Source organism: Cavia porcellus, unplaced genomic scaffold, assembly GCF_034190915.1.
Source record: "Cavia porcellus strain 051 isolate PalLab524CR breed Dunkin Hartley unplaced genomic scaffold, mCavPor4.1 scaffold_6, whole genome shotgun sequence".
NCBI lineage: Eukaryota > Metazoa > Chordata > Mammalia > Rodentia > Caviidae > Cavia > Cavia porcellus.
In genome coordinates, this window is record NW_026947489.1 from 68,581,343 (window position 1) to 68,651,577 (window position 70,235).

Sequence of the window (70,235 nt, forward strand, 5' to 3'; positions counted from 1 at the left end):
TGCTGTTGCACATTGGGTGATGATACAACCCCAAATCTTGGTATTGTATTATCTGCAGTTCCTGCCAAAGCCAGCTCATTCATTGAACTTAATGAGAAAATCCTTGGAAGTTTGCAAAAATTTCCAGGTTCTTTCTTGCTCCTGAGTCTTTCCTGGGGTCTAGGTTGCCTCCTCTTGCCAACATGAGTTCTCTGTATGTTGTTGTCCCCCATTTACACCATTTCAGGGGGTTATGGACTCTCTGAAGTCCTACAAACTGAAGCTGGGATGCTGGGCAGGTGGTAGTGTGGGCCTCAGGAGTTTGCCACATTGGGCTCTTTTTCCATTTGACGAGGGAGATGTTCCTTGGTGGTGCACATCAGCCTAGAACAGCACTTCCTGACCACCCCCTGGCTGTGTGTGATGGAGAAAAGGGAAAACTCTGCCTTGCAACTCCCACCTCAGCCAACTCAGTGTGGTTTTCATTAGTTACATTAGCAGAAGTCCCTGTGTACCAGCTCTTGAGCCAGTACGGAGACCCAGAAGTGAAAAACACAAGGTTCCTGTCCTCTCTGGGCTTTCATCTTAGTGAAAAGACAGAATGCTGGCTACGTAAAAGGTCAGGAGCTGGCAGGAGCCCTGCAGGACAAAGAGGCCAGCTGGAGGTTTTGCAGAAGGTCCCAGGGCAGCTACTTGGAGTAGGAGGGCCAGGAGAGATTTCCAAAGAGGGGAAGCTGGGCAGAGGTCCCATCCTGGCTTTCGCCACCAGCTCTCAGGTCCTGGGGCAACTCTTTAGAAACAGGATTTTCACAAAACTGACTTTATTGGCCAATGGACATATCTGGGTCTGGGAGGAAAAAAAAAATACAGCTTTCTAGATTGGTCTTACAGACCTGGAGCTCTGGAACAAAATCTGTGCATCTTTATGGATACTGCACCGCCAGGGGCCACTATCCACAAGGAGACTCAATCCTCATGGATAAAACCTATCCCCCTTCCCTGCCACATCCTGCCTTGGAAACTGTAGCTCTGCTATCAGAAGCCAAGTGGCTACTGAAGGTTCTCAGGTCCTTATCCAAGTCCCCTGACTGCAGAGATCCCTTCATCTAGAAGGGATCAGGCTGTTGTATCTGGAGGCCCTGTTCCAGCATACAACCCCATCGGGGGACTGTAATACAGGCCTTAGAAGAGGAATGAAGTGGAAGGATGGAGTGGGGAGAGGTGGCAGTGGACCAGCTGGCTGTGTGCTCACCAGTCTATGAACACGGCCCAGAGAGAGGCCAGTGTGAGATAATCTGCCTACTGCAGGCTGGGCCTTATCTGCACCTTGCAGATACACATCTTTGCCTGACTGGACATGGGATGGTCTTTGGGGTGCTCTGTGCCAGGCTGAGGAGCAGGAGGGGCCGCCAGAGACCTGGTCTGGTAAACAGCTTCCTGGCCTTAGCTGAGGGTCTAGGGACTTGCCTTCTATAAGCATTACTGACCCCTGTGATGACACCTGGATGCAGAAGATCAATTGACTGCCCCCAAAGCACAAGTGTGAGAGATTCAGTTAAGGCCACTCATTTTGCAGTAATTCCGGGGAATAGAGGCCATCAGGAAAGAGCAGGTCTTGAAGAATGCTTTCAAAATAGCTCTCCTGACAGCAGCTCACTGTCAGACCCCCGCTCAGTTGACACACTAGGTGTTCCAACTCCTTCTGTTCCAACTTAGAAAATCATCAGTATCTTTCTTTTGGGGATTTCCAATGTCTCCTTGAAATTGTTGAAGTCTCCCCTGAGAAATGACTCAGTCCCAGAGGAAAAGTTGTATCTAAACACCTAAGCCCAAACAAACCAATAAGAAAACTGAATACCAGAGTGAAGACTGGATCAGATCTCCACACATCACTTTAGAAAATTTATCTTTCATTTGAAAAACGACAAAACAATACCTCGCCTTTGCTGAGGCGAGCCGTGGGTTAGACATTTCTTGTTATTCATGTGCAGTAACTCACTTAATCCTCACAAGAACCCAGGAGCTAAGTGATGCTTTATCCATATTTTGTAGACAGGGAACCAAAGCTCAGAGGAATCAATTCTGCTCCTTGCATAGCCTGGGCTAGAGTCCCGGGGTGCCCCTTCCTTCCAGCCAGCCTGAGCAGGACTCCCTCCATGCACAGAATTTCTGCCCCTTCCCTTTGGAAGTCTTCTTGTCTGCTGTGCACAGATTACCCACCCAGGGGCCCAGGGTCACCCCTGCCGCTCCCCCTCATCAGGCACAGACCCCAAAAATCATTTTCTGGTCTCTTTTGCTGCAAAGTATTTCCAAAGAGAGGGCCCTCTAGCTTGTTTTTAATGAACAGATATGAATCTCTGCAACTGGCACAGCGATGGCTTGCATGTAAATGGCATTCTTCTGCAGGCTGTGAGAGGATTGTTTTAGGCATGGAATAGCTGTGCTCCTGGCCACACTCTTCTCTGATAAGCTCCTGTGTGCACAAGGACCCCTGGAAGTTGTTTATGCAGATGGGGAGCAGCCCCCTTTTGCAGAGACTCCATGGATATGTGAGAGCTTAAGGTTCTGTCTGGCCTTTCTTAGACTCTCTCCATGGGACCCATTCCTCCTTCACTCAGTATTGCAAAGGTCAAGCTGCTGCCCTGTGACCTTGCCTTCTCATCAGCTCTGCCCTGGTAATGTGATTAAGCACTAGCTGTTTGGATTGTTAAGAAACTGGAGCTGGAGTTCCTGTGAAGGGCTGAATTCCTAGAATAACTTTCCCTCCCTTTTCCTCTCCTACCAACCCAGGGGATGCTCTCTGACCACAGTCTATCCTGCTCCCTTGACATCGAGCCCCTGATAGGGCCTCTGAGGGCACCCACAATCCTCCTCAGGCCTCCTCCACATTTGCTTTTCCTTTACTCTGTGGTCTCACAGATCACTGGGCACCTGCATGGGTTCTTCATTGAATGTATGATGTCATTTCTCCTGGTCAGTTTCCCCTCTCAGCCTGAGTATCACAGACAGTTTCTTATTTCCCCTGAAGAATGGCAGACTCTAGGGGCAGGGCCCATTCCTCTTCCATCCGAGAGCCCAAACTCCCAAGCTCGGTGTCAGCCTGACGCACCTGCCTGTCTGACATGTACAGAGGGACAATTCCCATTCCCAGCCACCTTTGCTCCTTGGCAGTATCCATTTTGGCACAGTGACCCCAAACCCAAGGCAGCATTGAACAGAGACTGGAACAGCTGGTGGATCCCAGGGACAGAAGTGGGCCACTGAAGCCTGTTTCCTGGCCTATGTCCTCCTCACAGCAGCTGCCCCTCCAGGTGGGCAGCAACAGGATGGACAGGATGAGAGCTTTACAAGTGAGGCTGGAAGCCTGTCAAGCTAGAGGACCCTAGAAAGACTATCAGGCCCGGCTATTAGTGGACGGTCATATCTTGTTGCACACATGGGCTTATAGCCACACAACCATCAAGTCCCCAGGGCCCAGATTGGTGCTTCTGCCACTATTAGAGTGAGTTTCTGAGCTTCTGGTCATCCTGAGGAGGGCAGTGGGAAGATACGGAACTTGGAGCCCACGTGCTTTGGCTTTGAATTCTGATTCTGCTATGAAACATGATGTGAATTAGACAACTCTCCTGAAACTTGCTTTTGCCATCTGTAAAACAGGTACAACAGCAGTACTTACTTTACTTGGTTGTTGTGATTGTCAATGAAATGTTGTCCATAAAGTGCTTAGCAGTTAGTGAGCACTCACTTAATCAATCTGAATGATCATCAAATGCTAGCGGCTCTGAGCTTAGCATTCTGCTGGATCTGTGCCACGGTGTAAAAGGTGCTCATGGAGACATTGCAGCAAGGGAAGGGATTTTCCCTGTTTCCCAGTTTCCCTGGCTTAACCCAAAGGGCTGAGGCACAGCCAGAGTTTAGGACAGGGGCAGCCTCACTCCTAGCTCCCTGCACCAGGCATCCCTACTTGTGCCACCAGCTCCCAGACAGGGCCAGCTCTGCACCTGGTTAGGAAAGCCTGCTGCTTCTCTGCTCTGGCCAGGGCATGGCCGATCTGCTGTGGCAGTTGGCTGGGGATGAAGAGCGCTGCGGACAGGGTGGTCTCCCAGCCATGTGGTTCCTCAGTCATGATAGTGAGCCCATGTGCCTATGGTGACAGTGCACCCACCATCTGCCCACACAGCATCCATGACTGGTGCCTTCAGTGAGGACTGCAGCCCGGCCCCACCATGTCTACCTTGTGAGACTCTTCCCTAGCCCCTGCCAGCCTTGTACATCACTCCAGCCTTGTCTCCCTTGCCAGTGTCATCAGCTGGTTTGGGACACAGCAAAGAGTGGGCGGGTCTGGAGCTGGCTTCAGTTCATTTCTCAACTTGAGAACAGAGGCAAGTTCCCGCCCTTCTCTTGGGTCTGTATCTCCATGTACAGCACAGGAGCAGGAGTTCTGCCTCCAAAGCTGTTGGTAGAAATGCAAGTGGTGAATCAGAGGCCTCTTCAGGAGGCCAGCAGACATTGCCTAGAAGTGGCAATTTCCATATTTTTTTTTTTTTTTTACCAATGGGGTACGGACAGCTCAGAGCTGATGACGTATGGATTGGCTGGAGGTCACATAACAAATACACTGTCAGGCCCTAAGAGTCCCTGTCAAGTTGTAGGATGTTTGCTCCCTTCAAGTAGGTTTCCTGCTCCACCCTATTGATTGTATTTGTAATTTTCTAAGTCTGTCTCCAAGCTCTGTATCCCTGCCATAGGAGCTTTCTCTTTTAGGGTGCGTGGTGGCTGGCACATCAGTATCCATTGAAGACCAGCATAGTGAAACACCCATGCCTGGTGTGGAGAGGGACATCGGGGTGTGGTGCTGGCCCAGGTGGGAACATGCTGCAGCGGGCTCTCCATGGCGCCCCACTTTTGTGCCTTGCCTTCCTTCTGTGGCTATCTGAGAATCTCCTTTTGCTCATGGGCTGATTCATGGGCCCAGTTCCCTGGGGCTCCCTGAGCAGCTATTTGTCAATAACTATGCTTTACAAGGTCCTGGGATTCATTTTTCAAGGTGGAAGACAAAATTTGCAAGAGGAGTTCAGTGCCAGGGCCATGCCAGAAGGGCTGTCAACTTACTGTCCCGCCTCACTCCTGCAAAGGCTACCCCTGCTCACTTGGACTCTGGGAGGCTCGGGCACTGCTGCTTCTGGGTTCTTGTGCGTAGCGAGAGCAAGGAGAAAGGGGCACAGCCCAGGGCAGCTCATGTGGCTGTGGTTTTGTTCTGAGGTCTGATGAAGGCCAACAGCACCTCTTCACTGGGTCCTCACCTCCAGGTTGGTGAAAGTTGACAGGGCAAATGCCCTTCCCATGGTGTCTGCTTTCCTCTGCGCAGGGAAGGTCCCTGGAAATTACTAGGAAAGGAAGTCTCAGCAGTGAGGCAGCACTCGTGTCCCCTCTGTTGCCTCCACAGGGAAGGAAGCAGCTGGTAAATCTGGTACCGAGTCACTGTGCATGCTAGCGCTGTTCTTACCATTCCGCTGGGGGCCTGAGCCTCTCTGTTGCAGCCTCCTCCCAGCCCTTCTCCTGGTCCCTGCCCTCCTTCTGTCTTCTGACTGGGGATAGGCAAACAGTTGGACCTCAGTATGAACCTTGAACCCACCGCATTCTCACTGTCCTCCACCTTTGCGTGTTTGCATTTCTCCATTGCCAAGGACTCACTCTGTACCTTCCCTGACTATGCTTGGCTATGTTCGCAACAAACATAGCCCAAGTGTATCTTCCTATCCTCTGTGCCCCAGGAAGCCAGGACAAAGCTGCATGGCCATCCAAGATGGTAAGAAACTGGCCTTTCTGGTCTTTCCCAGGGGACTGGAGGTTTCTAAAGGACAGGCCTATAATTTTGGTTGGGAAGCTGCCAATTCCAGGCTCCATGTGGGGCACAGCGGGATATGAAGTTATTGAGACCTCTGTGTCCCTCTGCGGTCCTCTAGGAGCTCACCATCAGAGCAGACTCACAGAGCACATATCTGCTGCACTAGGAGCCTGAGGGTGGGCGTGGTACACAGCTTTCAACAGCTGCATCCTTTCAGCTGAGCTAACACAGGATAGGAGAGACAGCCAGCCTCTGGTTTCTTTTTCAGATCTGCATCTTACTTGCAAACTAAACCATGACGGGTCAAAGTCTATTTGCTGAGACCTCTCTGGGTCATTGTCTGTGCCAGGTTCCCTGTCTGGTACTGGCTACTGCACATTTCACATATGTGATCTCATTTAATTCTCATGATAACCAAAGAGCTGATGGGTGGAACCGAGGGTCCTGGAAGTCAAACTTCTTTCAGGTCAGGCAGTGGCATATTCTACTGCCACAACGGCCCCTATCTGCTGTAAGTCCTTCCTCAGAGCTGGGCTGTAATTCCTCTTCTCCAAGATGGTTGCTGTCCAGAACCTGAAGGCTGACTAGCCACCCTGGTGGCTCCTGCCTGCACTGGCCTGGAGCTCTTGAGCACACAACTTTCCCTGTGCTGCTGCCTGTTCTAGGGCCATGGAGGTCATGGAGGCCCAGTGTACGCTTTTGCACAGCCTCTGCTAGTCGTGGTGGGGCACCACACCTGACTTCTCTGCTGTGGAACCCCAGAGTTTCCCTTCAGGCCTACTGGAAGAGAAGGAGGCTTCCTTCAGAGTGTGGTAGGAAGAGGCCTCAGCCAAGAGGCTTGTTTAAAGTGCAGGAAATGAACAGGCTCAGGCAGACACACTAAGCCTCTTCCCCATTCTGGTGCCCCCCACCCTGAGACGTTTCTCTATAGGTCTTAAGGTTTGCTCTTCTCTCCTCTGAGCCAGGCACACCAGACTCCCAGAGGAGCCACATCTTCTCAAGGGCATGTTTCCATGAAGAATGCCCACATTCTTCATCCCTGGATGTGGGAACCCCGATGGCACCAGAGACTCTCACTGGGCCCACCTGTAGGGGAAGGAGTGCAGGACCAGTCTGAGTGTGTGTGTGTGTGTGTGCATGCGTGTGTGCATGTGTCCGTGCTCATGCACACAAGGAAGAGACAGAGCCAGTCTCGCGTACTGTCTGTTTGCTGGGAGCTGCTTCCCCCACCCCCAGTCTGATGGCCTCCCTTTATTTATGAAAAATCCAACACAGTGGTGGGTAGAACCCAGAGAAAGTGGCCATGGGATGGGGAAGGGGAGGTGCCAGCTCCCTCTGGCCTTAGCACTCCCCAGGTCCCTCACACCCTCCCAGGTGCCCTCTCCTCCCAGCCAAGGACTCTGCCCCTGGGGAGATGGTGGCAGCCCACCCTGTGGCACAGAGGGAAGCAGTGTGAGCACAGCAGTTAAGGCGTGCTAGTGTCAACCTTGCTGTGGAGGAGGGGCACCCAGTCTCATTGGGCCCTGAGGACCATGATGTGGGGGTGGGGTGTGGCTAGAGACAGATGAGGACTCCTCCTGCGCGGTGGGGGGGGGGCTGCCACAGTCCTGAAGGACCCAGGAAAGTGCCTGCTTGGCCCCAGACCCCTCTGTAGAGTCGGCCCCAGACCCCTCTGTGAAGTCAGCCCCAGGACCTGGAAGGCACCCGGATGCCTGCAGTTGCCACAACTGTCCCCAAACTCCCAAATGTTTAGTCCGAAGCAAGATCCTTGGCAAGGCGGGCAGCTGCCTCCTCCCCACCCTGCAGGATGGAAATCCCTGAATATTGGTTTGAGAAAAGTCTTTGTGCAGCCTGTGACACAATGCCCCCCAGGTCACCCCACACAGAGGGGAAAGATAGGGTGCCTGGGAGGAAGGGCTGGGCACAGTGTGGCCCCGCCTCTCCCAGGAGCCGGCAGCCTTCCAGCCTCACTCTTGGGGCTGGCTATGCTGGCAGAGGTTTGGAGAGGGCAGAGCTAGGCCGGGGTCACTTTCCTCCTGCAAGCCTGGGAGGAAGGAGACCTCCACCTGCAGGGGGTGTGAGAGGGCAAAGGTGAGGGAGTGGCAGGGCCACACAGGGGAGGCAGCTGCTGGCTCAGAGCAAAGCTAGGAGGGCAAGGGATAGAAAATCAATGGGCTGGCCCTGCGTCACTGTTAGCTGGGGGTCCTGGCTGAGTCCCACCCGGAGCAGACGGCATGGAGGACGTCCCAGCTTCCCCCGGATGGTGCTTTCTATGCAATCTCTTTGATTCTGCGCATGTAATTGTGCAGGTCTGGAGGTGGAGTAGGCCTTGTGGTGCCTGCCACATCCGGGCAGCTCCAACCCAGTTCCTCTTCCTCCTCCTCCTCCTCCTCACCAGCGGGCACTGAGTCATATGCCAGCTCCTCTGAGGGCAGCGTGGTGAAGGTGGTAAACTTCACCCTCTTGCGCTTGGAGGTGGGTGAGCTGGCAGGGTCCTCGGACTGGTCCCGGGCTGACCCACCAGAGGAGCCATCGCCCCGGCCATGCACCTGGCTCTGGACACTGGTCTGTGAGCTGCCGCTGCTGTGGTGGTCACCGTGGCAGCAGGCAGGCACGGTCTCCAGTGTGCTGCCGGCTGGAGGTGAGAGCTCGCCCTGTACCCTCAGTGGCTGCCCATTGCCTAGGAACACCCAGTGGTGGGAGTGGTCCATGCTGGTCTGGCCCTCAGGCGGGATGCGCTTGTGCCGGTATCGCAGCACAAATACAATGCAGTTGATGAGGAAGACGAGGATGGCAAGGCAGAAGACACCCAGCAGTGCGTACATGCCAATCTCCAGGTCGGTCAGCCCCCGGGGCATCTGCAGGAAGCCAGTGGGCAGCGGCAGGAAGTCCTCTGTGGGTGGTACAGCTGCGTTGGATGTGCCTTGGCCGGGGCCCTCCAGGGCAGGTACTGCCGTGCCTGGGGGACCAGCTCCCCGAGCTTCCTCCTCACTCCCGCCAGGCCCTGGCTGGCTGGGGCCTGGGTAGTCATAAGTGGGATCTTCCTCGTCCCGCCCAAAGTGTACCCGCAGGCCCACAGGGGTCGTGGCCAGCACACTCTTGCGCTTGGTTTTCTGGCAGCTCTCAGCAATGGTGAGTTCAGCCCGGAGCAGCTCCCCTGACCCCTCGGCCTCAGCCACCACCAGTGGGAAGGCCCGGTCCTGGGTTACTGTGGCCACCCGCTCGTCCAGGCTGCTCACCAGCAGCCCATAGTCCCGAGGGCTGTAGAGGGAGAGTGGGGCAGTGGTGCCATCGCTGTAGGAAAGCCAGAGGCTCAGGAGGGCTTCCTGGAGGAGGAGGAGGAAGAGGAGACAGGAGTCAGAGCCCATTCTGGGGCTTTCTGGCTAAATTCCATCCTGAGTTTGTGAGGCCAAGGACCTAGGGCTTTTGGGCCCTGCTGTGTCCCCAGTGATGACACAGACCAGGCATGCTGTGGGCACTCAGGAACCCTCCGTGGATGGGGTGCTCCCTTTGCACGGGGATGGAGAGGGTGAACAGCAGGTTCTAGGTGGCATCTAGACCTGATACAAGCCCAGGATTGCTCCTTTCTTGATAAACCAAAGGCAAATTCTGCAGTAGGAGCCCTGTATGTTCATGCTTGGCCCTGGGGATTCCATAGCCAACCCCAAGCTAATGAGAGCCACCTTCCCCCAGCCTCCGCCTCCATCAGTCAAGACCATCTGAGCATCGTCCTTCCTGCAGATTCGGAGGCCAAGCCTACATGGCCTGGGCACACACTGTCAGGGCAAAGGATTCTGTGTCCTGGCTCCTGGCCCTTTGCTGATAGCCACTTCCTCACTCTTCTGTCCTCTCACCTGTCACCTCCCCATCTTGATCTTGTACCCAGTGCCCATGGTGTATGGCTGGGGCTCCAGGGGTGTGTTTGGGTACTTCTTGGGGGCTGAGGCAGAGATGGCTGCTCTCTGGGAATCCAGGAGACCCTCTATAAAAATGTCTCAGGGTGGCAAATGTGGTGCAAGTGAGACCATGCCCAGACTCTGTGCAAGGTGCAGTGGGCGACACGGGTGAGTATGGATCTGAGGTCACCCATTACCTGCAGTCCTAGGGCAGTGACTCATGGCACAAGTATACATCCCCAGATTACTTGGATGGTTACTCGGAAACCAGTTACCTGCTTGAGGAAGCTGAGGGTCTGTTGTGCAGCTGTGGTGGCCAGGATGGTATGGCTGCTCCCGGGACTGGGCCGCAGGGAGAGGGCCAGGCTGGCCACCACCTGGGCCTGCAGCTGTGTGATGCTGACCTTCTCCTCTGTCACTGTCAGCAGTGTCTCCCCCAGCACAGCCTCTGTCAGCGGGGACACCACCTGAGCAGAGAGGTGGAGGTGAGAGGGCGCCGTGGGTCGGAGGACAGCAGCACCCCACCCCCAGGGTCCCTGCCTAGGGTCTCCAGCACTTCTGGAAGACAGCCACATACGATGGGGCTGCAGGCAGGCAGGACTCCAAGTCCTGCAAGTGGCAACCAGGGTCCAGGGGTCACAGGAGAGTCAGAGGCTCAGGTGGGAACACAGGTTAGACAGGTGGGCTGATTTGAAGGAAAGAAGCCACCCCCCAGGGATACACGACCACTGATGTTCAACTTCAGTGTTAGGGAGACAAAATGGAGTGGTGGGGACTGTGGCCAGTGGGAGAATCCACTTTAAAGGTGACACTCAGGATGGCACCAGTTGATTGTCACTGGCTGAGTCTGCAGGTCTGGTGTTGCCAGATTCAATTCTTGGTAAACCCAAAAATCCAGATCATCTTTTACAAGGAGAAATCCCTCAGTTTTGAAATGTTGGGGGATTGTTTTATAAGCCAAATATATCTGCAGGCAGATTCGGCCTTGTGGGTGACTCTTTATAATCTCTTAGTTAGATGGCTTTTACCCAGACACCCAATTGTGAGGAAGGAAAGTTAAAGTTAAGTTCCTAGGTTCCTCAGCTTGCTTCCCGCCGTTTCCTCTCCTCCCCATATCTGTTCTGGGGGCAAGGTGGGTGGAGCGTGTGAGCGAGGCAAGGTTGATATAAGCTGTTAAAGCTTAGCCTGAGAACCTGACCAAGAGAAAGCTGAAAATGTTTGATCTCGGTTTCTGAAACGTTAGGTAGAAGACCGGTGAGAAAGAAGTGACCCTGGGACTGACTGGGGTTGGTTCCAGGGCTGAGGCCCCTGACAGTGTCCCTTTGTGTTCCGATGCACCCAAGCCTACCTTAAAAGGGGTCGTGCCTGGCTCCAGGCCGGCCAGTGTGCTACTGTCCACCATGTGTGCCACACGGGGGTCGCCCACTCGCATGAAGTCACTGACCAGGTCTGTGACCTCCACCAGCCAGTCTGGGCCCAGCATGGTGACCACCTGGTCGGTGCCCTCAGATGATGTCGTGTGGAACTGGGTGAAGACCTGCAGGGTGGAGTGCTGGTACTGCAGGGTGCAGCCCCTGCTGGCACTCTGTCGCCGCTCCTCCTCCTCTTCATCCTCGTCTTCACTCTCCCGGGCTGCCCTGGGTGGGAGTGTGCCAAGGCGGGTGAGGCAAAGGGCCCCCAGCTGGCTCTGATCCCCACCCTGCCAGCTCCTCTCTAGCCCTCTGTGGGTTGGAGAAGATTTGCAAAGAGCAAGCTACTTCCTCACTCATGCCCTCCTTCTCTGTGCTACAGGGGTCCCAGCTCTCTCCTTCTGGAAAGGTGGCTTCTCTGAACTTATTTTCAGTGCTGGGGGTGAAATCCAGTCTTGCTGCCCCATCGGCAGCTCCTTCTCTGACCCCCATTATCCATGTCTGGGAGCAGCTGCTGTGTAATCCCAGCAGTATCCTCTTCTCTTCTGTGTGCCTGGCACTGTGTGAACTCTAACCTGTGTGGGCAGGGCCTCCTGGTCATAGAGTGCCACAGACTTAGCCTAACTGTGTCCTAAAGTTGTGTGGAAAATATAAGTGAAAGAAGGATTTGTAAACTCAGATGTTTAACGGAGATTTCCAAGCCCAGTGTGGAAGGTTCCACCTGGCTCGCTCTTCTTGCTTTCTGGTAAAATGTGAGGGGAGAGAGAAAAACTGATAAACTGTTATGCACAAGGGAACCTGGGCTTGAGTGGGGAAATCCTTAGTCTGCAAAAACTGGATAAGGTGCTAACATCAGGAGACTTGGGGCCAGGAAGGCACGCTCTGGAGAAAAGCTTGTGGGTGTTTGGTTAGTATCAGCCAAGCAGAGTGCTCATCCACATGGAGGAAGGGCTCTTTTCCCTGTATTAACTAATTCAATCCTCACAGCAATGCCAGGAGGTATTATCTTACCCGTTTTACAGATAAGAAAATAAAGGACACAGAAGTTTTCTAAGTATTGCTAAGATCACACAACTGGTAAATAATAGGACATCTGGCTTCAGAGCCCTTACATCCTTAATACTTAGAGCAGCGTCCCCATCATTGCAGGGGTCAGCAATGAAGAATCACAGGCTTCACCTCAGACCAGCTGAATCTGAAGCTGCCTTCTAACTAATGCCCAGATGGCCGTGTGCACACTTGAACTAGAGCAGCTCTGGCTGGCACTGACTGGCTCTTGCAAGTCTCTGTGGAAATGAACGGAGCCCTGCTCCTCTATGGCTGCCTGTTTCTCTCTGCCCAGTCTCCCACTGCCCGACTCTTCCCCTTTCTTCCGTCTCCTGCTGGCTTTCTCTCTGCGGCACACAGGAGCATGTTCCGGGCCAGGCCCCAGGGTGGGAACTGTACTCCAGCCGGCAGTGGGGTGCACCATGCTGTGCCATCGTTTATAGACTTAGGAGCAGCCTGGGGTGCAGGTGGGCAGGGGTCCATGCCCCTCCTGTGACTGCTCTATTTTGTCAGCCTAACTGGTTTCTTTCTGTCTCCCTGGTCCACTCCTTCCACTTGTCCATTAAGACGTAGCTCAAGAGTAAACCTTCTAAGATGCCTTTCTTCATTTCTCTTTGAGAGAGTAGGGGTCTTCTCCTTGGGGCCACTTGACTTGGCACACAGGGCATCCTACTCACCAGTGTTCTCTGTGGCACGTGTGCATGACTGGATTTCCCACTGGAGAAAGTTTGGATGGGTCAGGCACTGGCCACTGTCTCCCTATGTCTCAAATACCTGTCCGTGCCCAGCACATAGTAGCTGTTCAATCAAAGTTTGTTGAGTGCACAACTGACTCATAGACTGTGTTTCTAGGGCCTTACACACACACACACACACACACACACACACACACACACACACACAAATCAGATTATGCTGAGGCTATGTCTACCCAAGGGTGTCCCAAGAGTGCACTGTACCTCCTGTCAGGGAGGATGGGTACCCTCCAGCCCTTCACTTGGCTGAGGCGAGCATCTGAGAGCTCAATGTGCAGAGGCAGCTTTGGGACCCAGACTGTCATTTCCAAGGGGGCACTGAGGACGTCGTAGCGGAAGGTGACCCTGGCATTCATGGACCCTCGAGACTCCTTTCCACTCACAAATACATAGTCGCAGCTGCTGGACACCTGGGGAGAGGGAGGAGCAAGGAGAACATCTTATCCTGCAGGTCTTCCAAGCTGGGGCAGGAATCTGTGAGAGGAATGGAGAGGGCATGAGAGCCAGATAGGAAGAGGAGGAAGGGAGGGAGAGAAGAGGAGCACAGGGATCCAGATAGAGACAGAGACAGACAGATGAGACTGCAGGGGAGAGGGCAGGTGGAGAAGGTGCTGACTCCTCTGGGAGGTGCCCACCTCTGTCTCCACCTCTCCCTGCTCTCCTGAGGTCATTCCTCTGGGCCCATGGTGGGAGATGTTTTGCCCCTGCTAAGGGGCCAATGGGCAAACGTGTTTCCTAGGGGCTGTTACTGACCTGCTGGAACCACATGTGGTGAATGGGGGAAGGGGTCTCCCATGCTTAGCCTTTGCCTGGCATGGCTGGGCTCCTGAGTCCAGAGGGCAGGAAGGGGACCAGGATAAGGGCAGGTCCACACCTCCTCTGCGGTCTTGGTAGCAGGCAGGGAGGGTGCTTAGCCAGGGGTAGAGCTGAAGAACAGGGGTGGAAAACTGTGATCCAAGAGCCTGGGCCTGGCCAGGTGGAGGGCCGCCAGCATGTGCCCACCTGGGTAATAACCTGCATTCCTTGAGGTTCTCTGCCTTGAACCACATTCAACTGGACACATCTTGGTAGAGACCAGTGCCCACTCACAGAGGGGCACTGCCAGAACTCCAGGGCAAATACAGATGGCTGTGTGTGTAAGCGTGCCCATGCACACACCTGGCACCACGGAGCAGATCTTGCATGCACATGTGTCTTGGATATTTTCTTATAAATGCTCACAGGCTGGGGCCTTGAGAATGCAGAAAGATCTTTCAAGCAGCCAATGGGGCTGGTGGCACCTAGAAGGCTCTGCAGGGCTGGGACAGGGTGCTCGGATGGTGGCTTTTCATGAGATGAGCCCCAAGACCACCCTGACTCCTGATGGCTCTCGGAACCATCTCACAGGTAGGTAGAGGGGAGTGTGGACAGCAGCCCTGCCCACAATGCTCATTCCCACCTGGGAAGGCAGAGAATTCCATCTGCAGGCTGCTGAGTCCCATTTAGGATGCTGACAAATCCCACACAGAACCCAAGGGCATTTCATTGAGACTTGTAACAAATTCCATTTAGGATTCTCCTTTCCCTTCTGTATCTGAGCCATCACTGGGCTGGGGCAATCTGGGTGGAGAGGTGGTGCTGGGTGAGGGCTCTTGGGAGCAGTGTTTTGGTCTTGTCCCAGCCTGCAGCAGCAGACAGCCTCATGGCCTGGAGCAGTAAAACCTCCGTGCCAGGGAGGGGTGCTGAGCCTCTGCTCTGACTCTCCTGGAATTCAGAGGTGGTCATGGAGGCCCAAGCTCCCAGACCTAGGGGGACCCAGAGGCGGTGCATGGAGACAAAGAGTGAGGAAGTCCAAGAGATCTCCTGCTGGAGCCTGGCAGGGTTGGACACCCTCTTCCATGGCTTCCTTCTCCACTAACTCCAACCCCATCTCACCTCTGACCAACATCCAAAGCTACAAGAAACAAATCTACAGGCCTCCTGCGGAGGTAGTAAACTGCCTTCTAGTTGGATAAATGTCCTATGTGCTGGGATGTGAAGCATGTTGGGGTGGGCAGGGCCTGGAGGAGGGAGCTATGGCCGGGGAGTTAGGGGATCTGGGGTGTGGGGTGAGATGGGGCCTCAGTACACAGTCTTTAGCCCTGGCCTGACTCACAGCAGAGTTTCTGCCTGAGTTCCATCTTCCCCACTGGTTCCCAGCACCCTGTGTTCAGATCACCTGTTTAAAGGTTCTGCTCCCCCTCCATCCCCCTTGTTGAGGGTCTGTCACATATCAAGGCTCAGTAATGACTTTTGGGGCTGAGTTCAAATTGGCAACACTGTCTTCTGTGAGGCCTACCATGTGCCTACAGGAAGCCCGCCATGAGTGGCTGTAGGGCTGGGAGACAGAACCCACGAGGTCAGGAGATGGAGGACAGGCTGATTCTGCTCAGTGCCGCGAGCTTTGGAAGCATAAGCTTCATATGGGAGGCATCTGCTGTAGGAAGTGAGTCGAGGCCATGTGGGTGACATCTTTAAGGGTAGGTGACAGGAGCCATCTGAATTGGGGCTCTGCTTCCTCCCCAGAAGCCCCACCTCTAGTGACCCTACCTTAATGATGTCCTCATTGTCAGACTCACATTCCACCAGGGCAGAGACATCTAGGACCAGGCCGGTCACCTCAATGGCAATGACCTTGACAGGGATGGCCACGGTCCGGCCTGTCAGGATGGCTGTATTGATGATCTCTGTATCCTACATGGAGGAGACAGGAAAGAGACTCTGCTTTTTGTCCTTTTCTCTCCCGGAACAAGTCCACGGAGGCCAAGGTTCCTGGCTGCTGCCACTCCTCAGAGGCATGTTTTTCTCACGGGGACAGTGGCATGTGTGTGCAGAGATAGGCTTCCATCCAGCCTCAGGCCCCTCCTCAGATGGCCTGCTTCCTTGGACTGCTGCAGTGGCCTCAGGGTCCCCTCACTGTACTGCCAGCAGGTACCTCTATCAGTCCCTTACCTCTTCTTTACAGCATCAGCCAGCCTCTTGGGGCTACGATAGCAACACCCAGCCCGCTCCCCTGGTCATTCCAGGTGTCCAGTGATGGTCCCCAAAACATTTCAGCCCATCACTCCTGAATTCTTGCTAAACCTGCTGGTCCTTTGCACAAACTACACATATCCCCACTGCTATTCCTTTGCCCACGTGTGCCCTTGTATCCATCTCTGACAATTAGGAGCCCTTGCCCTAACCTGGCCTCCAACACTCAACTGCACAGCCCCTCCACAGTGACTTCTCCCACTGCTGTTCTCCTCCGCATGGACACTGGAGCAGATTACACCCTCCCTCCTGAAGGGCACATGTGCACCTTCCTGTAGGCACATGGACACAGACATCTGCTGGCCTGCTCACCCGCCTGCTCACCATGGCCAGGGGCAGAATGGCCTGCACGTCTCGCTGGATGACTGTCAGCTCTGTCACTGCCCTCTCCAGGTCAGGCAGGGCGCCATGTCCGCGGTAGTCAATATGCCACATGATCCTGCGCTTTACTGATTGGCTGGTGAAGTTCTCCATCTCAAAGTCCAACTGAAGGATCTCCAGGGGACCCTGGCCTTCCCTGGCGAAAAGGGGCAGCAAAAGGACAGAGGATGAGGGCAGTGAGCATCTCAGAGGCTCTGACATCCTTCATCTGGGGACCCCATCTGTCCTTGGCAGCTGTCCTCTGAGCTCTCTTGAGCCTGTCCCATCCCATCCAGGTGCCTCAGCCTCAAGCCTGGACCTCAGATTACACACAAGACTGCCTTCTCCATTGAGGATACCCTTATGTGCCTGCTGCACAGAAGCAGACTCACCAGGGGGGCAACGGTGTGCCCTGGGCCCAAGCCACATCCACGGTAGCTGTTGAATGCTTTGCCCCGGTCAGCAATTCGGAGGTCACATGCCATTGGCCACTCCGTGACTTGGTACCTAAGAGGGTTACACCCTTCTTGGCTTTCACCCTGCAATAAACAGGAGGAAGAGGAGACAGAGGGTCAGGGTGGGACTCATAGGCTGCCTGTGTGGTCACCAACCCTAGCCATAGTTGGAGAAGGAGGAGCAGGTGAGTTATCTTAAGCTTAATACTTAGTATCTTTGACTTATTGTTTTGGAGCAAGTCTGGTATCACATGGCTGAGCACTGCTGCTCAGTGGGGCAGCAATCATTTCTCCCATCACTGGTGGCACCACTTCTGCACACACCCTAAGACTTTTTCAGGAAGCCCATAAGACAAGGAACTACTTCCTCTTTTACAACTGGGCGAGAAAGAATGATTCTCCTCCGTCTTAGAGGTGATAGCTTTCCAAAGAGCTACATACAGGAAGGAAGTATCCTCTGAGTCTTCTTTCCTTTTCCTCCAACTGTTGCTTTTTGACAGTTTTGAATGACCTCATAGCCTAGCCACCCTTCTATGGACACTCCAAACATGTTACAGTAGTGGCTTGCTGCAAACACAGCACTTTAGCTGTGGTACAACTAATGTATAATTATTGCCTTCTCCCTAATTCTATCTGTTCTATTTCTATCAATGTAGTCCTAGCTTCAATGAAAATCTAAGTCATTCACATTTAGGAATCAGTCACTGAACCAGGTAAGCCTGTTTCCAGGAATATGTAGTTCTTAATGTAGCGTGCTCAGAAGAGAGGGCAATACTCAAAGAGGTGGGAGGCCATTTCTGCTTGTTTGGGGTAGCATTACAGTGGGGCCTTTTTATGGCCTCAGAACCCTCCAATATGCTCCAACCATGCATCCCCACAGTGAAACATTATGTGGTGTGGAGATGGCACATGACTTAAGACATCTTTGAATTTATGGACTGTGTTACTCTCAAAGGCAGAAAGAACTAGGACCTCTGGAACATTTTCTCCCAACTCTAGGGTTAGGGTCAGTGTCCTATCAGGCACATATTCCTGCTCACTTTTTGATGAGGGCTGCTCTCTGGTCCCTTTGTCATCTCCTGGGCCTCTGTCCCGTCTGTAAAATGGGAGCATTGCACCAGCTTAGATCTAAGAGCCCTTGCAACCCTGATCCCATCATCCTGTACACTACACACATGAAAACTGACTTCCCTTTACCTTGACTCCATTTCCACGACTGCAACCCCACAGGTAAGAACACAAAGCCTCAAGAAAAGGTGCAGCTTGTCCTGAGGCTTCTCCAGGGATACACAGAAGAGTTGAGATTAGGCTGCTGGACGGATCTAGTTGGGATCCCCGGAAGGGGTCAGGGATGCCTCTGACTCTGGAAGGGAAGCCAGCTTCGCTCCCAGCCGCTGACCCACATACCCTTCCCTACCTGAGTGTGAAGTGCTCCACGCTGGGGGTGGAGGGCGAGGAGGAGTTGGGGGCCAGGTAGAGGAGGATGCTGAGCACTTCCCCGGGCTTGAGCGGACGGTCGGGCAGGCGGATCATCAGGTTGCCGTCCAGCCGGTGCTCCTGCAGCGTCCTCTGAGGTGGCGGGCGGAACAGACTGATGCTGCCTATGCGCAGCAGCGGATGCTGCGTGGGGCTCTCTGCGCGCGCCCCCATTCCCTGCCCAGGGCCCCGCCGCGAGGCCCCACAACCGCCCGCCGCGTCTGGAGCGTGCAGCGTGTAATACAGCTCAGCCTGCTGGGCCTCCCCAGCCACTTCGGGCTCCAGCCCGTCGGGGGACTTGCGGCGAGCGCTGGGCGGCACAGCGGGTGCCGGGGGCCCGAACCAAGCTAGGGGTAGCTCCGCGCGAACCAGACAGGTGGCCAGGCCCCCGCTGAGACGGCAGGAGCTCTTGACCTCGCGGGCGTCGCGGAAGGCATGCAGGCGGACGCAGGGCAGCCGCTCGCTGACTCCGAAGTCGTCCCAGTCGCGGCCGGCCACGTAGAACAGCACCTGCGCCACCGGCTGCGAGGCGGGCACGCGAGCACGCACGATGAAGGCCCGCACCTTCCAGTTGACTGTCAGGCGCTCAGGGATGTCCAGGGTGCTGGATGGCTGCAGGAGCTCACGGGCCACCACCTGGCTGGTGCTGAAGGGCCCCAGGGACACGTTGAGGACCGGCAGCTCCTTGGTTTGGAACACCACGAAGGGCTCAGAGCGTTGCAAGGAGCCATTGGACACAGCCGGTGACGGAGGCCGCGCCTCCCGCAGGAAGAAGGCCAGCCGCGTGTGTGACAGGCGGTAGCTGACCGGCAGCACCGGGCTGGTGTGCAGCCCCGGCAGGGCGGTGCTGGCTGGGTGGGAGCGGCCTGAGGCTGGAGACAAAGAGGTTTGTAGTTAGGAGAGGCTGCGCTAAGCCCCCTGAGCCGCAGCCACCATGACTGCCACCTCAACAGCCAGCATCTGGGTCCCAAGCCCAGCAGATGGCCCAGGGCTCTGGGTACCAGGCCTGGTCCTGTCTTTGTTGCCATGTGAATTTCCTATTGCCTTTGAATTACTTCCTCTCTGCAACCTAGGGGCGAAGCTAATCTTCCTACCGAGCCTTTTGGAGCGTCACTGAGGCTCTGTACCCGGCTGCCCACAGACCCACCACAGGAGCATGTTTCTGCCTACAGGTGTCCTTGGGAGGGCTTTCTGAAGTTCCCTGCATAAAGCACTGAGCAGGACTCCATCACCAGGAAGTTCTAACTCTCACTGTGACCTGCATCTACTGTGTAAGGGGCTCAGCGCTTGACCAGTTCTGACTGACGTGAGCTTCCGGTCCATCCTCGGAGGTGGGACTGTTATGGTCTCCATCAATGCGTTTGCTCTCCTATCAAGAGCTTTGTTTTTGAGTACCCATTGTTACACTGTGAAGTTGAAAGCACTAAAGTGCAAGGCACACACACAAGGCCTGTACCCAAACCACCTGGGCAAAAGGGCCAACAGTGGGATTTGAACCTGGAGCCATCCGACTCTCAAACCCCAGCCCTTTACTGTGCCTGCCGTTTCAGATGGCATGGTGATGACAAATCTTTTAGAGGCAAGTGCCCAAACCGCAGCCCCAAACTCATTTATCGCAAAGTGCCAAATGCAATTAATCCTGAATACTGAGGTTTCAGTTTAGCAAAAACACATTAAAATCTTTTGTCTTCAAGACAAATACCAGGCATGCCATTGGTTTGCTACCACTGGTGTGGGGTCTCCAGAGATCCCTGCCTCCTCCTCTTCCCTCTCAACACACTCTGCTAGAGCAGGAGATTTTGTCCTCAGTTTCCCAGACCTAAAAGTGAATCTTGTGTTTGATACCTCTTTCTTCTCAGCCCCTCCCCTCCTCCACCCAAGAAGCTGCCAATCCTAGCAATTCTGCCTTTTGGCTCACTGCTCTGTCCTCTGCCTGCAGGACCCTGTGTCTGTTGTGGTGTCGTCTTGTTGAGATGATGATGTAACACTGCCTAACTGGGTCTTTCCTGACTCTACCCCATCCTCTCTTTGATATCCCTTTGTCTCCATGGTGACCAGAGTGATCCATGCTGCACACAGTTGGGACCTTGTTGCTCCTCACTCTGAGCCGAACACCTGGTGACACTGTCAAGGACCAGGGAGGATCCATGGTGGAGGCCTGAAGCTGTAGATACTTTTGCAGGCCTTCTCAGGAACTGTCTGCGTCATGTTCCTTGAATTTAAAATCAGAGTGATGATAATGCTGGTCTTGCAGTGTTCCGTATTGCCATTTGTTTGGATAATCAAAGGAAAACACTATAAATTGTGCAAGAAATGCAAATGTCTATAGGTATTATTACAGAATTTCTCCAGCCTGTGTACAAAATAAAATACAAACTCAACTCATGCCTGAGTGTGGCCTTTAGTGTCCTCTACAGGTAGCCCCAGGTTTCATCTTCCTCCTGGGCTCCTTTTCCTGAGTCCCTGCTGGCAGAATAACTGGACAGCGGTCTTCTGATGCTGTCTTGTCTCCCCTCTGCATCCAGCTCTCCTTTTATGAATCTGAATCTTCTTCCAAGGTCCAGATCCAATGCCATCTTCTCTGGGAAGCTCTTTGGGATATCCCTTCAGCCCCTGGGAATTCCACTAAACTTTGTTATTCTCAGAGTCCTCTCACTACCTACTGGACTGGGAGTTACTTATTTACCAGGCCTTGCCCTAAGCAACCTTCCACAGATCACAATTGATCTGCACTGGGTGATCTGCAGATGTCTCTGTCTCAAATAGGAGACCCTGAGTCAGTGCTAAACACTACATGCAGTTCCTGAATATTGAACACTGACAGTTTCCAAACATTCATTTCCAATTCCTTACCAGAGCAGTGAACTGAGAATTCTCTGTTCTCAAAGACCTAGTGTCTCTATTCTATTTTAAAAATCTGCAGGCTAATTGCCTCATTTGAAAATAAGGCTATTGGTCTGAGGTTCTGCAAAGGCCCCACAGGTCAGCTATGAGGGAGTGGTACTCTCACCCATCCTCCTTAGGTCTCCCCTTGTAGCTCCTCCTGAGCACTGAGTCCCTGCTCCTCAGAGTGGCCCATCACCACTGGCTTCCCCCACTGCTGTCCAGGTGCAGCTGTAGCTGCATTCTCCAGCCTGCAAGAAGCCTGGCTGTTGCTGGAGCAGAGGTGGATGCTGGAGTCTGAGATGAAGCCAGGAGGATGTGTGTAGAGAGGAGAGTCTCCTGCCTGGTGCTTGGAATCCCTGCCCCACCACTACCTTTCTTCCCAAGGCTGGGTTCCTGCTGATAGGCCCCAGGCAAGTTGTGTGAATCCAGGCAATGTCCTGAGCCAGCAGGAAGCAGTAAACAGGCAAACAGAGGCTTCACCCTCCAGGTCAAGGCCTCTCTCTGCCACAAGCTCCCTGGGAAAGTTGCTTCCATTCAGAGCCTCAGTTTCCTCCTCTGAAGTGACATCAGCCCGATCTACCTCAGAAGGGATGTTGACAGTGGCTAAAAGACTAAGGTCGCTCTGTGAGCTACAGAGCAGGCTGCAGGAGACAGGGCTCTGCTCATGTAGTGGGGATGTCCTGGGCCTACGGGTACAGGGTCTGGACTAAGGACTGGTCACTGTGCTTGTCCCTGGGGCTTGGAGAAGAATGACTGAGCTGGGATAGGCTGTGAGTGCTCAGGATGCAGTGTAGAATGGGAGAGGCTAGAACAGTGACCCTGCCCTCTATAGCCATCCCCAAGAGCCCCCAGAGGCTACTAAGTGGCACTTAGTCCCATTTGCCCCCTCTCAACACCCTAACCTGACGACTGACCATCTGGACCCCATGGAGGCCCAGTGGGGGTGGACGCCACCAGATGAGCACTGGACTCAGAGGAGCGTGAAGGAAGGGACTGGGGAAATCTGTCTGCACACCCCCTCTGCCTCCTGGGGTAGAAAGCTGGACTGGCAAAACCAAGGTCCTAGATCAAACTGCCCTTGCTGCTCTCTGAAATCGCCGAGCCAGTGTCACTGCCTGGGCCTCAAGTGTCTGCTGTTCCCTTCCCCTGGAACTTTCTCCTCTTGATAATCACACATCCTTGTCTATCTTCTGAGTCTATTCAGGGACATCTGGGTCATCCGGTCTACAGTGGCATATCACAGCACCCTTGATCTCTCTCCAGCTGCTTTCCTGTTTCATTTCCTTCATGGCGATCATAGCCATCTCTCTTCATGTGAAATGCACAAGTCTGAATCTAGTGCCTGCTGGGAACTGATCTTCCTGCAGACACAGCCATTGCTTTGCTCCCTGCTCAACTCTAGTGCTTAGAACATGGCCCAGCGCCCAGTAGGTGCTCTAACAATGCTTGCTGCAGGAACAAAATTCTCTGATGAGCTGCCCAGTACTAACTGGGATGTATAGGAGCCATGAATTCATCAACGAGGCTTCCAAGAGGACATTGAACGGCCACTGGGGCAGGGTTCCTGGCACTGGGCCTAGTGGCTCTTGTCCCCTTTCAGCAACCTTGCAGAAGATGCCAGTGAGTTTCTGACGGGGACACATGTACATTAAGGAAACAGCCACTATTCAGAAAGGGGAGCCAAGGAAGACAATGGAATATTAGTTTTTGTATTTATGTCATCGGGACACACATGCCATATTCCTGGCACCCCTGCGCTCTCTGCCTTTCTGGGGTTCTCTATGGGTAGGGCAGAGGGGTCCCTAAGGCCATAGCACTAATTAATCTCTGCTCTCCCACTGGTCTGTTCTGCAAGCCAAAAAGAAGGTGCAGGTTTTCAGGGACACTGTGTACCTGTACATCTGAGTGTGCGCCTGGGTTCAAGTGTGCTTGTGCTAATTTGCATGCTGGCCTGCACTTCAGCACTGAGCTCTGGGCACTGCACATCATGGGGCATGGCATGAGTTTGGGGACAAAAAGTTTCCTGAAGAATCCTTGAACGAAGACAAGGCAGATTGGAGATTGGAAGATCAACACAGAGACTAGACAGAAACTAGGCCAGGCCCAGAGGCAGGAGAGAGGAGAGAAGTGCTCCAGAGGTAAGTCAGGTGGCAGTGGCTACTTGGACCCACCTTGGATCCACTAGACACAAGGAGTTGCCTGTAACTGTCACACTGATAGGGGAGTGGGTGCAGCAAACACACACATGCATGCAGTCAGGCACATATGCCCACCCCTTGGCATATTACACACTGTAGTGCCTAGGATGGTTCTGAACCCATCCTGACTCTGCTGCTAGACCAAGGCACCTTCCCCTAACCCTCTGCACTTTTGTTTGGGCCCCAGCTTGCCCCAAACCAGCACAGGTCTGGTCCTATCTTCTGTGGGTGGCTCCAATCTGCCTCAGGCCTCAGGAAGCACCTGGACTCCTCTGTCCCCTGTCCCCTGTTCCCTGTTGCCATCTTCTGTAGAAAGGCCCTCTTTTTGTCTTCCCTGGCTCAGGATCTGGTATCATGGGCTGAATCATCCCCCTTGTACGTATGATAAGTCCTAACACCCCGTGTCTCAAAATGTGACTATTTAGAGCTAGGGTCTCTGCAGAGAGAACAAAGTTAAAGTGAGGCTGTAGAAGCCCATAACCCAGAGTGACTGGTGTCCTCACACGGAGAGAGCAGGACACAGATACGCACAGAGACAGATGGTGTGAAGCAAAGGAGACCAGCGTCAGGAAGAGAGTCCTCCCCAGGAGGCTGCTGCCATGCCTGGACCTTAGGTTTCCGGCCTCCAGAACTGTAAGAAGATGCATTTCAACTGCCCAGGCCAACCCACTTGGCAGTCTGCTACAGCAGCCCCCACAAAATAGTACACAAAGATTGGCTGTTTCTTCCCTCACTTCCCAGTTTCCTCAGGAAGATGTTGAAGTACCACACAAGCGGGGGAAGAGATGCAGAGGTCATCCAGCTCTTGCAGATGGGTTGGTAATGGTGATGGAGGTGTTCTCCACTCTCCCTAGCATCTTCAACGCCTGGTGAACTATGCTGAGCCAGTGACCCTTCCCACAGGGGCTGAACCGACTCTGTCTCCCCCCCACAAATTAAAGCGGCATGAATAGCAGCTCTATGGGCCCTGAAAAGGGCATCCACTCCACCAGAACCTAAGAGAAGATGTGGAGTTGGGGCCTAGAGGGTCTCTGCATCCCTTTACACCCTGCTCAGGCCTTGCCCCTTCCTGCAGCTCCTCCCAAAGCACCATGCCCAGATAGACCCCGTTCCACTCCCTTCCTCTCTGATGCTGCTCTGCTATGTGAATACTAGTGTGGTGCCAATGATCAAAAGGTCCCTGCCACCATGGGAAGGCATGAACTTGTTTTTTTTTACCCATGCTTGCCTTTTCCACAGTGTCCTGGGATGTGGGCAAACACTTGAGATGGACCACTGTGCATAGTACAAGGTGTGGCACACAGAAGGTGCTTAACAAATGTCAATTCTACCTCTTTGTGAAGCTTAGATACTTGGTCAGGGCCAGTGGAGGGACAGTGCCATTCCCTTTCATCTTACATTGGCCATAAGTATTGGGAACCACCCCCAGATGGCCTTTTTCCAGGTTCTGAGGTCACCAATCTTTTATTGAGTGCATAAATGAATCTCGTGGAGACTAGAGCCAGGCCAGTGTGTGAGGGGGTGCCGCTAGCCATCTCCCTGCTTCTAATCAAAATCAGATGCCTCCTGCTTATGCCTCTAATTGTCCCCAAATTAAAACTAATCACTTGCAAATCAGAAAAAAAAAATGTCATTAGCTTTGGTGCATTTGAGGCTGAGGGGCTCAGCAGGGCATGCAGAAGGCTCAAGGGTGCTAGGCTGCACTGTGAGAGGCCTTAACCTGATCACCTGTGTGTGTGTCTGTGTGTGTGCACACGTGTGTGCATGGACATGCACAACAGGTGCTAGTGTTTGGGGATCTTTCAGCACTTGCTTCTGAACTTGCCTGGGCACAAAAAATCAGCTGCAACAAATAAAATAACAATGAACAAAGGCTAGAGACTGACCCAGGTCACACATGAGCATTTCCAGGGGACAGTGCTGGCAATCTGTGTCTATCCCAGGCACTGCCATCATCATAGAAGGGTAGGAAATAATGTTAAGGAGGAAGGGTTGGTGAAGGTGCTAGACAGATTGGGACTCACCGTGCAAGGACAGAAGTGTTGACAATTAATGCTAACTCAAAGCCTAGAATGGCATTTGGGTCACCTAAATGCCAGTAAAGTCTTCCTTGTCAGATTTATGAATGAATAAATGAATGAATCAATAAATGAATGAAGCAGGAACCATGAAAATTAAGCTGTGAAGGTCTATGATCAGCAGGTCAGAGACAGCTATGCGCAGCGAATTTTCTTCAAGCTAGACTTGGAGGACAACAGGAGTGGTGTGACCTAAGGACGCAGAATGGACTCTCTCTGGGGACACACTTCTGTCCCCTCAGAGCACAGTGGAGGAAGTGGAAGCCAAAGATGCACAGACAAGGGCTGTGGCCTGCCAGGAGGGAGGCCTGCTCTTCCTTGGCTGGCTGGCAGGTCCGACCTGGTGTGTGATTTGTTTTGTACTTCCCCAGGGGCGATGGTACCAAGTACCTGCTACTAGGAGCAGAGCGCTGCATGGGACAATCCTAGCTCTTGAAAAATGTGTGATATTTTTCCAAATGAGTGTTATGTGGGGCTAGCAAAGGCTAACAGAAGTTTGTCCAGCTGGTAAAGAGTCAACTGGGTGAGCATTCTAAAGAAATTTACAAATATGCATGAAAGGCCTGGGAAATATCTATGCTCCTTCAGCCAGCAAATCTCCCTTCGGGAATCCAATGAGCAGAAACTCGCTCAAGGATTTACATAGAAAGATGTTCACTGTGATGTTACAACCTAATAGTGAAAAATTAGAAATGACCTAAAATGTCTAAAAGAAGGGTTAGGTTAACTAAATGCAAACATACAAGAACGGATCCAGGCATCCATTATAGATCAAGTTTTTCAAAAAACTATTTAGTTGGATGGGGAAATGCTCATGGAATAGTGTGGGAAGTAGACATAATGCTAATTTTATATAAAAAGATTGGACCCTGGAAAGAAATGCATCAAAATGCTAATGGTGGTTATCTCCAGGGGATGGGATTAGGGCTGACTGTCATTTTTTACTGTATTTTCCACTTGTCTGTAATGAACATGCATTATTTTTAAAATCAGAAGAAAAATAATAAATACCTCTAAAAATGAAGGAATGGTTTGAAGTTGTTGCAAGAATAAAAATAAAGGAAAACATTTTTTAAAAGCAAACAAGAACTTGTGTGGCTTTGAAATCATTCAAGCTCATATTCAAATCCTAGCTCTGTGATACTTTCTAGCTGTGTGATCCTGGGCAAATTACTTAAACTCTCTGGATCTTGATTGCCATCACTGTAAAGTGAGGATCACAGAACTTGGTTCATCAAGTTGTTGCGATTAAGTAAACTGCTTGGTGTCATCCCTGGTGCTCAATGTTGTTCCTTCTTTAAGTCATTCATTCAACACTTAGGTATTCAGTTCAGAGAAAGGAAGTGCTGACCTGTTTTTCTCCAGCACTTGGTGCACTGTTTGGCTGGTGGCAGGTCCTTTGTCAACATCTGTTACGGCAAATAGGACAAGTAAGAGATGACAGGCACACAAAGCAGTGTCCCAAGGCCTTGGAAGAGGCACAGAAACTGAAAGAAGCCCTAGCTGTTGGGCCCAGAAGCCAGCTCTAGAGGCTTGGCCACTGGCCTTCTATGTGAGCTGGGTCAGGTTCCCTCTCATCCTGGACCTCGGGCCCCACCTGGGGGAAGAGGACAGGTCCTGCCCTGATGCCACAAGGGTGACCTAGTGGTGGCTGGGCTGCAGGCAGTGCTGGGGTTTCAGGCCAGGCAGAGGTGACTGGATAAACGCAGGAGGCAGCCGAGTGGCCCCCTCCTCACTAGAACAAGGTCTCTGTACTTCTGAGTCTTGAGCAGAACTGTCAAGCTAGGGGAGCAAGCAGGCTCAGACCCAGCCCAGCCCTGCTCAGCACTTGCAGTGTCTAGCCTGGGGCCGCTTCTGGGTTTGTCTAAGTTGCACAGAGATAGGGTTCCAGCAGCATGTGCCCACGCAAGGTCGGAGTGTAATGAGCATCTTGGGATGGGAGTAGAGGGCCCAGCACAGAGGTAGAAGTCCAGAGCCAGAGAGAGAGAGAGAGAGAGAGAGAGAGAGACAGAGAGAGACAGAGAGAGACAGAGAGACAGAGACAGAGAGAGACAGAGAGAGAGACAGAGAGAGAGAGCTGCCTCAGGGCAGGCTGCTTCTTCAACAGACCAGAGGTACTTCTCTCCTCTGACCTCTGTGTCCCCAACATGATGTGTGTCCCTGTGGCTGGTCTAGGTAAGGACCTGTAGCCATGAATACTCACTAGCTGACTGCACAGGGCTACTCCCATGGTAACAGTGACGGACGGGAGGAAGGGCCACCATACTGCAGCCACCTAGAGCCCCCAGATGGCCCTGGCTTGCCTCCCTGGCAGGCTATAAATCCTGGAGGGGCGGCTTCCCTGGGCTGTCCTCTGCCCCACCCCCACTCTGGCTGGAACCCAAGGCAGAAAAATGTCAGCTGGGAGCAGTGGCCCCTCCCTGAGGCCTCCAGCCTGCTCTCCAGTAGCTCTTCTTGCCATCTGCCCCTGAACTTCCACCCCTTAGCTGAAGGGACCTTAAGGTTCCTCCCCTGAACTTTAGAGGAGGAAGTGGGTCAGGCAGGTAGGAGTCAGGATGGCTCTGCCATTTACCAGCTGTGTGATCATGGGCAGTTAGCTTAAAATCATTTCCCCTTGGTTTCCTAGACTGTAAAATAGGGGTGAAAGAGTACCTTTTTCGTGGATTGCTTTTAGAATGAAAGGCCTGTGTCATAAAATGACTCCAGGCCTGATACCCTGTGAGCCCTCTGTAAAAGTTAGCTATTATTTGTGTTTTCCTTATAATCATTAATGGGGTCCCCACAATGCTTCCTGAATCAGGGCCTGAGGCCCTCAAGACTCATGGCCAACTCCCCTCTCTCCAAATGGAGCCCCCACGTGAAGCTCCTTGCACCTGCTGAGGTCAGGGACTCAGATGCTTCTTTTCTTTGATCTGGCATCTTGCAGAGATCTTTGTCCATGGATTTTGATGAATAGAGCCGCAGATAGAACGGATCAAAGAATGATAGAGTAGACTTGGGAGGTGTGTTTGCACACACACACACACACACACACACACACACAAACACACACCCTTCCTTGCAGGCACCCTTGCTACCTCTGTCTAGGACCTTAGCTGTCACTGCTTCAGTTCTCCCAACCAACAGTGTCCCATCTGAGTGACAGCTGGGTGAGGAATGGAACAGAGGTGGAGTCAGGACATTTGCAGGAAAACACAAGCCAGTTCAGACAGCATAAGGGCCATCACTGCTTCCTGAGAGCTCAAAGGAAGGTGCTTCTTGGATTCCTTGTCCTGCTTCTGGGTGAAACCAGGAGACTGGGAGGGAGAATTCTCAGCAATGTCATATCGGAACCAGGTTTTTGTGTCTCAGCTCCCTGCTGGTCCCAGTGACATCTGCCTGCTGACCTAGAGTCAGCCACCTGATAGAAAGCAATCCCCAGGGTCCTTCCCCTACAGTCTCTGTGGAATTCTGTAAGTCACACCCGGTGGGGACAGGGAGGATGGAACGATGAAGTTATGTGGACCTCTTGGGGCCAGGGTCTCTAAGATATGCAACTCCTGTTGTCCCTAGGGCAGAGTGTCCAAGGCAGGATGGAACTAGAGATGGGAGGCCCGTACTTTGAGAGAGGTCTAGCAAAGATGGGTGTCAGCTGGGGGACAGAAGCTACCCTCTAAGTGCAGTGGCTGCACTTCCTGTAGGGCCTACTCTGTGAGTTTCCCTGGGATGCAGAAACAGTGTCAGTGCTTTTGTCTGTGTCTGTGACCTCAGGCTCGGGAGCAGGGGCTCCAGCAGCCCCCGAAGACAAGAAGGCTTTGTATCTCCAATCCAGCAGTCCTCCTCCCCAGAAGAGCTCTTTTATCTCTGGAAATTGGGACTCCCCCTCACCCCATTCCAACAGCAACCTTCCGGGGCACGCCCTTGGCCCTAGCCCTCTGTCTGTCCAGCTGTAATGGGTCTGACCCCAGATGCCTTTGGGATCTGGCAGGATGCGGGGAGAATCAGAGGTTCATGGGTCCCTAGGTCTGCAGGCGGCCAGTGTATGGGTCTGAAGAAACAAGGGATCTGAGGCCTTTGTCCTTATGTATCCGCAGCAGGCAAGCCAGGTCTCTTAAAATGGGGATCCCTATTTAGCCTCCTTATGAGGTGCCCCACCTTTACCCTCAATACCTTGTATCCTGCAGCCCAGCTGGGTTTCAGGACATCCTGAGGCTTTGAAGAGGGCAATGAAGCTAGAGGAATAGCACCTGGAAGACCTTTTAGAGATAGTGGCCTGCCATGGCCAGTCCAGTTCTCAGCCTACCAGTGCCAGGAACTTGGGGCAGGAAAGAGGACTGGGGGAGATCTCCATGGGACAAGCAATGGGAAGGGGACTGGATCCTCCCTTGGTCACACTAGACTGAAACTTTCACCAACACCCCTTCCATCCAAAGGACTGCTCTGCACCTACCCAACCTAACTGCTTCCCTGGTTCAGGCCCGAAGCTCTGCGGGAGGAAGAAGAGAGGGAAAGGAGCCAGGACTCTGAGCTGGAGTGGGGGAGGAAGAGCAGGGAGAGGTAGAGAAAAGACATCCTGAGAAAGAACATAGGAGCTAGGGGAGAGTGGCAGACGCAGGAAGCCCTGGTCCTGGGGGAGGCCAGGCCAAGGGTGGCAGAATAGGAAGGAGAGTGGAGCGGGCAGGGTGAGGAGGAGGCTGGAAGGACCAGGCAGCAGGAGTGAGGGGGAGGGGCGCCGGAGTTACACTAAATGACTAATGTACATTATCCTAATTATAGCCGAGCTAGCTGAGCTTCCCCACCGGCACAGCCGCCTGCATCTCCTAATAAACAATTAGCCCGCAAACAACAGAAAAGGAAAGGAAGGGTGTGAGGGTGTGTGTGTGTGTGTGTGTGTGTGTGTGAGAGAGAGAGAGAGAGAGAGAGAGAGAGAGAGAGAGAGATAGAGAGAGAGAGAGAGTGAGAGAGAGAGTCTGCCTGCAGTGAATAGGAGTGGGTTAGAGCTGGGCGTTGGGGACACTTTGGGAGAAGCTGGGAGCCATGAGCAGCTGGCATCAGGACCCCAGTAGTATATGGCAGGGCAGGTGGTGGGGTGCAGCTGACATTGAGAGGTGCCTTTTGAATGCCATGCAGAGCTGAATGTGTTGCTCACTTTCACAATAAACCCCTGGGAAGCAGTATCCTTGTTTTGCCAGTGAAGAAACCGAGTTCAGAGAGGCTAAGAGGTCTCGCAGCTGTAGCTGGGGTGAGTCCCCATTCACCATCCTGATTTCCTGCCTTGGTCTCATTCTCCGGAAGTACTGCAGGCTGAAAGTGGGAGCTGGGCGTACAGATTCCCTAAATTGTGTTCCTAGCTCCAGCTGGAGTGAGGATGATTCTGAAGGTGGGCTTTTCTCCCTGGCCTATGGTACGCTTGTACAGCGGTGAGTTCACCTGTGCTGACTGTGGTCCCCCATTTTAAGTGAAGCCTTAAAAGGGAAGACACTCATTCAGTGACTCAGAGGCTTAGTGGTAGGTGGGGGTCGGGGACTCCCACCTGAGTTGGGGCTTTGCCAGGCTCCACAGTTGAGCACATCACCACAGCCCTACAGGGCGCTTCCAGAAAGGAGGTGGAGTAATCCTTGCCTCCCCAGGGCAGAGCAAAGGCACAGCCTGAGCCTCTGGGGACCTCTATCTGGGGAGGAACCACTGTCCTCATCCTTTACCGTCCTGCTGTATGGGGCTCAGAGCCTTAGCCTGGGTTTCCGTCATCTTAGTGTCTGCAGCTGAGGTCAGCTCACATGAAAACTCAGTGCCTGGGAGGACAGCACTCTCCTAACCTGCTCCAGGCTGCGTGTGTGTGTGTGTGTGTGTGTGTGTGTGTGTGTGTGTGCGCACGCGCGCACGCGTCTTGTAGCCACTTGCAAGGGAGGACGTGAGCTTTAGTTTGCATCTGTAAAAGGGATATGGTGACTAACCTGTCCTGATTTTCTGGGACTGTGAAAGTTCCTCAGTTCCAGGAAAGTAAGGACAGTTGGTCAAAGTAAGAACGAGGTTAACTGTCCCTCCCTCTGTCCCACAGTATGACAACAGGGCCTAAAAAGGACCATAACGTGTGAGAGTAGCTAAGCCTGGGCGGGCATCCCACGCAAGGGTAGGGTTGGGCGTTTCTGGAGGACCTGCGTGCCTGTCTGCGGGGTAGGAGAGGCTCAGGTAATGGATACCACTCTTGGTGAGCCCCAATTTCAAAACAGGGCCAAGAAATCCACACATCCTGGTTGGTGTAGAGAGTAAGTATGGGTCCAGGCACTGCCTTCTCCCAGACCTCCCCATGAGCACCCTGAGCCCTCCCTCCTGGCTCTGCCTTGCTCTGATCAGCCCTCCCTCCTGGATCTGCTGTGCTCTGATTAGCGCTCCACTCCCATGGCACCTGGCTGATGCACTCTCGGCATTTCTAACTCACTGCTGGGAAGGGGCGTTTGAGACCCTCAGGCGTGAAACCACCTGCTTTAGATGCAAAGATGAAGATCCAGGGAGGAGAAAAACCACCCAGGGTCTCACAGTGTCCCCCATCCCCACTGCCTCCTTGGAACCCTTTTTTGTTCCCCCACAGTTGCTTACTGTCCTGCTTCTAAGCTTGTCCCCCATTAGGTGCATTATGTGCATCTACCTGTTCTTGGGTACTCTCTTCTCATCCCCATGCTAAACCCCTGAGCATCTCCAGCCAAATGCTCTTGGCCCCTGTGCTTTTGTATGTGCTGCTTCCCCTCTTTTCTGTGCCCCACTCATTCTTCCTTGTCAGTGCCACCTCTCCTTGACTGCTCCTAGATGCCCTCTCCAGTGCAAGGCCTTCCTTGACCAATCCCAAAGTTGGATTAATCACTGGCATCTTACATTAGCTGCTCATACTCATACCTCTGGACTTCAGGTCTGCAGTGGGGGCCCTGCTGAGGGCAGGAACTGACCAGACCTGTCCCCATGCAACTGACGCTCAAAGATGTTCGGCAAATAAATATTTATTCAGCCCTCTCTTCAAAACCCCTGCTGGGAACTGCCAGGGAGACAGGGATAAAGAAGATAGTTTCTGCCCTTAAGGAATTTTCTGGCTAACAGGGAGACCAGACAAGTACATAAATAACCACTGAAAGGTGGGAAGTGCTGAAAGCCTTCCCTAAGTGTGCAGCTCCCTGGTGCTCTCCGAGAAGCCACTGCCCACGCAAGATGCCCGAGTGTTTAGAGGGAGGAGGCACTGAGGTCAGGGTTGGCAGAATGGGTGGAAACCTCTGGGTGTTGTGGGGACCAGTGACAGTGCAGGTAGAGAGAACAGGGTGGAAGGGGAGGCCTGGGATAACCGGCAGGTCTGAGTGGTACGGAATAGGGAAACTGAGCAACAGCAGGGATGACAAAGACTGAGGACAGGCAGGCAGGGCTGCACCAGCAGGGCAAAGGCAATGAGTGCCAGACGGAGCAGTCTGGGTTTATTCCAAAAGTTCTGAACTATCCCTTGGTGCTCTGAGGCTCTGTGGAGGGACCCCTGGTCCCAGGGAAGTTTTGTCACTGTGGATTTTCACATAGGCTACGGCTTGATGACTGCATTCTGTAAAATGGGGAGCCACTAGGCTTCCTGAGTGGGGATATGGCACCAAGTGCAGGCCCTCATCCTTGTCCTTTGACCCCAGGACAATGCATGCATTCAAGCAGCAGGGCAAAGGCAGGGGAAACCATTCTGAGGGGCTGGTGTGGAGCTTGAGAAGGAAGTGCTATAATTAACTTCTTGAGCCATATTATCTCAACAACCTGTCAGGGTGGCTAGCCTCTTGTGAGGGGAAGCAAAAGCTCCCTGCCCAGGGCTTCACTCCACACCCCTAGGTAAAGGCACGCCTCCTTGTTCACCAATGGTTTTTCTGCTTACAGATGCACTACTACATCCTCTTCTTCCTCCATCCAATCCTCTTTCTTCTCCCACCCTGGTGTCTCCCCAGGTCTTATCCCAGCTCCTACCATGAGGAACAGCAGAGCACATGTGGCCATATGCATAACTCCCCAAATTTCCACAACATGCTTCCTTGCTTCTGCTTAATGCAAATCACTCACTGTTTTTATTAAAGGTTCCTGAAACCCCCTTTCCTCCTGAAAGCCTGTCCTGATTGCACAGAAGCAGGTTGGCTATGAGACTTTTCTCTCTTAGGCCAGGAAGAGTGATTTGTGATGAGCCCTGACTCTGGGGAAGAGGATAGTCATAGTGGATTCAGGACATCAGCTGTGAGGGCTGGGTGGGAAAGTAGGAGCTTCTATGTATTGTCCTTTCCATCCTCACCGTGCTGACTCCAAACATCAGAGGGAATATTCAGCTGGAGCATGTTTGAGATTCCCTACAGCTCTCAGATTATGGAAGAGGCCACAGAAAAGCAGATGATTTCCTCTTCACTGCTAAGGCCTCTGGCTCCCCTGACAGGATGTGCTCTGAGATGCCCAGCTGGGCCTTGCTGACAAACACTCTGGCCTTGAGTCCTGAGGAGAAGAGACGGGAAATCAGAGAGCAGTGGTGTTGCCAGGGATTCTCTTGTTTGGGGTTAGGTCAGAAGTGACTGGCCTGAATGAGGTGTGTTACATGGTAGTTTCACTCAGGTCACGTCATTATCAGCAACACCAAGGCAGCAGGAGCATCCACTGAGTGTGTGGTGGTGCCCAGGGCTCTGCATTCTTCACTTTACTTCTTCCCTCCCAAGATGCATCCCTTATCTCAACTTTACTCAGAAGGACACTGCCCCTCCATATGTTGGAGAATTCAAGCCCACATCTAGCACCAAGTCCTGTCCTGGGGAACAGGGATAATGTGATGAAATAAGTTAGATATATTTGGTCTTTGTCCTCAGTACCTGACTCAGGTCCTAAAATCCTAGGAGTTACTGAATGATGGAGGTGAGTAGGGGATCCTTTGAGATTCATAAATAGCGTCCTTCAACCACATCTGATATTTTGCTAATAAAATGACTGAGAGGATGGCCTGGTTGCCGGGGAAATCAACCTTGAGAGAGTCAAGGGCTGAATGAAGACTGAGTCGACTGCCAATAGCCAATGATTCAACCAACCATGCCAATATAAAGGAACTTCCATAAAATTCCTCAACCACAGAGCAAGTAAGAACTGCTTTGCTGGTGATCACTGACGGGTTTCGCCCATGTGAAACTCTGCCAGGCTCAGCTTGGCATTTGCCCAACATGGGGATGGACCTTGGTGCCACAGCGTGTTCCCTCAAAACTGGCTTCTGCCTTCCTCTTCCAAGCCCCAAATCCAACTTCCTGCTTTTCGCATGCACAAGTGCGCATCAACATTCCCCCAATCAGATTTCAACACGTCATTCAGCCTGCCCCTTCAAACTCCGCCCCCTGTCAAACTGAATAAAAGCCCACTGCTTCTTTGCCTTGAGGGGATCTTGGTCTCTACCACAGTCCTCCTGTGCCCCCAATAAAGGCCTTTTCCATCCCCTCCTTTTTATGCTCTTGCTTCTCTACTGTGCCAAGGAAAAACCGATCAACCACATGCAAGAGAATGGTGCACCTCAGACTATATGGGATCAGAAACACCTGTGCTTGGGACCCTTCTGAGTCTCACCTTTTGAACCTCTCCATGAGTTTCCTTTATAACCCCCTTTACAGTGAATGAGTCATAGTAACTTGCATTTTGTTGAGTACTTTGAGCCTCTGTAGCAAATTTTTAAAGCTGAGGAGAGCCTTATAGTAGCCAAATTAGTCAGAAGTATGGGGATCTGGTCACTCATCAGTTGCACCTGGCATCTGAAGTAGGGGACAATCTTGTGGACTTGAGCCCTTAATCTGTGAGGTCTGCATGAACTCTGAGCGATTAGTACCAGAACTGAATGAAACTGTAAGACACTCATTTGGTGTCTGCAGAAAATTCAATTGTTCAGTGTGTGTATGGGTGTGGGAACCACATTCAGTGTCAGTACTATGAACAAAGGAGTGGCGTGTCCTGAGCAAGGGATTTCTTTGTTGTCTCAAGAAGACAGGGTGCTCCCAGGACAACTGTCTTTCCCATTTTTTTCTATCCAAGCATCTGTCACCTCATGGCCACCTTGCTCTGCCCTTGTTTGACTTCTCCCTGGTTTGTAACCCCCTTAAAGTGGACAGCGGCTCCCATCTCTTTACCTGAGGTCCCCAGATGACATACATTCCTTAAGTATTGGTTAAACTAAATCAGCAAATGGAATTTAAGAGAGGCATATTTAGAATTAAAAATGAGCTAGTAATTGCTTGGCATCAGAGCTGCCCAGCAATGAAAAGGGCAACTTGAAGAGAGTGAGCTCTCTGTCCCTGGAAGGGACCTAGCTACTCAAAACTAACTGATCTCCACCAGGGAGTCTGCACTGGGGCTTCTGTCTCGGCAATGATCTCCTACTTAGGAGACTCTGTGGCACCACCGCTCTTAAGCCTTCCATGTGGAAGAGAGGAGGAAAGGAGGGACACAAGAAGGGAGAAGTTAAGTGGGAGATAGCAAGAGACATGAAGGGGTTTGGCACTTCATATGGTTGGGAGGTGCAGCCAAGGAAGAGATTGGATTGGAGATGAAAAGACTCAAAGTCTCTGCTTATGGGATCAGGGTGGCCAAGATGTCTGAAATGCTCTCCAAGGCCCACATGCTAAAGCTTGGTCCCCAGGTTGGTACTATTGGGAAGGGGTGGAACCTTTAAGGGGTGGGGCCAAGTAGGAGGTCTCAGGTCCCTCAGAACCCTTGAGGGGGGATAGTGGGGTCCTAACCCCTTCACCCTCCTCCTTTACTTTCCGGCTGGGGAGGAGTTTTGATCCACTTGCTTCTGTCATGAGGTGCTGTCACCCAAATACAAGCCTAATCATTGGACTGACCCTCTGAAACCAGAAGCTAAAATAAACCCTTTCTTTTTCTAGGCTAATTCTCTCAGCATGTGTTACAGTGTAGGGGAAGCTGAGGCTAACGCAGGAGTAGAACATTGCCCTCAGCCCAGCTGGCTCAGTCTCCCCGTGGTGGGCACCCTAGCAGGAGTTGGGATGAAAACCCATTTCCTGGTGGCTGGGTCACCCTGAGGGAGGGCAAGGCAGAGCTGAGTGGTGGGGTGGATCTAGTGCTCTGAGCACATGTGGTTCTTTTTCTGGTTCTTCCCAACCCTTGCTGTCTGATGTGGGTACATTCCTTGTCACTTTCTGTTCCTGTGGCTTCTGGCATCTTTTCCAATTCTGCTCTCTGGATCACCCTATTTCTGGGCAGTAAATGAACCTTTGGTCCCAATTCTTTAGTCATTCAACTAGAATGGCTCCACCACAGCCTGGTAGAATCCTTGGCTTTAGTCCACAAGGCCCATACATGAATTGGCAATGTGTGCACACACTTGGGTCTTTTTTTCCAAGGGGAAAAAAATGCATCTCAAATAGGGCCCAGTGCAGAGAGGATGGAAGAAAGGTGAACAGATCAGGACTGCGCAGCCAGTGGAGCTCTGGATCCACCAAGCCCAGTTATTCAGACCTGGAATTGGTGGGGGGAGCGTTATGTGGTCATAGCCAGTAAATATTACTCAGATGCATGGAATCTAGGTGCTGATAGAGACCTGTAAAGGGCCACTGCAGCCCTTCCTCTGCCTGAAGACAGGGCCACAGCTTTAGAGCACCTCAGGCAGGTCTGTGTCTGTAGTGCCTGCTCCAAGGCTCGGGTACATAGGCAGTAGCTCTGCAGGCCTGCTTTCTGTGCCAAGGAAGACTTCTACAGGATTTGGTCTCCAGAGGGTTGTCTCACCCATCACGATGAGGCTCTGAATGCACTGGACTCCTTACCCCAAAGGGGACACTTTGCCTGGGCCCAGTTGTGAGGCTCATGTGGTTCTGACATGGACCTGTCCTTGCTTATCACAGGGTTCATGCTCCGAGAGCCCCAACTGTCTGTGTGACAGTTGGGATCTAAGTGAGTCTGCTCACTTAGGACTTCATGGCTGCTTACATAAGGATATACAAGCAGTTCTTCAGACACTGGAGGATGGTCATATCCCTCTGAGCATGGCCACGAGTCTGCCCTGTACCAGCTGGGATTCCACAACCTGGGCCTGTGGTTTAGCCTCTGGACTCACATGAGCCTGCTTTCAAATCCCAGTCTTGCCTCTTTTCAGCTGTGTGACCTTGAGCATGTCACTTAACCCTGCTGAGCCTTGGCCATCTGGCTTTCTCTTCTCAAAGTGTGCTCATTTCTTTATGCTTTCCTGCAAGGACTAGGTTTCCTGTGGGGCATAGGATCGCAAGTGGTCCTGAAGGGGAGCAGACCTTCAAGAAGCTCATAGTGCTGCTGAGAGTGGGCAGACAAGAGTCATGATGCCATCTGGAAGTCAGCAGATCCTCAGTGGGGATTGTGAGCAGGAAGTGACCAAGAGGGGGGCGGGTATCTGGACATTAACCTGGAACCCAAGGACTCAGTGATCTCCAGTACCAGTGGTCACCCTCATGAGATTGGAGAATGAGTGGAGCAGCGATGGTGACACAGGAGAGCATGTAGACTTTTCTGAGGGCTGGAATCTCCCTCTACACGGGCAAGGGAGATGATAGCCAATGCCTGTGGAAGGCCAGTGGTGAAGGGGCTAGAGTGTCCTTTGGGAAAAGCTCACTTGAAGTGTGGCCTGAACGGAGACAGGGTGCAGAGCAGGCACTCAGTATAGTTGTCATGGTGCAAGGAAAATGACAACAAGGAGGGGAGGACCCTTCCTGAGAGCACAGACTATCTGCCTGAGTTCGGTCTACTCCGTGCTGGCCAGCACTGTGTGGCACTGGCCAAGTCATCGGCCTCCTGGGGACTGCAAAGTGTGGCTGTCCTGCGAATCACGTGATTTAAATGTGCAAAATCCTTAGAGCGAGGCCAGAACAGGGTGTGAGCTCACTGTGCACTGTGCGGTGGATACAGTGGCTGTCACTTCCAAGCAGCACATCTAGGCGTCTGGTGTATTGGGCCACTTGTGTGGAGGAAGTGAGAGGAAAGGGGCACAGGACGATGGGCAGGTTTGTTTGGCTGCCAGGTGGAAGGAGAGCAGATCACTGCATCAGTCAGGGGGCAAGAGGGTATGGGGACAGAGGGACCAGGCCTAGTCGGGGAGGGAGGGGGACTGAGGCTCTGGCTGGTGACCATGGTGGGAAGCCTGTGGTTGGTGGCCAGCCAGAATTGGGGCTCTGAGTGTAGCTGAGAAAGCCAAGGGAGAGGGACCTCAGGACACATCCCTGAGAGTGGCAGGCACTGCAGAGTGCTGCTGTGAGACCAGGAAGGCAGGGCAGGGGCCTAGGACACCTGAGAGAAGAGCGGGATGGAGGAAGACGCTGTCACAGATCACACACAGGTCAGGAGGAGCCCGGGGACCCACATCCAGCTGGGCCTCACTGCACCCTGTGGGCCTGCTTGCTCTACAGAAGCAGCTGCCTCCCCCACTTCCTGCTACCTGGCCACATGGGGCTTTATTTAAGGGTGACCAGGAAGGCGACTCAGTTGAGCATGGGACTCATCAGCTATGGCCACAGCACACTGCACAGTTCGCCAGAGGCGGAGGTCCTCTGCCTCATTCAGCATCCCTCCCTCAGGTGACAGAGACAGCCCTGCCCCAGGCTCTGGGCGGCCTGTGAGTGCCAGCCTCAGCCTGCTGCCCACAGACCCTGATGCTCATGGCTGGGGCGTGTGAAGGCACATGCATCTGGGTGGAACACAGGCTTGTCCTTTAAGAGAGGAACCTGGAAGCGAGGCTCTGCCACTGTCCTCCTTCTTCCGCCTGACCTTTGCTCATTCTGCTTTCAGTCAGCCTAAAGGCAGTCACCAAGATGTCTACACCTGACACCCAATCCTGGGAGACCACCAAAACTGTGTAATGGAGCCTAGGCTAGAGACACTACGTACAGGAAAAGTCTCCCCAGGAGCCAGTGCTACTGCCAGTCAAAGGCAGCTGGCTCTAGTGTTCAACATTTCCAGGAAGACCTCCAAGAGGTGACTCACCTCTCCCTGTGCAGTGACAGACCACTGGCTTCCATTCTCTTTGGACTTCCCTACCTTCTATCTCTGCTCACAAGTTACATTATGGAAGTCACCATCCTGTGGGGTTCAAAAGGGTAGCTCAACTAATTCCCTGCATGATGAGTACTGGCCCACTATGCAGTGATCCCAGATTTTCTCCCCAGAAACTGCAGTTCTTCTTCCTTTGACCCACCACACTGGGCAAGGCCCTCACTCTGCCAGACTGGCTCCTTGGGAGGAACCCGTGGGTCCTGGGACATAGAAGGATGCTGTGTTACCTACGTGCTCTATTTCCAGTACAACTTTTCAAATGTGACAGCGGTGGCATCCCATCCCAACCTTCCTCAGCTCACTGAGGCCCAGAGAAGTGCAGGGACCTGCTCGATCTCACTAGATTAGATAGAGCTGTATGTCAGCCTGGTTTCTTATTTGTAGTGGACTCACTATGCTCCCACAGCCCAGCAGACACTAGAGCTCTGACTGCTCTGACCACAGGATCTCTGCAGCTTTAAGGCAGCAGTTATTCCTTCCAGAAGGCTGGTAGGCCGGGCAGAGGCAGTTGGCTTCTCTCTGGAGACAATCTTTCTTGTCCCTCTCTTTCTTTGTTGCAAGGTGAATCCTGATAGGGAAGTGGTTTTCAAATTGCCTTTCCTGGAACTCCCAGGGGGCTGTGGTAGACCACAGGAAACTGTAGAGGTCAAATGGCACTGACCAAAAAACACTGGAGCCCAAGTCCGAATTCTGGGCTCGGATCCTTTTTCTCCTGTTAACTTGGAGCAGCCCACCTTCCCAGGACCCCTAATCACTCAACTGAGGAAGGAGATCGACCTGGGCAGCTGTAGGAGATGAATATGGAAAACTTGCAGGCAGTGGAGGTGTCACAAGGATCAGGAAGATCCCTGAGCCTGGGGCTTCCAGGTAGGCGAAAAAGAGGAGCCTTGCAGCTAAGGGACAGCCTCTGTCCCTCTTTTCGTCCCAGGCCCCAAAGGGGCCTGAGCCATTACAGAGAAGGAGCTTCCAGACAACAAAGACAAATTGGCTTACTTGACCCAAATTAGCAGCAGGGACTGCCTGGTTGCCCAGCTGCTAGGACATTTAATCACTGTCATCTTGTGTGGCCAGGGACAGTCCCCTCCCCCAAGGTCATCAGGGTCATCTCTCCTGTGAATGGCTGACTCTTTGGACTCCTGGTCAGCAGGAAACAGGGCTGGAGCTTTGGGGACAAAGACAGCCTTTGGCCAGGGGCCAGAGCTCCCTGCAGAGCTGACAATCTGGCTTGGGAAGAGACAGCCTGACCCAGGACTTGAAGTTCTTCATTAAGAGTTCAACGGCAGCCCTGGGAGTGAGGGGTTCTAGGGGTTGACCACAGGACTTCCTTTGCAGACGCAGGTTTCCTGGAAGGGTCTACCCAGTCTCCAGGACCACTTGGCTCCCCTCTTTCAGTCCCTTGGCCCTGATGGGGACAAGGTCCACAGGGACTACCTGAAGACCACCTTCAGGGACCTCACAGCTCCATCCAGGCCCCTGACTCTTCTAGGGTCACATTACGGCTCTGTTTCTCCCAGCCCAGAGCTCTGCCTGCCCTAGACCCACAAAGTCCTTCTGTGGCCTCTCCTGGCTGCTTCTCTGTCAGGCTCTCCTCTATCAGCTCTGTGAAGGTGTCACTGGATTCTACCCAGGTGCCACAGGACACCTCAGGGAAGACCCAAGGGCAGACTCTGCTAGGGTATACAAAAGCAGACCCCTCATCTTACACGTGCGCGCGCGCACACACACAAATACACACACAACTATGTTTCACATCAAAACATACATGCTCCAACTTACAAATGGGTTATTTATGACAAGTTCACTAGGAATTAACTCTTAGATCTTGGAAACACATTCCAACACACTTGCCTATAAAAACACTATTATCAAGAGTTATCAGCGGTATGGGTTGACTGTTCCTTTCAGAGATGCTTGGAACCAGAAGCATTTCTAGATTTTTTTTACTTTGAAATACTTGCATACACCTAAATAACTATTTGGGGGTTGGGATGAAAATCTAAACATGAAATTCATTCGTGTCTTGTACCTACCTTATACACACAGCTTGAGAACAATGTTACACAATATTTTTTAATGCACTTGCATTTTGATGATGAGCCCTTTCATGAGGTCAGGTGTGGAATTTTCCATTTGTGGTGTGATGTCCATGCTTAAGAAATTTCAAGCTCTGGAGCATTTTGGATTTCAGATGTCTAGGTCAGGAATTCTCAGACTCTAGTAGTAGTTAAGAGTACTGACTTTCCCATGCTAGCCCACCAAATAAACTTTACCCATCCTTTGTCCTGTTGGTGTTTATTCAGCCTGTACTACACAAAGGGGACTGAACTGTGGTTCTAGTGACGTTTGAATTCTGGGTCCCAGAACAAGAAAAAAAGTTTCCCTCTAAATCATTTAGAAATAGGAGAGGCCCATTTTCAACATATCATTCCTCTTCCTTCCCAGGCCCTATCCTCCGGCCCTCAGGGACTCCTCTTTCCCTACCTGGCCCAGCATTGGAGACTCTCCCATCTCAGTGTCAATCGTCATAACACTGGAACTCGGAAGGTCTGGGGGAGCCATCTCACACGCTCTATGCCATGTGGCAGCCTTGCCCTGATGGAGGGTGGGGGGCTCTGTCTCCACTTCCCATCGGAATTACTTGGAAGCAGCCTCAGAAGGAGCTCAGCCCAGCCCCCAGCGTGTTAACATTATGCGGCAGTGTGCAGCTCGGCTGAGAACCACTGCTGAGCTATTCCTCACAAGTGTCCCTTGTCCCTGTGCCTAAATCTACTGATCGCTCAAATTCCATCCTCTCCAGATGGCAAGGTAGCAGCAGTGGCAGCTCCTGCATTCCCTCTTTCATGTCACATGTGTCATGAATGATGTTTTCATGCCCTAAAAGCTCAGTGTAGAGATTGCCATCACATAAACCCATTGCCCCAGTGAGGAAAGGGTGGACTCCATAATGACACCATTGGCCACTGGTGGTGACAGTCAGGGGCTCAGCAGCCTCCATGGTGCCCTGAGGCAAGTTCTTGGGTTTCCTTGGGCAGTTCCCAGAATACTCTATCATCCAAAAACCCACTATCCCTGCTCCAATTCTCCCCACCCCCTCTTGCTGTGAAGAAGCCCCACCTCTGCTTCCCCAAAAGGGGCTGGCTGGGGGCAACCACATGACCTCCTCTCTCCAGTCAGAAAGTTTTTGCCTAAAACTTGCAGTGTTCCAGTTGGGTCCTTCTCTGTTTGTCCCAGGGACCTATGTCCATGCTGCAACTTATTCAGTAAGTGTGCCATTCACTCCTAACCACTAGGGGTGGCTGTGCTCCTGAGAGCAGGTGGCCAGGAGCTCTAGGCTGATGCAGTTCCTCCAGGGCCAGGAAGCTATGGCAGAACGGGAGTAGCTGAGTGGAGCTGGTAGCAGCCAGGGCTGCAGAGGGGCTGGCCTGGGTCTACAGCGCTGCAGCTCCCCATCTTCCCACCCTGGGGAAACCCAACCTGCGGCCAGGGCCAGCCCGCCTGGCTCTACAACTCACACTGCCACAGGCCCACATCCCAAGTTGGCAGAAGGAAGGTAATTTCACATTTGTAACAATTATTCACTTAATTGGGTTGCAATTAAATCAGAGAGAGAGAGAGCAGAGGGTTGTGTCCGTGTTTGCTCTCCTCCTTCTTCCTCAGCACATCAAAGGGAGGGCACAGAGGATGACAAACAAGCTCACCTCATCTGGAACCTTCCTGCCTGCCTGCAGGGCAGCCCACCTGCCACGGCTGGAGTTTCACTAGTTTCTGATCAGGGCTGGACTCAATCCTGGGATGCAGGGATGCTGGTACCCAGGCAGGATCCCACTCTACTCTGCATGGTACACAGAGCCGGGTCCCAGGGGACCAGAGGCAGCAAAGTGTGAGACTGGCCCTGTTAACAGTGTCACCCAGCCAGCACCAGTGAGCTTGGAAGGGATCTGGGGTGTCCCTCGGCTGCCAAGAGTCCTAGGAGAAGCTAGGATTAATGAGGCCTTAAGAAGCACTGCCATTTCCCCTCTACCAGCAGCTCTGCTTTGATCTGTATATTATCCATATATATATATATAATAGAAATGTAATGTATTATATATCATATATGTTTCTTTGGCTAAAAGTCTTTCTTTCTTTCTTTTTTTTTTTTTTTGTATGCTGAGGATTGGATCCAGGACCTTGCAAATGCTAAGCAAAGTGCTCTACTGCAGAGTTGCTTCTCTGACCTTTTTATTTTATTTTGAATCAGGGTCTTGCTGAGTTGTCCAGGCTGGTCTCAGCTTGCAATCCTCCTGTCCCAGCCTCTGAGTAGCTAGGATTACAGGCACACCCTCCCATACCTACCTAAAATGATTTTAGAAAATGATCGATTTCACCCAAGTCTATCAGATTTCATCCGGGGAAATAGGTCCAGAAGGGCAAATGGACTTGCTCAAGGCCACACTGTTACTTCAGGGCTGGATTCCTGGAATGAAACTTGCCTCATCTTAGCCTCAGTGGCCAGGAAACTGAAGAATTCCAGGAACAAGGATGTGGAGGGGTGTATGACAGAGATCATAGTGGGCACAGCGGACTAGGACAGGATCCGCAGGAGGCATTTCCCTCCCTAGATCTGTGGAGCCCCCCACCTCTAGCCCACACTGAAACAAGGCCCATGGTCATGATGGTCACAGTGATGAGGACTGAGGCTGGGCTCCTGTCCCCAATGATACAGCAAAAATAAAATACAGTAAAATGAAATATTCCCTCAGGAGAGTCCCCAGGGCCACATCTTGTGCTGGACCTAGGAGCTCCTCAAAGGGGCCCCATCTGCAGAAAGACACATATCTGGTTGACGTCTGACACACAGTAGGTATTCAGGACAGATCTGTAGGATGAATGAATGATTAAATGTTTGAATGACTCAATGAATAAGACTCAGTCTAAGATCAGGACCTAGATTTGTAAGCTGGAGTGAAAGAATGGAGGCTCTGCAAGAGAACTGCCAGCAGAATAAGGAAACTAGAATCAGAGGCTCCCCTGAGTGTCCCCCAGCCCTGCCCAGAGGGAATCTGCAGGTACAGCTTCTCCTGAGGAAGCCCCAGGTCAAACGAGTGCCAGTCTGAGACAGATGAGGGGGCCATGCTCTCCTCTGGGTCAGTCCCCCGTGTAGGTGGTTGCGGAGTAGAGGTTGCTGCCCTGAGAAGTTCCCGGTCTCCTAGGGTCATGGTCTTGACCTGGGCAACCTCCTACCTGAGGGAGAGAGTAAACCTCAGGCTTGGAGGCAACACCCTCCTTCTCCGGCCTTGGAGCAGAGAGGCTGTGTCTGGGTACCCTGTGGGAAGGAGCCAGGAGCTTCGGCCTCGGTCTCAGCCTCGGAGGAGAGCCATCGACATTCTGGTCAGGCAGCCAGGGGCTGAGTTATTATTATTTCTTTTTTTTTTTTTCTTCTTCTTCTCTCTCTCTCTCTTTTTTTTAAGCTACTTAGAGCAATTTACAGAAATCATTTAGGGGCCGTTTAGGGAGAAGAGAAAAGATGAAGACTTTTAAAGGCAGGGCCCGGGGATGGTTTTATGCAAATCAGCTTTGCAGGGACGTGAAGGAGGAGAGTCTGGTTTCCAAGGGAGGAGGGCTTCAGGGTTCTGGCCCTCACAGGGGGCCTCTGAGACCAGAAGCAATAGCTAGGGGCCAAGGAAATGGGTGGTGTAGGGAACCTGTGCTGGACAGTGGGCGGACACAAGATGGAAGCTAGGTCTAGTGGAGAAGCCAGCCACTCCATGCCTCAGTGACCCTCTTAGTGTCTGGAGCATCTACCCGAGCAAAGTTGATGGCCCTGGACTAAGCAGAATGGCTATGACATTAAGGGCTGGAGGAGAGGTCTGGGGACCTGGCACTCTAGAATTATCTAGAGCTGGGGTCCCACTCTGCCACTCACTGTCTCTGTGACCTGGACAGTCACTGTGTCTCAGTTAGCTCATCAAGATAATGGGGATCACGGTTACCAGTTTTATGGGACATGTTCACTGCTAAACTGCCAAGGCTCCATACTCTCTGGCTGTAGTGGGGGAGAAGTTAGGGTTTCAAAGCCAGAACCTGACCTTCGAATACACACTCCTCCCATCCACATCTCATGCAGAAAGGAGAAAGATCTCTTCCATGCCTGGATAAAGACCTAGATGGCCTTCAGTGGGCTGAGATCAGAGTCCGAATGTGATGTGAGGGGAGTCCAGCTTATGTGTGTGTGTGTGTGTGTGTGTGTGTGTGTGTGTGTACATGGAATGATGTCAAAGGAATGGGGTGGTGATTGTATTGGAAAGGGGAGCAGAGGGAAACTATTCGCACATTTAGCAAAGCCTTCCCCATAGTTCATGTCTTGTGTGGCTTGTGATGTGATTATTGGAGACGGAATCTGGTTACCTCTTGTAAACACCAAGCCTGCTGAGACCTGTCTTCCAGATACGGCCCTAGGGAAGCTGGAGGCGGGGTCCCATACCTGTGACCAACCGGCTTCTGTCAGAGATTCTTTCCTATGCGGTGCCCACACCCAGCACCAGCACTGGAAATCAGCAGTCGGTCTGGGAGTCAGGCATGTGGGTCTCAGCCCTGGATTTGCAACTCTCAACTGCCACACAAGTGGGGCTGATACTTTCCCCCTCTGGACCTTTGCCTTCCCATCATTAAAACAGGGCTGGTTCCAGGTGAGAGAGACTGAAGCCCCCTTCCAGCTCTCCTGGTATAAGTTTCTTCGACTTTAGGGATCTCACCTCACTGAGCAGCCCCTCCGGGGCACAGTCCTGAGTGGACTACAGAGTGCAGATGGTTTGCAAGATGGTTCTCCAGTACTGATGGGGCATCAACTCTACGCAGGGTACACAGCGAGGAGGCTCAGGCTGGTCTTTCTTCCCATGGGCTAGTCCTGATGATCTGGGTAACAACAGTGTCTTCTACTTGCTAATATTTAATGGTACAATATCTGTTACTGACTAAGCACTCAGGGACACACATCAGCTCACTGAGTACCCATGATCTAGGATGCAAGCAATGATGGTGATTAGCCCATTTCACAGATAAGAAGACTGAAGCTTAGGGTGCAGAAGTAACTCCCCTGGGATGATGGCAGAGCTGAGGTCCCCAAGCCCTCAGCTCTCCTCTTTCCAGCACACTGTAGTAGCCAAGTGGGAAGGATTTGGGCACAAGAGTCATCCCATGAGGTCACATAGACTTTCATGGTAATTACTGGAAAATGGCAAGAGGCCACACTTGCCTTTGACTAGAGTCAGGTGAGTCCAGGCGTTCTCTGGCGTCTCTGTTACCCTGAGGTATATTATGTTACATAGCACTGAGCTCCAGATCAGCTGGTCACTGTGTCTCCATGATCTCATGCCTGGTGTTTTTGCCATGGTGTCTGGAGTCCAGGAAGCATTCAAAGGCACACACTGAATAAAACAATAGCTTTTATTGAGCACATGCTAAAAGCTGGCATGGCTCCAAGCCCTTTACCTGTATTAACTCATTTATTCATAGCAACTCCATGCAGATTGTTATATCTTAGTATCTTGCTTAGGCATGGGAACTGAGCCACCAACAGGGTAAGTAATTTCCTCCAGATCATATAGCTAGGGTTGGCAGACAAATCTTCCATCTCAGGTCCTTGTCACCCATGTAGCTACTGATCTGTCCTCCTAGTGGTTCCTTGAAGGAGAGGGTGTGAAGATGGGAAGGAGCCATCTCTGTGACACTCCTCACCTCACAAGCAAGAGCCTCTCTGCACTAGGCCCTGGTCCAGGTGTTGGAGGGGGCACTGCAGCAAACAAAACAATGTGGCCCCTGTTCACAGCCATTCCCATTGCGAGGGGAGTGTCAATCTCTGAACACCCAGACACATAACCACGTAACATGGGCAGGAAAACAGCAAGGTGAGGGGACAGAGGTGGCTGGAGAGGACCATTCTTAAGAAATGCATTTGGGGGAGATCTGAAAGAGCTAGAAGAGATGTAAACAACAGGCAAGGGACAGCAAGGCCAGGTTTCCCAGGCTTCCTTCCTAGGATGTTGGGAACAGAAGAGAAGCAGCCAGTGTGACCAGCCCCAAGCAGGTCAGGGAGGCAATGTCAGGAAAAGGGACAGCGTTATGAGCCACTGTAAGGGCTTTGGCTTCACTCCTGGTGAGGTGGCGGCTTCTAGGCAGAAGGGAGATGTGATCTGACTTGGGTTTAGAGGATCTCCTGGCAGGGGAGGACAGTGATCTCCTTGGCCCTGGGTGCAGCTGCCTGGATACAGTGGGAGAGGTGATGGCCAGCAGGAATCATGCCAGGGCTGGGACAGCTCTGAGCAGGACAGGGGACTTCCAAGAAGAACTTCAGGAAGGAACATGGGCCTGGTTCACAGTGCCAACACCCTGACCTGAGAGCCCCAGAAATGGCCCCTGGGGGAGCTCGTGGTGGAGCCTTCAGGCTGCATCCGTCCCAGCACTGCCCACCATGTGTAGCTGCGAGGCCACCGAGCTGGGACTAGCTAGGAGCTGAGGGTGCTTTGCTAAGTATGAAATTCACACTGGCGTTTTGAAGATTCAGTACAAAAGAAAGAAAATGAAAACTCAAATATCTCATTCATAATTGTTCATATGGATTACATGTTGAAATGACGGCCATATCTTGGTTAATATACACTATTTAAATTAATTTTATCGGTTTCTCTTTGCTCATATTCATGCGATAACTAGAAAATTGTACATCAGACACACAGCTCCTGTTGTAATTCTACTGGATAACACTGATCCAGCTCAGCAGCCTGGATTTCAAAGACAGGGCCTCCACACAATCTGGGAGGAAGAACTCATCTCTCACATACATGGGAAGGAAGGACAGGAAGCAAGAAGCCAACAGCAGAAGCAGAGGAAGACTACGGTGGGAGAGTTGGGTCGGGGTCTCTCGGTTGGAGGTAACTAAGGCTTCCTGATACCAAATCAACCGTAACTGCCAGGTGTAATGGTCCACAGCAGTGATCTCAGTACTCTGGAGGCTGAGGCAGGAAGATCTCAGTTTGAACCTCACTTGGGCAACTGAGTAAGACCCTGTCTCAAAATACAAAATAAAAAGAGCTGGGGGTGTTGCTCTGTGGGAAGATCTTGGGTTCAATCCCCTACACTGCCACAAAAAAATTAAGAGTTATAGTAGCTGCTTCCTGAGGGCTAACTTATTGCCTACCTTCAATGCTGCTGCAGGATGAGTAGGGTTTTCCCCCTATCATTGGCAAATGAGGAAACTGAGGCTGAGGAGAGTGACACAGTCATGGTTACCTGCCAAGAGTAGAGGAGGCAGCTCTGGGACCAGGATCCTAAGGACAGAGTACAGGATCAGGGAGGCCTAGGCACATGTCAGAAACTCCTTGTAGCCCTAGCTCTGACATCTGGCCATGGAATAAGGTGCCTGCCCTGTGGCATGGAGAGACCTCTGTGCCCACCTTGGGGTGCTACGGAAGGGATGCAAATTTTGGGAAGTAGTGTCCTCATTGGCCAGGTAAAAGCCTGACCTCATGGTCAGGGGGCAGCTGTGGCCAGCAAAGGCCTCCTCCACTCTGCTGCAGAGGCACCGGCAGTGTGGGCTGATGCCTGTGGGCCATCTTCTGGAGAAAGGACAAGGGAAGCAGGAGTACTGGCCACCACTGCTTCAAACACTAGCGGCATGTTGCTAGGCGGCACCAAGGGATTAAAGAAAAAAAGACCCCAAACAAAACAAACTGAAAAACCCAACCACCAGAAAACAGCTCTCCAGGAAGCCTTTGGCATTGTGTAACTGTGCTTCCCAGCAGGCAGCGGCTGCCTGTAGCAAGGAAGGGAAGAAACAAACCCATGTTTACTGAACCCCTGTGGCAGGCGCCCGCATTTGTTCTGGGAGCTTCCATGGTAGGCTCTCATCCCTCCAGTGGCCAGCCTGAGAGATGATGCTGTCCCTCCCATGCTGCAGATGGGGACACTGAGGATCATAAGGTGGTCAGGCAGGTCCTCCGCCCCTGACCACACAGCTGTGCAGGGGCAGGCAGGAACTGGAACCTGTTGGTGTGATTCAGAATGCATACCCCTTTCTCTGACTCCTGAGGCCTTCCTGGCCCCATGATGAAAAGACCCCTGGGTGGATCTGTGCCTTTGGCATCCTGATTGACAGCGGGGTGTGGAATGAGGAGGGAGATGGGGACTTCATTCAAAAGAGCAACTCTCTGGACCCTCTTACCGGACTGTTTTCTCCATGCCCCCCAACAGGATAGTAAAGACACTTCTGTACTGCTGTGAGAGACAGGCAAGTTCCCCCCCACCCCCATTGCCTCTGGGGCCCAGTCTGTGAGCTCATATTTGGCAGTTCCAAATACTGAGCCACCCTGCCACCTGCCAGCCACCCCTACAGAAGTAGAACTAGGACCCAGGACAGTGGCAGAGCTGGTCCTCACACTGGGGTCTCACCCTCTGGCTCTAAAATTGGGTTCTCTGCCAGATGGTAGTTCCTTGGATGACAACTGATGGTCATTTTCCATAGCAAGACCCCTGTCCCCTAATCAGCTGCAACAACAATCTGCAAATTGCTCCCAACTGAGTAATTAAGACTCTTGCTCTGAACAGGTCACATTTCCTCTATTACACTCAATGGCTTTCTAGCACTCAAGGGGGCACCAGGTCACAATTCTGAGAGGTCTTAAGAGATCATTCAGGTAAAACATGTACCCAGAATTCAGCCTCAGGTCCTGTACACTTCACAGGCAGCCTCCCCGCTTCCCCTTACCCCAGACTCTGAGCATCAGATGCCCCGCACCAATTTTGCCCTGTGTTTCCCTCTTTGCCAGGGTATCAGACACACACAGGAAATGCTGAGCGACTCGTCTTCAGAAGCAGCTTCCAGAGCCTGGTCAAGGTCTGCTGATGTGACACTCCTCCATGAAGTATCCGGGAGCCCTCACAGGTACAGGATTTCTCCCCTCCCCTCCAGAGCACTCTGTCTTCCTAAGTATCTGTGACTCTGCATTTGATCTCAGTCTATGCAGACATAGCTCATCTCCCTGGGACTCCTCATCAGAAATCCCTCACAGGACAGGCATTGTATTCCTTCATTTTCACACCGAACACAGCACATGGTACGTGCTAATAAAATTAACAGCAAATATGGACAGTTGTCATTTTTACACGTTTACTGTGGGCGAGGCGGGACTCTAAATATTTGACCTGTAAAAACTTACTGAATCATCACAATGGCCTTGTAAGTGGAATATTTTGGAAATCATTTGAAAATGAGCAAAGTGCAGCACAGTAGCCAAGCAACTTGCCCCAAATCACTTGCGAAGTGATCAAACCAAGAAGCCTGATTTTAAGGTAAGTGCAGGAAGAAAGGGCAGGGTAGAGGAGGAAAGCTATGAACATCAAGACTCTGTGGAAACAGAACAGAGTCTACTTCTGGCTGCTGGGGGATGACCCCAGCGGTCAGCACAGTGTGACACACATTAGGTGCTCAGTGATGTGACTATGAAGATAGATAGGTAACACAGTGGCTGCTCAGACACAGGTGTGCAGTTAGTGGGGGCTGAAGGTGGAGGAAAGTGACCTGGCAGTGACCCCCATGGGCACTCAGAACTCCCAGCTGGGTCAGCCCCACTGGCTCTCGGCCCACCCCCACCCCCGGCCCACCTCCTGTCCCCAGCATTTCAGAATTCTCATGCATGGGCTGGCTGCTGGCAGTTTTTCTCCTGCCGAGAACAGCCACAGAAAATTGAGATCATTTCTCTGCTGTGTTGGCAGCTGAGAAAATGGCAATTTTTCCTATTTCCAATTCAAGAGTTCCTTCCTATTGGACGAAGGCGCCGTGAGCCTGTCTGTCCCCAGGAGTGCCAGGACAGAGGCCATCCCTTGGCATGTCACATTCTTAGCCGAGAGATTGGTCCATAGTGGTCAAGCAATAGGGGGAGGCCAGCAGTGGCAGAAGAAGCCACTAACTAAGACACTAAACAGGCATCAAACAGGGACAGGTAGAGAGGTCCAGGCAGCAGGGAACCTGGCGTCCCTGTGAGATGCTTGGGGACTGAAAGCAAATGGGGCTTTGCAGTCCCTGAGCACTGGGTCCTGGATCTCCTGATGGTCACCACTCCCTCCCCCAGTCAAGATGGTATAAAATCAGGCCAGAAATGTGCCTGTGATCCTCACTGCCCCTTGGGAGATTTTTTTGTTGTTGACATTGTTGTTAATAAAGGACAGATAATTAGTTAAAAGAATTAGAAATGACAGAAGAAACTAAAAGTTGCTTAGCACCCCAAATGCCCTGCGTGACGGCAGCTGACTTTTGGCCTCCATGACCCTGGTGCTCATCTCACTCTGCCTAAATCCACCTCTCACCCAGCTCATAGCACCCACCCCACCCCTTACAGTGCCCCAGGTCATTCGGCCTCCTTTCTCCTCTGACAGGGGCTGCACACCCTGCCTGCCTGCCCAGGGGCCATCCCTCCCATGGGCAGATACAGGGCTATTTTCTCAGTTTGTTTCTGTCCTTCTCCAATTTGTGCTCCATGACATTTTGTCAAATGATCCTTCGTTTTAATACCACAGTCCTCGCCAACACCTCCACAGCCCTTAGAATCCTCATTTCCCCTCTTTTTGCTTTCTAACATATATAATTTATTTAATATTATTATTAATAATAATATTATTATTATTAATATAATTATATATATTTAATATAATAATATTAATATTAATATAATTATTAATATATTATTAACCGCCCTCTGCCAAAACCAGAGACTCTGGGAGCACAGGGATGCTGTGTTACGTCCACTGATTGTGACCAGACGCCTAGAACGGAGTCTGCCCCCATGCAGTGAGCAATTCAACCATAGGAAATCTGAACGATTTGCAGGGGGAGCAGATCCTCATCTATCTGAGGGTGGAAGTAGTGGTGGATGCACTCTAGCTCGAAGGCAGTTTCGTTTATGAGGTGGGAGAGTGTTCTGGGCAGAGAGGACGGCATGCATGAAGGTTCTGAAGTGGAACAGCCCCTGCAAGAAGTCAGGAGAGCGAAGAACATAGGGTTCAAGGTGAGCCTGGAGGGTCCCAGATGGGGTGAGCCTGGCTCAGCTGCAGGGGCCCCTTTGTGCCTGTCCGCCTGCATCTCTACTTAGTCCCTGTGAACAGGGACCGAGAGGCATAGCAGGAACATCTGTGTGTGCAGTCAGAACAGCTGACTTCAGGAGCCAGAGTGGTGTGGCTCTGCTGACCCTCAGCTTGCCCTCTGTGGCAGGGGATCACAATGCTGCCTTCACGTAGCCACACTGTGAGAACCAAATGGGACCTGGATCTAGCTGCAGAGAGCTGCTAGGACTCTGAAGTGTGGCAGTGCATGACCGTGACCAAATGGGTGGGCAAGAGCGCCTGCACGTCCAGTTCTCTCCAACACCTTTCTCCTCCCCGCCCCACCATGTCTGCTGCTTCAAGGCACCAAGCTGCCAAAAATACACTCGCTTCTGGGCTGGAGCCAGTCCAACAGCCCTGGGGGCAGGAGGGCTGCCAGATGGGTCCTACATGAGGGAGGTCATCTCCATCACAGCCAGACCCTCCCATGTGAGAGGCCACAGGCCATTAGGGAAGGTGGGTCTCTCTTGTCAGATCTGGGGTTCTCTGAAGATGCAACCCAGAGAAGTACTGGGTGCTCCTGAGGGCAGGAACAATGTGTCTTCCTCCTTGTTCTCCTTTAGAAAAATACATGCCGCCCTTCTGTGTGATTGTTTAAAGCACACCTCTAGGACTGTGTCCCTGGGGAGAGCTTAAAATTAAGGGCAGGGTTGTTTTAGATATCCGTTCTCTCTCTGGGCCCTGTTCTCTCTCTGGGCCCCGTGTGGACAATGTCCTTCAGGCACGGGATTCTTAGAGATGCCTCTGTGAACCTAGATCATGTTAAGAGGAAGCCATCCATCCTGATGACTCTGGTCATATCATTCTCTCAATCCCAAGGAGATTCATGAGCGATGGGCCCAGGAAAAGTTGAGCTGAAGAAAGTCTACAGCAAGCATGCAGCCTGCTTTCTGGGCCAGTCTGAATGGAATATGAAAAGTCACTGAGTGAAGAGAGTAACCCGATACTCGTCTTCATAGGCAAAGGAAAGGTGTGCATGAGACTGAAGCATGAGGGATACAAGCTTGATAAAGAGGCGAACTTTCCAAAGGCAAATAATTATCTTGATAATTTAGGCAAAAAGAGATTTTCTTCAATTATCCTTCCTATCCCCCCCTGCTTTTTTTGCACTGAATTATTCATCCCTACATTCATTTCTGCAACCAGCACTGAATTATCTAGGTAATTGCTCCATTTTCCACTTCATCCTGCTGGGTTGTCTGTGAGCTAGCAGGGCCTGGGGTGAAGGTGTGTGGGGTGAGGGGTGGCAGGGATGCAGAAGGAGCTGAAAGGGGCCAAGAGGTACAACTTCTAGAATCTCAGCCTTGGGGTTCCAGGACAGCCCAGGGATTTTTCTGTGTCACTGCACTGTGGTAGCCCATGATCCTTGTCCCCTGCCTAAGGACTGCTGGCGATGGCAGATACTGCCATCGAATTGATACTGAAGAGGCCCACTTTTCTTTGCATTTAAAAAAAGAGAAGGAAAATAGGAAAATTCATTTATTTTCTTAAAAAAATACATGCACACATTGGTTCATTAATTTCTTATTAAAATTCTGCGTGAGCATGGGCAGGGAAGGGCTAAGGGAGACCCTGGGGAGTGACGGGTAGGAGAACAGATCCACTTGTTAGCATCTACTGAGGTCTCGAGGGAGGGGGTGAGAAGGATGTGACGGTAGGCAGGGGCTTCTCCATCCACCACCACCATGGAGAGGGGCATGGGGGGAATGCAGCAAATTGATGATAGTCAGGGTTTGAACCCAGATGTCCTGCATTCTGAGGACTGTGATTTCAAATTGCTTTGGATGTCACAAATCTGGGGCTTTGCCTCGCCTAGCAAAGGCACTTCAAGCACCTGACAGGAAGCTGTGGATGAGGCCTTGAGCTGTCTGTCCTGTATTTCCTCTGTCGTGCTTGCTTGGGTGTGATTATCTAGACTGCTAGGAACAGAAGCTAACCCAAGGCCAGAAGGATCTTGCTGCAGGAGGCTGCAGACAGAGAAGGGTGGTGGAGGTTGAACCTACCTAGCGGTCCAGGGCAGGCAAATCCAGGCTCTGGGGCTAGTCCTGATTCCAGAATAAACTTGTAGAGTACCCTTGGCCAGCCCCTTCCTCTCTGTGTCCACTTCCTCATCCACACAAAGCTTGCATTGGGTCATTTGGTGATCTTTGTCAGTGTTGTGGACATTGCGATATATAGGGCAACAAAGTGAGACCTTCCAAGGAAAGACAGGCTCCAGTGGCGGGAGGTGGCACCTTGCAGGGTCTCAGTTTCTGTGGCAGCCTTGTACTTACACCCTGCAGTTCTAGACAGGCCCTTAGCAGGGCTGACGAGACGCTGGGCCTAGCCCTGGTAGTCCCAGTGCCCTGCCTCCCGCTGCCCGGCACCTAGCCATGCTCAGAATGGATTCCAATAAAGCTCATTTTCTGCCACTAAGTTTATAACACATCCCCACCTACTGGTCTTAAACATTAACAAAGCTGTGTGGTGACATATGGCTGCATGTGGTCAGACAGAAGACGATGCGGGAGAAGGAAGACAGCCAGAATCCCAGCAGCCAAGGAACCGAGGCCCGGTGCATATCTGGCTCCCCTGGGTTTCCTAAGGGGCCAGGCTGGGGCCACGGGGGGTGGGGAGGGTGGACATAATCTGAAGGAGAACCTTACGGGACAGGCTGGAGATCATGCACTCAGCATCGTGGGACACTACATTCATGTCCTGAGAGGTCACATTCTTCTCATATCAACTGTGACCATGAACCTGCCCCTCCCTCTTGCTGTCTTCTGGTGTCTCTGCCTGTCTCCTCCCATCTCCCATCCCTGTCCTACACCTTGGGGCACCATCCACTCCTTCTGAGCACCTACGTGGGTGAAGCACTAGAGAATGAGGCAAAAACGTAGCAGACATGGCTCTTGCCCTAAAAGCAAGTATGAGCAGATCTGGAGGGTGGCACAGCCAAGCTCACCTGCCCATATCCTGCCCAGGTGGGCATGCCAGTCGGGCAGCTGGGGCCTGAAAGGCAGAATGAAGTACCAAGGTAGCAGCAGAGGGTTTCAGGTCCTTGCATGGTGGTAAAAGGCCCATGAAGAGCTAATTGTAATTCAGGGAGACTCCATGGAGGTGGTGGGTTGGGCTGGGCTTCAAAAGCTAGGCAAGGATTTCTGGAGGAAGCATGTTCCAGATGAAGGGGCTGACGGTGCTGAAGCCAAAAGCAGGAGAGTGGAAGAGGGGTGACTCGTGAGGCACACAGAGGCTGTACTGTGGGCGGGAAGATGCAGATTAGGACAAAATCCTAAAGGACTTTAGATGCCTGAACAAAAGCTGTGTTCTTGGCCCCGTAAGCATAGGGACCAGCAAAAGTTACTGAGCAAAGGAGCTGGCCTACTCAGCTCTCCAACAGATTTAACCACCTTGCTCCCATGAACTCTCATTCAAAAAAAAAAAAGTGGAGCAGAGTCTCCCCTAAAACAAGACAATGGCCATTGTAGATGTTCTCTGGACAGAGCCCTGAGACTGGGAACAATGCAGGGAACACCCAGACACACCATATACCAGGCCCAAGGCTGAGCAGGCCCTGAAAGGGAGAGGGGCTCTGTTCACATGTGGTCTCTGTCCAGCAGTCCTGGCAGAAGGGGAGGAAGAATGGGCCAGAGACCATACTCCCTGTGGAAGCTGGGGGATAGGAGGCAGGCAGCCAAGGTCACCCTGCCCAGTGGCGCCACAGTCAGACAAACCCAGGCTACTTGGCCTCCCAGCTGGCTGTGTGGTCAGAATCCTGTGGTCTTAGCAGCCTGCAAGCCATGGAAAACTGCGTTTGGCCCCAACCCCAGCATCTTGGAATATCCCAGGATACTCATCAAGAGTTGACTTGACTTGAGATTAAGGCTATGAACCTTTTCCTAACAGAGAAGGGTGGCAGGAAGCCCCGGAGAGGATGGTCCAGGGGACATGAGTTTTGTGTTGCTTCTTGAGGGAGTTGATTTCTGTTTTTCTGGACTTAACTCATTGAGGCGGTCTCCAAGTTTTAATATCTGCTGGCATCCTTCCCTAAGAAGGGCAGACCCAGGCATGGGATGAAAAAGACTTCAGGTCTTTGTGAAAGAGCTTGCAAAGGGAGTCTGAGAGCCAGTATGGGAAATGCCTGCTTGCTGAGTGAGGTCCTAGCCCTACTTCCTTGAGGATACTCTTCCTGCACGGGGCCCTGAGCCCCATGCATGCTGGCATTGTGCTGGCACTGGCTGTGTGGACAGACAGCAGTGTAAGCCCATGACGCTGCCCTACTGCCCCAGGACTGCTTGGCACAGAAAGCACTGGCGCCTCAGGAAAAAAGAGACAGAGCTCATACAGGAACCGACAGGCAGCACACAAAGGCCACTGGAACTAGGGATTAGGAAGCAGACAGGGTACCGAAGGCCAGGAAGAACTGTTAATGTCAGATTGAGAGGTGGGCCATGGGGATCAGGGACATGACAGTGTTTGAGCTGCCCAGAGGCCACAGCTGGGTTTGGGGGCCAAACAACCCCCCTCCCCCAAAGAGAAAATGCAAGAGGGTTAGACCCTGGGCTGAGCTCCTGACTTCCTCCTGCTGAACACTTTACTCCAGGCTCTCCAGGCCAAATCACAAACCAGCTTCTGCAGCTCCAGTGCGCAGACAGGCAGCCCACCGAAGCCCTCCTCATCCTCAGATTTGCACTCTGCTGGAGATTTCTGGTTCCTGCTGCACTCCCAACACCGCCACCATACCCCTCACTGGGGCTCTGTCCTGCCCATTGCTCCCTAAAAAGCTGAGCTTAGCTGTCTCTGGTGAACTGAGTACAACAGCTCCCCTGGGGTCATACCAGCTTCTAGCAGGGAAGATCAACCTACCCATTGTAGGGGGTCAGTTTCCACCTCCTCTCCTCCCCCCACCCCTTCTGCCCCAGGTGCCTACTGTTCTAGAGTCCATTCTTTTGTCTTACTGTTTCAACCTTGAGAATGCTTCCTGGTTGGCCGAGTTAGGCCCTGGTTAGAGACCTCCAGCGCTCATCCCATGCTTGGACAGGCTCCTCGGGACCAGCATATGGGGTGGGGGGAGCTGAGCACGACGCATTGAGGGTCCTCCACCACAGCAGAACGCTCACTGCCCCCTCCTCGGAGGCCCTCTCTATCCTGTCAGCTGTTAGCCCTCACTGTGGGGCATCGAAGCACCCACTCACCCTATGTTGGTTGGAGAAATGTATCCCATGGCTGCTGCTTACACGCTGGGAGAGAACAGAGGGCTGCACTTCTTTCTCCTCCCCCCAGCGGCTCTGATCCTCTCCTTGGTCAGCGCCCCTCGCCTCCTGGAGCGTCTCCAGCTTGCGGAAGGCCCGCCGCAGCCTTCTCCCGTCTGGTCTGAGTTTCCAGTGGGAAGCGGGGTGCTGCTCAGAGACCTTCTGTCGCCCACCCGTACCTCTACTGTCCCACTGTCAGCGCGTTCCACCTGCGCCCCTCCCGGTCCCACCCCTTTACCGCGGAGCCCCGGGCTACGCTGGGGAGCAGACGCAACAGATTGCAGACCGCGAGAGCGCGGAGCCCGCTCCCTCCGCGCGCCGCCCGCCCGCGGCCCGGCCCGCGTCCGCTGCCCAGACCCCCGCCCTCGGGTTCGCTAAGCCGGCCATTTAGATGCAGCTCACAGGACCGCGGGCGGCGGGTGGCTGGCGGCGGGCGGGCGGGCAGCCGCGGCTCCCGGCCACTGCCATTCCACTTCCCTTTCCGAGCATCGTCGCAGGAAGCCAGGCGGCAGGCGAGGCGGCCCCCCATCGGCCTGCCTGCAGGGGCCGGGAAGACGCTATCCCAAAGCCCCCGGCCCAGCTGGCTGCAAGGGACACCGCGGGTGGGGCGCCCGGAGCGATCTAGCAGATCTCTCTAGATTACTATAGGTGGACACGCCCCCACGTTCAGGGGTTTGAACCCTTCTTTCCAACCAGAGAAGATTAAACGGCCCCCTCCCCCCACCCTGTGCCGGGGCCCGGCTTGGTCCCCTCGGCGGGCTCCAGCCTCAGCGCCCGCTGGAGGGCTCAAGGGCCGGGGTAACCGGAGCTGCAGAGCAAGATGAGAGCCTACGGAAGAGTCCAGAAGGGGTGGGGTTGGGGTTCCTTCTTTCTGCGGTCCTCCCTCTGCCCCCTCCAGAGGCGCCCGCCGCATCTTCACCCCGGAGTCTGCGCCGCGACACTTACCGTGGGCGAGCAGCGCCGAGAGGCAGAGCAGGGCGGCGCCACCGCGGCCCGACATCTCTGGGGCCATGGCGAGGTGGGGACGGGAGGGGTCTGTGGGGGGCAACAGTCGACGACGACTTGGCCCCGAGCTGGGCTTGATTACATCTAGCTCGGCGTGGCCGTGGCGCCCAGCTGTCTTGGCCGAGGCTTCCGGGTCGAGGGAGCGCGATTCGGGGACACTTTGCGGGGAGGGGGTGTCCCAGGCGCCACGGGCTACACCCTCAGAGTTGGTGGGGGCGCAGCTCCGGGCAGGAGGAGCCTCCACCTCCCTGGGCTGGTGCCCCCTGCAGGATCTGTGAGGCGAGGGGGGAGCCGCACGTGCGGCCCCGGGGCCCGGTGGCCACTGGCGTCCCGGGAGCTGCCTAGAGCGAAGCGCGGGATCTTCTGGCTCCTGGGGCCAGGTTGAATCCGAACTTGCTCAAGGATGCAGGTTCCCAACGCAAGCCCCAGTTTCCTTGATTTCGGCCGTAACTCCTCAAGGAGAGCGCGGCTTTCCGCTTCCAAGAACCCTGCAAGAAGCCCCGACATAAAAATTCCAGGTCAGGTGCAAATGAATGATTTCTTTCGCAAAGAAAGAGAAAATCCAGGCAACTTTAATCCATCTGGAGAGGGAAAAGTTTCCGTGAGGTGCCGAGACAGGCGACGCAGGTCGCCACCACCATAGGCGACGCCCAGTTGGAAAGCTCGAGGTGGGCGTCCAGATGTCTGTCCGCTCGCAGAGCTCGCTCTTGGACTCCAGTGCGCTCTCTCGTCCCTACCAGGGTCCGCGCTTAGCACAGGCCGGCTCCGCGCCGCCTGGCTCCGCAGCGGCTCCGCGACTAGCGCGAGGGTGGCGCGGCTGAACCGGCTGCCTCATGGAGAAGGGGCTTAGAGAAACGACGGAGCGGGAAAACCAGCTAATGCGTCCGGACCCGGGCCCTTCCTGCTCCGAGCGTCGACTCCAGCCTCCAACCCATCAATGCTGCAGGATGAAGAGGGGCTCAGCCAGCTCGCGACAGCTCCGGGTCACCCCCTCTTCTCTCAGGTCTCGTGGTCTCAGCAGAGGGGTACGCTGCCCCGCCTGGCTCCTCGCCTTCCCTGGGGGGACTTGCACAAACCTTTAACTTTTCCGGGGTTCAACGTCTCCGACGCCTCCTCCTCCCCGCGCCCCCGCCCTGCCCCTGTACGATGGCTCCCCCACCGTCTCGGTGGGTGCGGCAGGGCATCGGCTCTAGCTCTTCCGAGTCAGTTTGGACAAGCGGATCGCCGCACCAGTCCGGGCTGCGGGTGGCAAGAGGCGGGCGCCGAGCACGGGGCCAGGGCGCCCAGCACCTGCTCAGCCCCCGGCTGGAGAGGCGGCAGCTGGTGCCTACCGGGCCTGGTGGAGAGGAGATGCCGGTAGGGGGGCCGGCTCCCCATGGACGTATGTGGGGGTAGAAAAATCGAAGAGCAAAAGGGAAAAGGAGGCGGGGGCGGCGGGGGGGGGGAGGTGGCACAGTTGCACGAAGGAGTGGCCGCCGCCGCCGCCGCCTCCTAGGCGCTCGCGCCGGCTGCTCCGCCGTAAATGACTCCAGAGAAACACACGGTCGCCTTCACCGCCTTCCTCTCGGGTCCGGGATTCAGCGCCCACCCGGGCAGGAGCGGGCTCAGAGCTTGGCGCGCTCACTCCCCCCTCCCTTTCCCTCCCCTCCAAGATTCCCCGTGGTCACGTGGCCCCAGAGCGCGCAACCCACGGCTCGCGCGCCACGGTGACTCCCCCCGCCTCCAGCTCCCCCCAGTCTGTCCACGTGTCCATTCCGCATTCCCAGCCTGGGGGCGCGCTCGCCTCCTTAATGAGACTCTGGCAGGGGCAGACCTCGCGCTTCCGTTCTCCTCTGTTTTACGTTTATTTTTCCTCCCTATCGCAAGCTAGCGCTGGAACCGAGAGGAACCGACCGACTGCGGCGGCTGCGTTTCTCCCGGGTAGATGCCACCGCAGTTGCCGTCACCGAAGTCCTTTTTCAAACCATGCAAGCTCGCAGCTGGGCGCCGGAGGCGTTCTGCGGCCGTTCTGCAGGAGGCGCGGGCGGGTAGGGGGCACCCTACCCTCAACTCCAGACTCCGCTTGGGGCTTTCTTGGGGCTCAGGGTGGGAATTAGCCTGGCTGCCGCGCGGAAGCTCTGGGGTTCTGTGTCTTCCTATGGTTCGCTGAGGAGCGGAGGCGCGGAGGCACAGTGTGGGGCCGACCCAGCCAGGCGGCTGGCAGGCTGCGGAAGGGGAGGAGAGGACGGGATGTCTACCTACAGGTTGTTTTGCAAGGCCTTCTTGCACGCCCACCCAGTCACTTGCTGACTAGGGAGAGGGGCAGCACCACCAGGCCCCTTCCCTTAGATTGCAGCCTGGATCAGACCCCACAAGTCAACCTTCTATCAGTCTTTAGATCAATGGCAATGATTGTATAGCATCGGTGTCATGCCCCAATCCCCAAAGGCCTAGTTTCCATCCAGCCCTTGGCAGCAATCCTATGAACATAACCCTTCTTGGAAGGGAGACATGAGTGTTTAGGTTCATCCCTCCATACTTCTCCACACCATCAGACAGTGGGACGAGACAGCCAGGAGTGGTGCTGGACCCTGTGTTCAACCTTCAGTCCCTGTCTGCTTGGGTCCCCCCACCCCCAGCTCTCTGGACCCTGTGAGTTTCCCTTTCATTCAGCAAAGTGGCATTTTATTTGTGGAAAAGGGACTTGGATGGCTCTTGAAATCCTCCCTCCACCCTGGCTGCTGACTGACCCTGCTTCAGCCTGGCACTGGTACCCAGGGGAGCTGCTCTCGAATATCCCTCCCACCCCCATGTCCTCCTAGAATTGGAGATGCAGCCCCAGAGAGGGCTGGCTGGGCTCTTACAGGTCCTGGGGATAGAAAGTACTGGAGAAATCAAAGATGATGATTCTCATTAGGCCCGTAATGCCTGATGGTAATTCATGTCACCCAAGGGCTTATTAACCATCCCACTGAGAAGCAAACCAGCAATCAGGCTGTGTGTGGGAGAAGGGGAAAAAAGCAACCTCCTGAGACTCAGAGGGCTCTGGGAAGGGGGAAAGGACTTGGGGGGATGTCCTTCTATTCTTGCCTGCCTGCTTCCTTGGAAGGGGACACAAAACCTGAAGTTGGCTAGAAGGAAGGGAACAAGGTTGCTTCCTCAAAGGTGCAGACCAGAGATGCTTTTTTACAGTTCTTTGTAGCTGCTCTAGAGGTTGAAGGTCCTCAGCCTCGAGCCCTTCTCCTGGCCATCTTTGGAAACTGGCAGAGTCTTCTCAGCTGGGTTTTTTCAAACACTCAGACATAGGCTTCTCTTTTCTTCTGACTCCATTTCTCCTTCTTCCTCCCCTTCTCTCACACCAGCACTGTATCTCCAGCATCACAGGCATTATGGGCCCAATAGGGAGCAAGAACAAACTGGCCCTTGCCCCATAGATTTCTGTTGTAGAGGAAAAGGCACACACAAAGCTTACACCCAGGAACAGGTACAACACCTGGTGTTACATGCTTTTTGCTCATCTTAAGAAGATCTGTTTTAGGAAGGATGAGGGAATCATGATTTCTGCCCTGCTTTCTGTTCTGCCATGGGCAGTTGCCTTTCATGGACTCAGTCAGTGTTTGATCATTCTTTGATCTTCCAAATACTACATTTTCACCTCCCTAATATAGAGAAGTGAAGGACTGCCAGCAGCTTACCTGGGGAGTAAATACTTGAACAACCTCTACTCCAGTGCCCTGCAACCTGTTACTTTTGGCAGTCCACATCTTAGGGCCCAGGGAGAATGCAGTTGGCATAGAGAAGACACAGCCAGCTGCTCAGTGTCCTGCCTTGACATGTCATTTACCTGGACATAGCTATCATATATTCCCTCTGCTTTTCCTACCACCCATGAGCTGCCCTTGACCTCACCCCTGAGTCCTCCCAGTCATGGATTTCCACTGCAATACCACCAGAACCTGCACAGTGGAGGACAGTGGAACCACACCAAGTGGAGCCAGGGCTGGAAAGACTGGCATGTGTGCTTGCTTCTGTCCCAGTGAGCACATTACCAACTCACGGTGGTATCTCCTTTCAGAGTCGGGACTGAGTGTTTTTCTGAGTTGGCAATGGAGCCCTCTGTTTCCCTCTCCGAGGTGATGCTTGGAGCAGCCTAAGCCTCCTGCCAAGTGTAATGGCAGTGAGCGAGCACTCTATCAGGCCCAGTTACACATGGATGCACTCCAAGGACCCATATAGAAATAAGCACCCCCTCTCTTCCTAACTAGCCCAGGTAACACCTGCCCTTTAGTATGTCCCTGGCTTTTAGATGCCTTCCAGTAATAGAAGACAGGAAAGGACCCTTCGAGGTATCCTGGGAATGCTCTGGGTTCCCAATCTGTCTAGGAAATTCAGAAGGGCTCCAGATTACCTAAGCTATCCTTGTCACTTTATAGCCACAAAGAAAAAAATTGAGACCTGTTAATTCAGTCATTTTATTAGTTTGAATTTTTATTGAGCTCTAATTATGTGTGAAGTGTAGTGCGAGGTACTAGAATGCACAGGCTGAATGAGACAGACAAGACCCAGATGGCAGAAGCTAAGAGCTCCCACAAAGCCATATTGAGAACCTAGTAATACTAATGGCTGTCATTAATGAGTATTTTTATGTGCCAGGCACTGTGCTAGGCATTTTGCATACATGATTTGGGTCCTCACTAAACCCTGTTAGTAGATACTATAATTATTGCCATTTGTGGATGAGAAAACTGAGACTCAGAGAAGGTAAGTTCCTTACGTAGGGTTACCTAGAAAATAACAGCCCCGTCATTCAGAATAACATGTTTGTAATTCCAAAGCTCAGCTGTGTAACCCACTTCTACTGTAAGGACTCAGGATTACACAGACAACAACACCACCATCTCTTGCTGGACGTGCTTCTGGCCAGGGATGCTCTGGGAATACATGGGCCATTCAACCAGGGAAGGTGGTCCAGGGCGGCAGGCCAGTGCAGGTCTTCAGGAGCAAAGAGCCTCTGACCACAGGGTAGTGTTTTTCCCTACAGTGCCATCTTGAGGGGCTCAGCCTCTCACTGCCCCTTCCCCAGCAGCCTGATGCACACCTGTATGTGGTTAGATCTGTGTCAAGTTGACACAGCTGCGTACACATATGGCTGTCATAACCATTTCTAGCCTCTGTCCTGCAGCTGCAGCTCTGTGCCTCCCTCTGTATGTTGAGCCCATAGCTCAGATTCCAGGATTCTGGTTGGTCCGCAGGTAAGGAGAATGTCAGTGGGAGGCCAGCTTGTAGGCTTGCCAAGTAGAGACCTGGCTCTAGTTCTCATAATGCAAGGAGGCTGGACTAGGGTGCCTAGGCTGCCATAACAGCCTGCCATGGACTGGGCGGCTTAAACAGCAAGAATTCCCTTTCTACTTCCCACTTCTGGAGGCTGGAAGTCCACATCCAAGCTGCTAGCAAGGTTGGCTTCCCCAGGCCACTTTCCTTGGCTGGCAGGAGGCTGCCCTCCTATTGTGTGTTCACAGTGTCATTTCTCTGTACATGAGTTCTTGGGCCTTTTTTCATAAGGTCACAAGTTGTAATGGATTAGAGCCCTATGCTAATGGCTCCATTTGAACATAATGACCTCTTTAAAGACATTATTTTAAATATGCTTACATTCTGAGTTACAGAGTGTTGGGACTTCCACATATCTATTTTAGGGGAACACGATTTAGCTTGTAACAGTGACCATAACTTACTATCCTAATCTGGGGGGCTTTTTGTTTTTGTTTTTGTTTTTGTTTTGAGAATAGGAAGGGCTTCTGTTCGCAGTTACCTTTGGACAGCTGTGTTAAATGGGTACACTGGAAGTACTTGCACCTGATGTTCACACCTACCACTCACTCTGCAGCCTGACTTGAACCCCCCTGTCTGTCTCAAGTCCTGGGCACATTAGTTTCTGCTGCTCAGTTTCCCTCTGCGTCCGTCCTGAGCCCCGAGGCATCACTGCAGGGTTCTCCCCCTGACCCTACCCCCACCAGGCGGGAGAGGCTGGAGGGCAGACCCACTGGATTACACTACCCGGTAGCTGTGAGCGCTGTGCAGAGGAACATAGGAGGACAGTGGCTTCTGATCAGCCTGGGTCATAGGTATGGCGGAGCATGGATGGCTTCTGGGAGGAGGTGGCTCCTGGGCTACCCTGAAGGAGGAGCAATTTAGTGTAGGCCTGGGAAGTGGCAAGAAGAGGGAGTGGAGCTGCTTTCCAGAAGAGGGGTAGGTGTGTCAGGGACCCTGAGAGCTGGGGTGCAGCTAGAGACGGAGGCTAGAGAGGCCAGCTGGCCGCTGTCCCCTGAACAGAGGTCCCCGCACACTGAGATCTGTGACTGTGATGACATGCATTCTAGGGTTACTGCACACTTAATCATGCAGAGTTTTGCACTCGAGGGCCAAAGACATTAGGAAACTTATAAAACATCTTGGCAGTGAATGCATATATAAAACACACACACACACAGACACACACACACACACACACACACACACGCACACACACACACACACATGGACTCTGCAAAATGCGTTCCCTCTGCAGCATCTTTTGACTCATTTCCCTAGAATCTCCACCTTTGCTTCCTCTTCAGCCAGCACACAGCACACTCCTCCTGGTCCTTCCTGCCCTTTACCCATGCTGCTGACTCTAGCTATCCTCCCCTCCTCCCTCTGGCACACACATGGACAGTAAGCTGGGACCACCCTGGGCTCCCAGCCAACAGAGGATTTGGACTTCGGCCATACAGGCTGGATGCTACTTTCCCCTTATCCTCCCCACCCCCATGCAGCCTTCCTTAATTCCGGGACAAAGCATTGCCCAAGGCAGGGTGGGGGCAGGGTAGGAGACTATTTCTGCCACCCCCCAGCAGTAGCTAAATGGCAGTAATCTTTATATTACTATAACATGCCAGGTGCAGGGGTAAGAGAAAGAGAGGCTAAGGTCCTCCCTCTCCCAAAGCCTCCTGAGATAGTGCCTGGGATCCCATAGAGCTGAGGTGCCAGCCCTGCCGGGTTTTGGAATTACCAGAATCCTCTTGGTGGATAGGGCCAGTGTGGGCTGCTGGGAAAGGTGAGGGAGGAACCAGGCATGCTGAGGACTGAGAGGAGGCTGGGCTTGCTGAAGAGAAGCCCTATGGCTGCAGACTGTCTAGAGAGCCATTAGAGGCCATTCTCGTAATGCATGAACAGTGGACACTTTGCTTGATTTCACACAAAGGCTCATTTTGGACTAGAGTCAAAACTCAAGTTTTCATTCCCGCTCCCCTAGGATGAAATTCTTGCTTCAGGTTCTCACCACACCCTCAAAATATAATTTGCAGATTCCTATATTTTATTCTTGCTGTAAAACCTTCTGAGGTCCCTCGATGCCTAGAGGACTGATTCCAGATGCCCAGATTTGCTTTTAGAGCTTGACACACCCTGTGCCAGCCTATCCAGCCTTTAGCCACTCTCCCACTGTGGGCTGCCACCGTCTCTGCCAGGGTGTCCTTTTACCACGTGGGAAGACCTGTTCCTCCCGCCCTACCTGTGGAGGTTTTTCTATAAAGCCTGGTTCACTACCCAAGATGGGATTCATCATTGTTTGCCTCATAGCTAGAATTCACACCACCTCCATCTTTGTTTCTTCTACTGTTTTATAAAATCCTTCAAGGTGAAGACTGTATTTTGTTCATCTTCAAATCTTTCACAATTGTTGAACAGTTTCATCCATGGAATAAAGTTTTCTAAATGTTTACTGTGCCTATAAATGAATGAATGAATGAATGAATAGCAAAGGAGGCCTCTGTCCTGCACCATCTCAGGTACTTTCCATTTAGTACTCTTTGAAATTTCACTATAATTCTAAGTGGCTTGTAAATATTATCTCCATTGAGAGAAGAGGAAGGTGAGGTTCAGAGAGGCAAAGTAACTTTCTCAAGGTTACACAGCTAGGAAGTGGCAGAGCTGAGATTCCATCCATGTTAGTTTGCCTCTGAAGCCTGTGTTCAGTTCACCTGCTCAGAGCAAAACGCATTTCACCTTGTGTGGCTGATCATCCTGTGGCTTCTCATGCACACTCAAACTCCGTGAGCAGGAGACACGCAAAGGGGGATGGTCACCTGCAGTAGGTTTCCTCACTCAAGGGCTCATCTCTCCTTGGCCCAAGAGAAGCAGTCACTGTTCTGGCTGGCAGAACAGAGCAGGGGGACCAACCCTGGTCTCAGGGGAGCTGAGTTTCCACCTTATACCTGTCTCTCATGTGGTTACTAGGGACTGGCTAGTGAGGGCTTCTGAACCCAACTCCTGGAGCCAGACTGCCTGAGTTCAAATCTAGCTCTGCTACCTCCTAGCTGTGTGACCTTGGACAACTGCCTTAACCTCTAAGTGCCCAGTTCCTCATCTGTGAAATGGGGCTACTGATAGTACCACAGGTCTTTGGAGCAGAGGCTGGTGGGTAGTGAGTGTTTTGCTCATGCTTGATTATTCTTCTCTTAGACACAGACCCCAAAGGCTTTGCTTTCTTTTCCTGTAGTTTCTTTTTAGTGTCTTTCTATGTCCTGGACAGGTCCCCAAACACTCTGGACCTGCACTTGCTTCCCCTGCAAGGCAGGAAGCAAAACTGGGTAGGGAAAACAGCTCCAAGGCAAGCCAAATCAAAGTGACTTTTTGGGCAACAAATGCTTAATAATAACTTTACAAATCCAGTTGAATTACTATGAATAACCCTCTTTTTTTCTTTCTTCATCTTCTTTTTTTATTTTCTGTATGGATACTGCTCCCATCTCCCAGAGAGCATTCAGCTACAACCCTGAAATCCACCCAAAAGAATCATTACTGGGAAAACAAACTAAAAATAACCCAAGGGAAGCGGAGCGAGCTCAGAAGAAGCCACTGGGAGGTGGGGGGCATCCGAGGCAGCGTTGTTCATGCCCCTGAGGTAACAGAAGCCAATTAAAAAATCTGGTGTGACTGGGAGAGTATTGTGCCCTCCACCACCACAGTGGACTCTGGGTCATTTCCAGTGCTCTTCCCTGTGCCATTTTCTGATGACTTTAAAGAGGGCTTTGGTGGGTGAGGCCCCTTCCCCGGCTCCAGTATCTGGTTTGGTTACTGCTTTTCTTCTTGAGGACTGGAGAGGCCACCTTCATAGGACCAGACCCAGTGTCTGCCATCTTTCCTGTGGTCTCCATGTACCAGATTCTCTCCTTCTTCCTGGAGGTAAGTCCCATTTTCTAGGTACAGGAAGAAGCTCAGAGAGGCTGAGTCATTGGTTTGAGGACACACAAGGATCAAAGCATGAAGCTGGATTTGAGCTCAGGTGAGGTTAGTAACTAGGGTTTCTCTAGGAAGCACAATGTGAGGTTTAGCTTCTCCAGGTGCTGCACTGTGTGGGTATAGGAGGTAGAAGCCATGTCTCCTCTTCAGATGTCTCTGTGTCTCTCTTTTCTGGTGCTCCACAAGACAAGGCTATGCCTCTCCATCAGACAGGTGGTCCTCAAGGATGGGTCTCTCCAATCATTCTGGGACATGGCCCAGTGAAAGCTGTATCTCATCAGTCTCAGTGCTGCCTCAGGAAAGGCTGAAACTTCCCCAACCAGGCAAGGTCCTCTTCAACCTGCTGGAGACTGTCACCCTCATCTGACCAGTACCACCAGCCCCTGCCTTTCCCTTCATTTGTCACCTGAGTTCTTGAGTTGGCAGGCAGGTGACAGCTGACAAATGGGAAGGCAATGGGGTAAGCACAGGTCTCCCCTTGGCAGGGACCAAGGCCACTTGCCTCCTCCTGCAGAGATGGATGCATGTCCTAGGGAAGGCAGACGGCTCAGCTTCCAGAGTGTGCTGCCACTCCTATGATTGAAATGTGTCCCTGTGGCACTAATGCTGGCTCTGGGGATGGGTGGCTGCTAGTCCCCCCACCTGGCCTGCAGGCCACATCCATCCAGGGAAGATAGATGACGTTATTCCAAGTCAAGATGATGCAACCAGGGTCAGAATGAAGTGTTTAATTGGAATTTCAGGGGCCAGGCCTGGTTTTGGTGGAAGTGATTGATTCCCAAGATGTGCCAGTCAAAGTCACAGCTACAGCAGGGGAGAAGACACAGGGGAATCTGTGAGTGACGTTGGAGGTTGGGAGTCGGGGTGGTCACAGATTCCCAGGCTCTGCCAAATTTCACAGTGAGAACACCCAACAGACTTCCAAGTCTGCCAGGCTATATAGCTCCTACAAAGGAAAACTGAGGCACAACAGATGGGATGTATTGCTGGGATGAGGGTACTGGAGCTCTATGTGTCTGGGTTCAGTTTTCTCTAATTGTACTGTTCCTTGCTCCTCATCCCTTCTGATTCCCAGGCTAGTGCTGGCCTCCTCCCTGTGCTAAGCAGGGTGCTGTGTGGACAGGAGCATTGTTCCTGTGACACCGAGAGAACACTGCCATCTGAAACCTCCCTGTCCTGGCTGCAGTCCATTGAGAACTGGCAGGGTGATGGCAAAACTTAGGAGCCACTGACCTCCCTGTATGTGTAGGGGAAGCTCCTCATAGGCTCCAGAGCCTTATAGGTCATAGCTGGGTGGGGAAAAACCAAGACAGAGAGCTGGACTTCCTGTCACCCACGAGTAACCCTCTTAGGTGTCACAGTGGTCCTGCCCCAGGAGCTAAGGAAGAATTGAGTGTGGAAGCAGGCCGAACTCTATCCATCCTGCCCCTGCAGAAGTTGACTGTAGGTTGGTACTTGACAGGGGAGGCCATGGCATGATACACAAGGTGTCCCTTGGTATAAGCAGCTAAGGGTACTGTGTGTACTCTCCTTGACTGGGCACAGGGTTGAGGAGAAAGGACAGCTGGGGAGGTGACCAGAGAAGAGGGCACTGAGGCTCCAAGAGGAAGGTGATGTTTATCTCAGCAGAGACAGGCACTTGCAGGGAGGGGGAGTTGGGGAGGCTGTGGAATCTGGAGGCTGTATCTAAAACTTTGAGTGACACAGAAGGGACAGAGGCCTGAGTAAGGGCATGAGACTTTCTAGATGTGAGATGGAGAGGGCTCACTCTCTCCAAAGCCCACTGTATTTCATGTCTCAGTGCCAGAAGGTTGGATCCAGGGCATTACACTTCCGTCATCATAAACACGATCACCATTGTCAGAAACATTGCTATTGCCAGCATCACCAGTGTCAACATCATTACCACTGGTGCCTTCACCACCAACATCACTGTCACCGTTATTGTCCCCACCATTGCCCCCAGCATTATTATCATCATCACCATCACTGCCATCATGATCATCCTCAGGGTCATCATGATTACCATCATCAGTCCTTGTCCTCCCTCCATTGCTACAGGATACTCTATAATGTGTCCCAAAGCACCTCCATGTTCTTTCTCAAGTAAGACATTAACCAGGGGCTTTCCCAGTATCTCC

The 70,235-nt window shown here is 52.7% G+C and overlaps 1 protein-coding gene across 2 annotated transcripts; it reads right to left on the reverse strand.

The window, feature by feature from the left end:
- Positions 1 to 7,024: 7,024 nt before the first annotated feature.
- On the reverse strand, positions 7,025 to 60,479 carry Tmem132e (transmembrane protein 132E). Of its 2 annotated transcripts, none has more exons than XM_023565001.2 (9): positions 58,774 to 60,479; positions 18,218 to 19,148; positions 16,738 to 16,884; positions 16,298 to 16,502; positions 15,503 to 15,646; positions 13,139 to 13,344; positions 11,072 to 11,360; positions 9,999 to 10,190; positions 7,025 to 9,153 (listed from the first exon to the last, which is right to left on the reverse strand). In XM_023565001.2, exons 1-9 carry the CDS (start codon positions 58,838 to 58,840, stop codon positions 8,098 to 8,100), a joined length of 3,237 nt encoding a protein of 1,078 aa, XP_023420769.1. In that variant the 5' UTR covers positions 58,841 to 60,479; the 3' UTR covers positions 7,025 to 8,097. The 2 variants fall into 2 exon arrangements, with proteins under 2 accessions (XP_023420769.1, XP_005003582.1); XM_005003525.4 differs by having other exon boundaries at positions 16,310 to 16,502; positions 58,774 to 60,478.
- Between the last annotated feature and the right edge of the window lie 9,756 nt (positions 60,480 to 70,235).

Excerpts from the sequence above, each read along its gene's own strand:
- Tmem132e (XM_023565001.2), bottom strand. The coding sequence starts at position 58,840 with ATGGCCCCAGAGATGTCGGGCCGCGGTGGCGCCGCCCTGCTCTGCCTC. Across the intron at positions 13,345-15,502 it reads ACAATGAGGACATCATTAAG|GTGTCCAGCAGCTGCGACTA; the intron begins GTAGGGTCACTA and ends CCCTCTCCCCAG. Across the intron at positions 9,154-9,998 it reads CCCTCAGCTTCCTCAAGCAG|GAAGCCCTCCTGAGCCTCTG; the intron begins GTAACTGGTTTC and ends CTCCTCCTCCAG.